The sequence below is a fragment of the Microcaecilia unicolor genome, unplaced genomic scaffold (genome assembly GCF_901765095.1).
Source record: "Microcaecilia unicolor unplaced genomic scaffold, aMicUni1.1, whole genome shotgun sequence".
NCBI classification, from domain to species: domain Eukaryota; kingdom Metazoa; phylum Chordata; class Amphibia; order Gymnophiona; family Siphonopidae; genus Microcaecilia; species Microcaecilia unicolor.
In genome coordinates this window covers 8,999-81,087 of record NW_021963047.1, presented here as the reverse complement: position 1 = coordinate 81,087, position 72,089 = coordinate 8,999, and the positions used below count along the sequence as shown (strand labels likewise).

General features: G+C 43.8%; 1 protein-coding gene across 4 annotated transcripts; it reads right to left on the bottom strand.

Moving 5' to 3' along the window:
• Positions 1 to 14,327: 14,327 nt before the first annotated feature.
• Positions 14,328 to 62,971, bottom strand: LOC115458836 (methyltransferase-like protein 5). Of its 4 annotated transcripts, XM_030188662.1 has the most exons (9): positions 62,879 to 62,971; positions 61,462 to 61,616; positions 50,081 to 50,198; positions 48,444 to 48,558; positions 40,527 to 40,711; positions 39,640 to 39,722; positions 38,737 to 38,788; positions 35,714 to 35,763; positions 14,328 to 14,650 (listed from the first exon to the last, which is right to left on the bottom strand). In XM_030188662.1, the coding sequence occupies exons 3-9, from the start codon at positions 50,187 to 50,189 to the stop codon at positions 14,609 to 14,611; spliced, it is 636 nt and encodes a 211-aa protein (XP_030044522.1). In that variant the 5' UTR covers positions 50,190 to 50,198; positions 61,462 to 61,616; positions 62,879 to 62,971; the 3' UTR covers positions 14,328 to 14,608. The 4 variants fall into 4 exon arrangements, with proteins under 4 accessions (XP_030044522.1, XP_030044521.1, XP_030044523.1 ...); XM_030188661.1 differs by lacking the exon at positions 61,462 to 61,616 and having other exon boundaries at positions 62,493 to 62,971; XM_030188663.1 differs by lacking the exon at positions 61,462 to 61,616 and having other exon boundaries at positions 62,806 to 62,971.
• Between the last annotated feature and the right edge of the window lie 9,118 nt (positions 62,972 to 72,089).

The window sequence follows — 72,089 nt, the reverse complement described above, 5'->3', positions numbered from 1 at the left end:
AATTTCACAACTTGGGTGATGGAAGCTATCATGAACAACCCATTACCATCACCAGAAATACCACTGTGCTACTGTTGATCCAAACAATGGAAAGCCTCACAGCGGAGTACATGTGCATGCTACAAAAAGAATATAAATGAAACAAAGGCAAAACAAGTTCTATAAACACACTATCTTTTCACTTATATCACATAGAACTCGGCCAGCAATGATGAGCACATTAATGCCTGTTTCAAAAATCAGTTCAAACTTTAAAAAATCAAGTTTTATTTCAGCCACTTGGAAGAAAAGTACCCGGAACAAAACAGGGAAGAAGCCCATTGGGTAGTATGCATTCACAGAAATTGCCTAATACAAATTGAAATAACCATAATTTTAAAGCTATCTCACTTTATTCTTTTCTGCTAGTGTATGTTTTGCTTGCTTTCAGTTTTCCCTGCTTTTATTCAGGAGCCAGTCTATAAAATGCATCTGTATTACACTTGATAAGAAGGTGACATGCAGTATTTTGAGTTATGTGGCTTTCTTGGGATTCAGTTTTCTTCTCTTGGTAGACAACAGGCTGATTTGGGGCTGCATAGATCTTCTGGCGCCTGTAATGACTGCACTGTTCTGCATCAGATTTCAACTCAGAATAAAATGCTAACATAATAGGAAGTGAAAGGATAAGTTGCCTTGGCAACAAAGTGTTCTAGCTTTTAAATTATCAACCGGGGAGAACAAGATGTAAGGAACTAATTAGAATTGATGGTTCTGAGACATATAAAGAGAAAAATGTTACTGAAAGGGGAAATGCAGGAGTTAAGAGCTGGATGATAATGTAAATAAGGACTCCAATTATAAGAAATACTTTTAATAACTATAATCCTGGACCAAGCCTGAGTCAATCAGTAAGGGATCTTTGTCTAGCTGGTTGGAGATATGGCTGCTGCAGGAAATGAGTGGGCAGATAAAATCAGTCTGTGAAGACTGGAGGCAGCACGGCTGCAAGCATTCATACTAGAGGTGTATGCAGGGAGGGAGACAACGGGAAACCCGTGGAAATCCACCGGGATGGGGAGAAAACAGTAATTACTACCGTGGGGATGGATTGGAAATTAATTGGGAGGGGATGGGAGTCAGATTATGTCCCCATGCACACCTTGACTCGGAAACGTGACAACACCTCAGTTGAAAAAAAAAATGTGAAAGAAGAGCTCACCTTTTTTTTTCATGTTTGTTTTCTTTTATTGAAAAATATTAATGGCAACAGAGACAAAAGTCATCATGTATTATTGTTTTGAGGTTGTATTAGAGAATAACATTGAACTGTTGTGATTGTTGAAAGAGGCGCTCACCTTGATTAAAATTGATGCATATGTTAAGTAATTTTGGCAACCAAAAGGAAAAGCTCAGCTAGGCCTTCAAGACTGAGACAACGAAAATCCTTTATTTCTGAAAGACCCGACATGGGTCGTGTTTCGGCGCTGAGATGCCTGCCTCAGGGGTCTACTGATAAAACATATAAAGGTACATTAAAATGTCAATCTTAAAAATAAACAATGAATAATAAAAATACTAATTTTCATAGCAGGACACAACATAGATAATTACGCATATGGATGTTATATACCATATTTTAAACTAATATATAGATACAGAGGATCATGCATATTTGTAAGAATAAATGCATACATAGAAAATTATATAAGATAATAATAGAATGTGTGCTCACAAAGTAATAATGGTAACCTATATCGTGTAAAAAATACATACAGTTGTAAACAATCTAATACAGAGTCAAGTGTTAAAAAATCAAATACAGAGAATCAAGTGTTAACTATAAATAGAGAAATGTGTGTAATATACATAATACTAATCATTTCTAAAGCGCTACTAGATGTACGCAGCGCTGTACACTTGAACATGAAGAGACAGTCCCTGCTCGACAGAGCTTACAATCTAATTAGGACAAACAAGAAAGATAAGGGAATATTAAAGTGAAGATGATAAAATAAGGGTTCTGAACAAGTGAATAAGGGTTAGGTGTTAAAAGCTGCATCAAAAAGGCGGGCTTTTAGCTTAGATTCGAAGACTGCCAGAGATGGAGCTTGACATACCGGCTCAGGAAAGAACATGTGACAGTTACTCGTTTTTATTTGGGGGGGGGGGGCAACACAGGATCCAAATTTAATGTAAGCAAAACCTGCTTGAAATATGAGAAGAGGACTAATCTTGTGTATATGGTGTTGTGAAATAAAAGGAAAAGAAAGAAAAAAGCAAATCCAAAATGCACCTATCTTACTCTTAATGCTTAAAAAGGAACACTGTAAAAACAGGCTCCTTATTGTTTAAATATCTCCTATCAAGGAAAAGGAAAACAGCAAAAGATGTCAAGAATACAATCCACAAAAATACATAAGTGAACACAGTGTAGTAGTAGTAAATACAGTCAAAGCTTGGTACAGAATAAAAGAACATTATTAACATTATCTAATGCATAAAAAATATTGCCTAACAGGCAGAACATGCAGAGTACAGACTACTCAGTTTAAAAGAAGGCACTCGTATATCATGATAAATTTATTTATTTATTGCATTTGTATCCCACATTTTCCCACCTTTTTGCGGGCTCAGTGTGGCTTACAATAAGATATGAATAATAGAAATACATTTGTTACAACTTGGTTATGGATTACATTGTGCAGAGTTGTGCGAGACATTCGAATATCATTAGGAATATGACAATGGGACATCAACATAGAAACATTGGAAGGAGACAATGGGAAGCTAAAGGGCAGTGTTAGACACAAAGACATATGGAGGCATATTTTCAAAGCACTTTGGGAGGCTAAGTTCCATAGGTTTCTATGGAACTTTGGGAGGCTAAGTGCTTTGAAAATGAGCCTCATGGTGTACATAGTTCCGTGAATAAGTGTATAATTGACTGGATTACGGGATGAGGGATCAGAAGTGGATGTATGTTGCATTGATGAACAGTGAGTATGGACTCTATGTGTTTTGGCTCTTTCCGTAAGTTTGTTCAAACAGGTGAGTCTTCAGTAGTTTACGGAAGGAAGCTTGTTCGTTAATCACTCTTAGGTTGCGCGGTAGTGTATTCCAAGCCTGCGTGCTCATGTGGGAAAAGGTTGACGCGTGTAGCGTCTTGTATTTCAGGCCCTTGCAAGTGGGGAAGTGGAGGTTGAGGTGTGTTTGGGATGATCTTTTAGCGTTTCTGGGTGGTAGGTCTATTAAATCAGACATGTACGCTGGGGCTTCGCCGTAAATGATCTTATGGACTAGTGTGCAAACTTTAAAAGTAACGCGTTCCTTAAGTGGAAGCCAATGTAATTTCTCTCGTAGTGGTTTTGCCCTTTCATATCTTGGTTTTCCGAAGATGAGCCTGGCTGCTGTATTTTGGGCTGTTTGAAGTTTCCTCAGTATTTGCTCTTTGCAGCCCGCGTATAGTGAGTTGCAGTAATCCAGGTGGCTGAGGACGAGGGATTGCACTAGGCTGCGGAAGACGAATCTTGGGAAGAATGGTCTTATCCTTTTCAATTTCCACATGCAGTAGAACATCTTCTTGGTTGTGTTGTTTGCGTGGGTTTCAAGTGTTAGGTGGCGGTCGATAGTGACTCCAAGGATTTTTAGCGTTTCTGAGACTGGGAGGTTTAGGGTTGGTGTGTTTATCGCGTTGAATTCATTTGTGTTGTATTGGGAGGTATCAGGCATTGGGTTTTTTCTGCGTTTAATTTCAGGCGGAATGCATCTGCCCATGTGTTCATGATGTGTAGACTTTGATTGATTTCGTTGGCGATTTCTTTGGTGTCTTGTTTGAACGGGATGTATATTGTCACATCATCGGCGTATATATATGGGTTGAGGTTATGGTTTGATAGGAGTTTTGCTAAAGGGATCATCATTAGGTTGAATATAGTTGGTGAGAGAGGTGATCCTTGTGGGACTCCACATTCAGGTGTCCATGCCTTGGACGTGGTTGAATTTGATGTGACTTGATATGAACGCAGGGTTAGGAACCCCTTGAACCAGTTCAGGACATTTCCTCCTATGCCAAAGTATTCAAGTATGTGTAGTAGGATTCCATGGTCAACCATGTCGAAGGCGCTTGACATGTCAAATTGTAAAAGGAGTATATTGTTGCCAGTTGCAATTATTTGTTTGAATTTGGTCATAAGGGTGACTAATACTGTTTCTGTGCTGTGATTCGAACGGAATCCTGATTGGGCATCATGGAGTATTGAATGTTTGTCTAGATAGTTTGTGAGTTGTTTAGTTATCATGCCTTCAGTTATCTTGGTTATTAGTGGTATGGATGCTATTGGCCTGTAGTTGGTTATTTAGCTCGTGTTTTTCTTTGTATCTTTAGGAATTGGGGTGAGTAAGATTTTTCCTTTTTCTTTTGGGAAGAGTCCATTTTGTAGCATGTGGTTTATATGGTTTGTTAGGTCTATTATGAATTGTTGAGGAGCAGATTTCATGAGGCTATTTGGACATATGTCTAGTTTGCAGTTGGATTTGGCATATCTTTTGAGAGTTTTCGAGATGAGGTCTTCTGACAGTAGTTCAAATTCGGTCCAGGTTCTGTCTGCTGGGTGTGTTCCTTCTTCTGGATCTAGACAGTCTAGAAGAGTGGTGTATTCTGTAGGGCTGGCGGATATTTTGTGTCATAATAGTATAATTTTCTCCTTGAAGTATGTCGCAAGGTTGTCAACACTTGGTGTATCTTTGCCATTGGTTGTAACTGGTGTGGTGTCTAACAGTTTGTTCACGAGGTTGAAGAGTTTGTGTGTCTTTGTAGTTTGGTCCTATTAATGTTTTGTAGTGTAGTCTTTTTGTCTGTTTTATGGTATATTTGTATTTTCTCCGAAGTAGTTTCCAGTCGTTTAGTGTTTGTTCGTCTCTCTTTTTGTTCCAAGCTCGTTCTAGTCTCCTGACTAGTTTTTTCAGCTCTTCGGTGAACCATGGATTTGCATTTTTCCTGTGTGATGTTCTGGTTTGGACTGGGGCGATTTTGTCTAATGTTGTTGTGCTTATATCATCCCATTCTTGGAGGAATTGGATGGTGTCAACGTTTGTAGTCCATTCGTTCTGGTAGATCTGTTGCCAGAATGTTGTGGGGTCTATTTTTCCTCTCGTTGTGTAGGTTGTTCGCTCATGTTTATTGTTCGTGTTTAGTTGTGTTTTTCGCCAGCAAAGAGTGACATTTGCTTTATGGTGGTCTGACCATAATGTAGGTGTCCATCTTGTGTTAGCGAGTATGATAGTTGAGTCCGGTTCGAATCTATTCGTTATGATATCTAGTGTGTGTCCTTTTTCGTGAGTTGGGTGTATGTTAGGTGTTTGCAGATCCCAGAGTTTTAGGAATTCTTTGAATTCTCGTGTACTTGGTAAGGTGTCATCTTCTAGGTGTAAGTTGATGTCGCCTAGTATGAGGATGTTTGAGGCTGCTTCAACATTAAAACAGTTCCATATTATGCAACAAAAAAAAAATCATTAAAAAACCATATTAAACTAATTTCTTATCAGAGAATGCCCACAATAGAGGGAAAGAAATAAAACCTATGGTGCTAATATATGTCTGTGTGATGTGGATACATGCATCGCTGAACTTGGATGCATATCGAAGTGGCTGCCAGAGTTCAAAGGGAAATACATGCATCGCTAAACTTAGATTCATCATGCTCATAATTTAAAAGCACCGATAAATCATAATATAAAAAAGGATGGCCATAATACAAAAAACACAAATAGGCGAGTACTATTTCAGTATTAAAACGAAATTGCGTGCTATACAACCAAAGAAGATAAATAAAAACTGTGTTATACAGACTAAGGCCTCATTGCCGGAGGCTACCTACAATGGAGGAAAGGGAATTAGACCTACAATGCAAATATATGTGTCTGTCATCCTAAAATGAAAATGGGACTTATTTTTAATCAGGGCAATAATCACATCTACTATAATAAAACTCACCCTCAACGTTCTGAGGACACTGACGTCAGTGAAGCCAAGCCCTGACTTCCTTCAAAAAGGTTCGAAGGTTCGTGGTGGTGAAGCCACCAAAATTGCTCCGGGCCCCGCCCTCGAGGGCGGAGCAATGGCAGAACAACGAAGGGGTTGGCAGGGAGGCAGGAAATCACTCTGGGCCCCGCCCTCGCATCAAACGTCATGATGTTGGGGGCGGAGCAATGGAAGAATAACGAAGGGGTTGGCCAGGGAGGGAGGGGGGGTGTTGGCAACGAAAACCTTGCTAGCGCCCGTTTCATTTGCTCTGAAACGGGCCTCTTTTACTAGTAATATAAGAAATATAAAGGCTGCCGATACATAATATGGAAGCCGTAATCATTAGAAGTACTTTAAAGGTCCCCAAGGATAACTAAAAACTTTTTCTTCTAGGAAATTATCCAAACTTTTTAAAAACCCTGCTAACTACTTTTACCACTCTCTGGCAACGTGCAAATGCAAGGGGGCATTAACAGAGGAGGGGCATGGGCATGTTAGGATGTTCCAATTATTCTTGTGCACACTTTAAAGAATAGCTGCATTTAGGTCCCACCATTTAAGCCAGCCATAGACATGGCATAAGTGGACACACCTAACGTTTGTCCCATATCTGCAGCTTTAGCTAGTGTTCTATAATTTATAGTTTGGTGTGCAATTCTGCCATTATAGATTACTAGCTTCGTATCCAGTTTTTGATGCCTCTTAGCAACCTATGTAGAATTTACCCCTTAACGTGTGGTTTACTGCACATTAACTAGTAGTGTATAGCTACAGTAATAGCTTTGCAGTTTTCTAGCAGTGCTTTTTGTGCTAGAAGACAGGACATAGGCGGAGAATGGGTATGAAAGCAGTATCCAGGTAACACATGACATTAAATAGCTAATGCATAGTTAACGTGGAACCACTTACCACCTGCATAGTTAACGTGGAACCACTTACCACCTCTTAAATAGGAGGCACTAAGTGCTTCTGTCAGCAGGTACTATGCACATTACTACGAACATTAATAGGAGACCTAAACAGGAAAATGCTGGTTCCGCTCACCCTAGGTGCTGTGTAAAATTTGCAGCTATGGCACGGTAAAGTCCTGCTTTAAGCCATGGTAACTGTAAACTTTACTACAGTTTACTAAAAGTGCCCCTTAGAGTTGATAACGTTACCTGTTTTTTTCCTCTTCATGGCAGACTCTTCTGCTGTCAGTTTTAACCTCCCATTGTCCGTTTTATTTGCATTTTTAAAGGGCAGTACATAAAAAAAAAGATTCAACTAAACTCTTTCTTGACATCTTGCTGCAGCTATAACAATCTTTCAGATCATGGGTTGCCTTAAGGCAGAGCAAGGATACCTCATGACTGTCCTTTATGTTCATTTTCACTTTTTGAAACCTGGTTTGCTCTTGGACATCTCAAAAAGCATGTGAGTAGAGTTAAATGCAATGTCTTCATAAGACAGAAAAAAAAAAAAGAGGACTTTTTATTGTTCAACCGCAAAAATCTGAAGAAAATGAAACAAAAAATTACAATCCCCCCCCCCCCCCCAATAAACAAAAAAAAAAATTTTTGTTTTACTCATTAAGGCAGCATAAGTGAAAGAGCTACCCCACACATCAGTTCAGCAGAACAGACAAAAGATAACTGAAGTGCTTCCACAGGCACATGCACAATCACTTTTTCCAGTTGCTTCTGCGTTCTAAGAGAGTTAGAAAACACCAATTCCTTGTGTGGCTGATGCACCCTGCTTGTTGATGGAGAAAAATGTGTTCAATGCTTTGCTTTTGGCAAATAAGTTCTAATGTAAAAATTTTATTTACACTGTTTTTGGAGCAGAGAGAAAATATATATTTTGGGATAAGATCCTCTGTGCTTTTCACATGCCTTCTTGAAGTCTGTTACCATTTTTTACTCCCCCACCTGCATCAGCAAGACAGTTCACACGTTTTATGTGTGCCGACACTGTCCATGAGCCTGCCCACTAGGAGCCGCATATGAACCCTTGTTCTAGGCTTCCTCCTCATTTAAAAGATTTTGCTCTTTGAACACTCTTAATAGAGGGATGGTTGATGCATGGAATGGCCTCCTGCTGTTAACGAAGACTGCATCTGAATTCAAGAATGCATGGGGCAAGCACAGGGAAAGGAATGGATAAGAGATTAGTAGATGCATGGATGGGCAGACTTGACAGGACCTATTGTCTTACTTGCAGTCATTTTCTATACCTCCCTCTCTTCTTGGGTATAACACTTAGTCTCATTGAATATAGGTTGTGGTACACATCCTGCACCTTTTTGGAACCCCTCTTTTAAACTATCTCCAGTTGTCTAATCCCTTCTAGAGGTATTGGCTCTAGCAGTGGACAAAATATTCCAGATGAAGTCTCACCAGCTATTTGTAATTTTTCTATTACTTATACATTTCCCTATGTGCCCTAGCATCTTTCTGACCTTGCCATCTTGTTTTCCTACTATGAAGACATCAAATGTTAATGTTTATTAAAATGTTAATATACCCCTTAACTTGAATAGACCAAAGCAGCTTACAATTTTATGCAATAAAACATTACAATAAATAAAACTTAACTCTATAATATTGATAGGATAAACCTAGACACATTCATGCAGAGACCATTCAAAATAATAATTAAAAAAATCTAATCACCTTAGCTGTACGCGACAATGTAGGCAACCCCATGAACTTGTATGGAATTCTGGTCACCGCATCTCAAAAAATATATATATAGTGGAATTAGAAAAGTTGCAGAGAAGGGCGACGAAAATGATATAGGGAATGAGATGACTTCCCTATGAGGAAAGGCTAAAGCGGCTAGGGCTCTTCAGCTTGGAGAAAAGATGGCTGAGGGGAGATATGATAGAGGTCTATAAAATAATGCATGGAGTGGAACGGGTAGATGTGAATCACTTGTTTACCCTTTCAAAAAAAAAAACTAGGACTAGGGGGCAACCAATGAAGCTACAACATAGTAAATTTAAACGAATCGGAGAAAATATTTCTTCACTCAACGTGTAATTAAACTCTGGAATTCACTGCCAGAGAATGTGGTAAAAGCAGTTAGTTTAGCAGGGTTTTAAAAAAGGTTTGGGTAGCTTCCTAAAAGAAAAGTCCATAAGTTATTATTAAAATGGACTTGGGGAACATCCACTGCTTATTGTTTGGAAAAGCTGCATAAAATGTATTGTACCGTTTTGAGATCTTGCCAGGTACTTGTAACCTGGATTGGTCACTGTTGGAAACAGGATGCTGGGCAACCTTTGGTCTGTTCCAGTATGGCAATACTTATGTTCTTATTTATTTTGTGAAGGCTTATGGACATGTCTGTGTGTACTTAATTCTGTGCACGTTTGTACTCGTGTTTTCTATGTGTTTTTGTGTATTTATGTGTGTCTGTCTGTCTCTGACCTACAGAAGACACAAGAGATTTCTGAACAGAGCTATTTCCAAACACTCCAGTGAAATGAAACCAAGGGCCAGATGCACTAAACTTAACGAGCCCTTAACAAGCCATTAAATGAGCAAGTAGTAAACCCTGGCACGCACTAAACACTTTTTTTCCGACGACGGTAGCAGCTAACAAAAACGGAATGCAGATGAGCAAATCATGTAGAAACCCTATTGTAATGAGATGCACTAACCTTTTCCGATTGCCTTAACGCAGGAAAACGGTGGAAAATCTAACGAGAGGTCTGTACCTCTCGTTGGGGCTGCGCGGGATTGGAAAAATTATTAAAATGTAAAAAATAAAATAAAATCAGGGGGCTAAAACGGCCAAGTGCTCGTCATGGATGGCCATTATGGCCGTTCTACACCTGAAAAACCAAGTGCTTGTCACTTTATTGATAAATATTCAATAAAGACTTCATACAACTTAAAAAAGTGGAAATAAAATCCAAGTGCTCGTCCTTTTTTTTTTTTTTACAAAACTATTAGGATTTGAACCCGCCACCTCTGGATTACAAGACAGGCCACAACTGTACTTACTTGGATGTTCTGCCCTTACTTCCAGGTCTCTGAGCTGAGTGAAGCATGGCCAAAAAGGACGTTTTTATTCTTGTGGGGGGGGGGGGGGGGGGGGGGAGGCTGCGAAGCTTTATTAAAAAAAAAAAATCAAACAGTCTCCAATGCTGCAGGCTCTTTTTTGGACATCATTCAACCCCGGAATAATAAAAACATCTTTTTTGGCTGTGCTTCACTCAGCTCAGAGACCTGGAAGTCTCTGAGCCAATCACAGCGCGTTTAGCTGAGCTAAACACGCTGTGATTGGCTCTGAGACTTCCAGGTCTCTCAGCTGAGTGAAGCACGGCCAATCACAGCACATTAGCTGAGCTAAACATGCTGTGATTGGCTCAGACACTTCCAGGTCTCTCAGCTGAGTGAAGCACAGCCAAAAAGGACGCTTTTATTGTTGTGGGGTTGAATGTCCAAAAAAGAGCCTGCAGCATCGGAGCCTGTTTGATTTTTTTTAATAAAGCTTCACTTCAATAAAGCTCAGCTTCAACATCAGGCCTTATCTAAGACTGTACCATTTGCATCCAGAATTCAAGTCTCAGACCTTATTCCTGGACTGGGAGGCTCACTGAGGTTATAAAATCCGCTTCTCTACCATTGGGAGTCTGTCACAGACAGAAAAGTGAGATAACAGGATATATTACCTATGGTCGGGGATAATTAGTCCTTAGTTTTTGTCTGAGACAGATAGGTTTACGTCAGGACTTCTGGTCTGTGTATTCAGCTGATCACTATGTTTTGCATAAGACATGTAATAAGTTCTTATAAGAATTATTAGGATTTCAGGATTGTACTAGGTGGTGTAACCACTCCTTTAGTTAGTCCATTAGGATAATCAAGTTGTATTATCTATTCTGGGATAATCTATTTTTTCTAGCAAGTTATTTTTGTATTTTGCTTGGCATTTTGCTTTGGTACTATTTATATATATTTTTCTTTACCTAATAATAATATATTCCATCTTTGGCATTGTTATTTCTCCAGCACAGCTAGCTTGTCATTCGGGCTATAGAGGTACACCTCCCTAGACACGTCCAGAGTATTGCTATCTAGTAAAGTTCTCTGATATACAAGTACCTCTAGCATGCCTACAGGGTGAAGCCTCATTGTTAATACTTTATAGGTGATATATGTGACATCTCTACTACTGATCTTCATTGTTCAACTTCTACATGAATAAGGGGGGGCTGTTTTGTTGGGCTTTTTTTTTAGTTAAGGGGGTTGTTAGTATCTAGGCATGGCTATTCACTTTAAGGCATGTAGTATTATTTTGCTTGGATGGGAATAGGGGGGGGGAGGCAGTTTTTAAAGTGAACCTAAAAGTTGCTCGGATGGTTTACTACATTTGTTGTATATGTCTCTATTGCTTACATTGCTTTGGATCTTAAGCTGTCATTTTTATCTTAAACAAGTGCCATCAATAAACGTACCGTTGAAGCATAAGGGGATGGGGGGGGGGGGGGGGGAAGGAGGGAATGTTCTAGGAGAGGAAGTTTACCTTTTTGTATCACAAAAGCACAGATATGTTGTTGTTAAATGTTTCCTTCATTTTTCAATAAAATATTGTTTAAACATAAATTTAAACCAGAAGGTTCCACTGTAACAAGGCAACAAATACTGTCATACTTCACCACTAGGAGAATGTAAAACCAGCAACCAGTACCAAAGTGCATGTTTCAGCGACTAAGTGTCACTGTAAATAACAAGCACAGGAGGGGCTGAGGTTTCCTGGAGAGGAAACCATGTGAATATGACTTACAGCACAAATATCCAACCCCTCCGAGTCTATATACGCATTTATGTGTGTGCGCACATCTGGGTCTCGTGTGTGTGTGTATACATAGTGCATAAACCTGGCTGCACTTTAGAAATAATGGTGGTAGTGTATATGTTTGTGTGTATGCATATGTGTTCACTCAGAGATAATGTTACCAAATGGGTCAATTCTGCACATACTGTAACAGAAATAAAATTTAACTCTAATGCCAGGGTATATTAGAGATGATCTCAGATGCATGGTTAAAGCTCACCTCATCACTTGCATCATTCCAGCAAAACTTCATAAGGTATAACAGATACAGGGAACATAGTAAAATGCAGTTAGAAACCCTTTTTAGCAGGCTGGTGCCACCCAACACAATTGGGATAATTCTTGATCTTTCCACCACATTTTCTTGGTTTCTAGTTGCAGTTGATCAATACTTGAGAATCTTCTCTTTTGCTGCAGGTCATAAATTTAAAGGTAAATGAAAGGCTTGCAATGCAGGCCAAGTCTCCTCAAGCTAAAATAAAATTCCGTTCCAAAGATGACAAAGGTAGCTCTGGCAGCATTGTTATACTACACAGATGGTGAGGCTAGGCTATAGAAAAGTTTAAACTTTCTGACTCTCCAGATTATACTTCCACTGGTCTGGTAAAGAACCTGGTACAAGTGACAACAGTTATAAAAATCCTCTTATCTTCTTCTCTAGAACAGTAATATCAGAATCTAGAGAGAAATTGTCATACTTGTCCCAGTTATTAGAATTATGCTAACAGCAATGGATATGGCACTTCACTACAAGCAGGCAGGGCGGGAGGACTGGATGATGCAAGAAAAGTTCTGCCACTCTGTATCACTACTACTTCCAGTCTATAGGCATTTAGAAGCTGCGATGGTGTATACAAAATGTTTTCAGTCCACTTTCTCCTGAGAAAATGTTCACAGCAGAGGCCAAGACCTGGATGCAAGCCTTCCCCTTTCATCCTCAATGGTCCTTCTAAAGCAAGATTCAGACAACAGGAAGTGCTTCTTAATGTTATATAATCTATGGATGTATGGTGGACTTCATTTTCAGTACTGGCAATTTTGCATCTGTCACAAGAACTACATTCTCTAGGAAATGATTTCAGAATTGTAATTCATTGTCCAGTTTTTTTTTTTTTTACAGTTCATGTTAAAAATGTGATTAAAATTTAATACAGTATCATGTTACATGCTGCCATCCTGGTAAATACCATCCAGAGTAAACATTAAATCACAATTCAATGCATACTAACATCAATTATCAACATTTACATAACAAATATAGGCACAAAAAAACTGCTGTAAAGGAAATATGGCCACTCTCTGGAAAATCAGCTTCTGCAGTCTCCACTTTATCAGTAACCTGCTTCCTTATGGCTCCTAGAGCCTCCTACTGTTGATGTGAGCTAAGACAGTAGTGGAGGAAGTGTCCCCAGAGTCCTGAGAGGGCAAACAATTCAGCCTGCTGAAGCTTGTTTAATGGCCTCCATTTCCCTCTCTGCAGCGGGAGACGACATTATAGCACTGCTAGTAATCACAGCTCTGTACAGTATATCCCTGCCCAAAAGAGCTTACAATCTAAGCTAATACCTGAGGCAATGGAAAACAATGATTTGTTCAAGGTCACTCAGAGTCCGTAACAGACCCTTAAACTTAAATGGGTCCCTGCGTTCATTTGCACTTTCCAAGAGCAGAAAGTGGGGTGGGGAAGATTTCAATGTGGGATACTGTTAAAGATGTGCTATTCCAGTTATTAGTAACTAGGTGTCATTGCATAAATTGAGTAGAAAATCCTTTAGCAAAACAGCTAAAAACTGAACAAAGGAGCAGTGCATAATAGTGGTTTCAAATGATAAATGGAGGTTTTAAATAGAAAAGGGCAATTCTATGAAGTGGCGACTAAATTAAGATGCAACAAAGGGGCATGTTTATCATTAATTCTATAATGGCATTAAGGCACGCCTAACCTGGTACAGAATAATGCATAGCCGCTGAAACTTAGGCACAATACCTTACACCTAAGGTCAATGACATGCATAAGCTGCTGCGCCTAAGTTTCCCTTGCAATGTGTGCAACTGATGGTATTCTGTAAATTGATGCATTGGTAGGTGGAACACTCACAATACACCCCTGCATGTCCCCCCCCCCCCCAGTTACACAGTATCCCCTGAATACTATATAGCATGCCTAGAGATCCAAACAATGCGCGCAATTTAACAAGCTAATGAGCGCTGATAACAGAACTGAACAAGTAATAATGAGCACTAATTGGCACTGATTAGACTTTAGCACAACTCGCTAAGCATATTCTGTAACAATGTGCGCCAAACACATGTAGTTAAAAAGGGGCGTGGTTATGGGCATTTCGTGGGCGTTCTGAAATTTAGGCGCCTAGTTATAGAATATGGTCCAGTGCACTTAAATCTACGCACCAAGATTTATATCATGTTTTCATTGGTGTAAATGGATGAGCGTAGATTTAGGCGCCGAAATATCAACTAAGTGCATTCTATAATCGGCACCTAGATTTAGGTGCCAATTATAGAATATGCTTATCAGTGTCAATTCTTTTTAGGCGCCATATATAAAATCTCCCCCATGCGACTTAGGCACACTTTCTACATAACAGCACCTAGTCCTTATGTGCATAAATAGTAATTACAGACACCATTTACACACATATGTGCTGGTATTCTATAAAGTTGGGGCACGTTATTTGGTGCCTGAATAAAGGCACCCTTTATGGAATTGCCCTGAAAGACTTTTAAAATGGTCCAGGAGCTTCTTGGTTTTGGAAATCAACCAGGAGAAAAGCGAATGAAGTCCACTTCAATATCAACCTGCAATAATGGAGATTTTATTTTGTTAATTCATTTCTTCAAGTACATGACTTTGCCAAGGACTTGTTTTTAGTTATAATTTTGTTTATACTATTTAGTTTAAGATGCCTTTCTTCCTTCCAAAATAGAATGGAAATTTAATTTAGCCTAGACAAATTCTAAAATGGATAAGGAGAAATTAGGTCTTACCTGCTTTTAGTCCCTTCAGACCGGCCCAGATGGGTTATACACTCCAAACAGCAGATGGAGACTGAGAACTTCTGCCTTTGGCTACAACCCTGCTGAGCAGTCCCCAGAAGCCTGTAAATGAATAGTCAAGTAGAAGGAGCTAAGCCCCACCAAGTTAGGGTGCCCTCTTAGGCACTATGTTCTAGTACTGAAGAACCACTGTGTGCTGCTGCTTCTCAACTACGCTCTGCTTGCATAACAAGCTGTCCCATGTGCGGCCTGATGCTGAATTCCATAACGAGACAGACAAGCTGACCTCCTGTCTTCGCGAAACATAAATATCAATCTCATTCCTAAAGAGTTACTTATTTTGGCTTTTTTTTTGTTTAAATCGTAAAACAGGTGCACATACTATGCCCACCAATTCCTCACAGCACTCCAAGAACACTCATCGTAAGCAACAGCAGACCAGGGTGGGCCCTGTGCCGGTCTGGAGGGACTAAAGGAAAGCAAATTAGAAGGTAAGACCTAATTTCTCCTTCCACAGTGTTCCTCCAGACTGGCACAGATATTTATTTAACAAATTTATATCCCACTCCATTCAAAGTTCTGGATGGGTTACAAAAAAAACAAACATACATAATAGTTAGCACAGCTATCACATACAACAGCATAGAAACAAAAACAGTTTTTAAAATCGCATACTGATCAGGATAACTACACTAACTAATGAGTCTCAATACCATATGCCTCTTAAAACAGCCATGTTTTAAGTTCTTTTTTGAACTGCAAAAAAGAAGTAATACTACAGAAAGATGGTTCCAAAAAGCAACAAAGCAGCCGATCCGCAAACTCCAATCTGGAAACAGACAGAGCATTAGGTTGAAACTCTACAATAAAGATTTGTTTGTATCTTCTTTTTTTATTATTATTATTATTTATTGATTTATAACAATTTTTCACCAAGTACAATACTTGAATTAGGTAATACAGGCTAAGAAATGTTCCCATCAAAATTAGAACAATAATATAACAAAGAAAAACGGTTGTGCCCTCTTTAGACCACTAAAAGTTTGGGAGGGGGCTACATATTCAGGAGAGAAATTAAGGAATAGATGAAGATGAATTTAGCACTGCACGCTGCGCCTAATCCTAACTATATCTCAATCTCTCTATATCTGACATTAAACTTTACATAACTTTTTTTGACTTACAAAAGCTGTTAAGTGTTCTGGTAGGAAAAAAAATATATTTTAGTCCTTGATATTTTATCACACATTTACATGGGTAATTTAAGTAAAAAGAGGCCCCTAATGCTAGGGTCTCTTTCCTTAAAGCTAAAAAAGCTTTTCTCCTTTCCTGTATCTGTCTGGTAACATCAGGGTACATCCATATCTTTTCCCCATAGAATAAAGATTTTGATTTCTTGAAAAACATACGTTTTACTGCTTCCATATCTTGTTCAAATATAAATGAAACTAACAAAGTCATTCTTTCTGAATCCTCAGTTATAGATGATTCTAAAATTTCTGTTAAGTTAAGGTTATGTTTCTCTTGCTCTTTTTGTAGAGGCTGTTGTAATATAGTATCCAGGGTTTCTCCTTCTTGAATCTTTTTAGTTGGAATATAATATATTCGATTAATTGGCGGAATAAGATCTGAAGAATAGTTCAAAACGTCTACCAAATATTTTTAAATACTTCAAGAGGAGTATACCCCAGAGTTCTGGGGAAGTTTAAGAAACAAAGATTCAGTCTACGATTATAATTTTCAATTTGTTCAATTTTTCTGTGAATTAAGTTTTTATCTTTTATTGCAAGAATTTAAAGCAACGGTGATGACTTCCGGTGGAGCCGGGCGGCAAAATGGCAGCGCTGCCGTGAGCTCCGTCGCGCCACAATATGAAGCCCCGAATTTGACGGACCAGACCCGCTCCAGCGATCCACCGCAGGCTGGCGGAAGGCAGGGAGACAATTAACGCGCATGGGGTAAAGACCTGAGGTCGACGGCAGCAGCGAGGAACTTAAAAATATAAAATAAACGGCGCGACCCATAGCGCAAAATGGCAGCTTAAGGCGGGAATCATAAGCTGCGGCGGTGGCATCGGGCGGACCGGAGAGGGCAATTAACCGAGAGAGGGCGAAGCAGAACAAGGGAGAATTGAGCCCGGGGCGTACGATAGGAGAGAAGAAGAGCAAATTAGAAAATCGCCATAATCCACTAAGAGCCGGCAAAGAGGAGACTGCTGGAGTAGGAACAAATGATTACCAGGCTGATACTGCCTTAAAACACATCAAGGCCTTGGTTTTCCGAGCCAAAAGACTGCAAAAGTGGCTGGCACCTTAAAGAGAGGGGTTTTCCTGAGTGTCAGCACAGGAGAGAGAGGGGCAGGTAACAAGCGCCCAGAAGACAGTGGAAGCCTTTTTCTAGCACTCAAGGTTTGCTGAGGCTTTGGCCTCTTGGTACAAAAACAGATTTCAAAAAAGCCATATACGATTACGAACTGTACCAAGGATTTATATGGGCTGAGACTTTCTAGATACTTGGATTAGTAATTACAATTGCACCCGCAGCCTGGGCAAGAAGTGACGGAGGGCGTCCCCAGCTTTTGCATGGAGCAATACCTGAAGCCTATGCCCTCTGGAACCACGCGCAGGGGAACAAAGTTTGATAGAGAAAAAACATCTCCACCTAAATCCAGTCACAAAATGGCAGATCAGAAACAAACTGGTGTAGGAGAATTTACTGAAAAACAACTCGCTCAGATTACTGCTGCGGTGAGCGCGGCCCTCAGCCCAAGATTTGATCTACTGGCGGGGCAGATGAAAAACATGGAGTCTTCAATGGCAGACACAGAGAAGAGAGTGGATGAGGCTGAAAACCGGATCTCAGCAGTAGAGGATTCAAGATCACAGCACCTACAGGAAATAGCGCGTCTACAGGAGCAGTTAAAGCTGCAACAGGACAAATTAGAAGACATGGAAAACCGGGCACGTAGGTGCAATCTGAGGCTTGTTGGACTGCCAGAGAAAGTTCCGGAGAAGTCACTGGGGCCTCTTCTAGAAAAGTGGCTGAAAAAAGAACTGGCTTTATCTGATAGTTACGGAGAACTGTGCATAGAGAGAGCACACAGGCTTGGACGCTGGCAGCAAGGTATGCAACGCCCCAGAATTGTCATTATTAAAGTACACAATTATTTGCACAAAGAAGAGATCATCCGTGGCTTCAGAATAAAGCGAGATTCCCTTACATATGAGGGGTCCTCAATAAAAATTTTTCAAGACTACTCGGCAGGAGTTCAGGAACAAAGGAGGCGATTCCATCCAATATGTGCAGCGTTAGCCAATAAAAAGGTGAAATTAGGCCTTACCTGCTAATTTTCTTTCCTCTAGACCCTCCAGACCGGTCAAGACGCTTGGGTTATGCATGCCTACCAGCAGAGGGAGACTGAGAACACTAACTTCAAACTGAGTACATATAACCTGTGCTAGCCCTCTATCTCCAGTATACACTTAGCAAAGCAGAGAAACAAATCCCTGGAACAGTAACTCTGAAACTAATGAAACCCCTGTACCTGGAAAACTAACAGTTAAACACCAACAGTGTGCTTAAACAGATGAAACGCCCAGGCGTCCCACTCTGCAGAATATTAGAGTCAAAGAAAATTCTCCGACCATACTGAATATAAATGAACAGACATAGCAGAACACGGCTCAAAATACTTCTGATAATTGACACGGCTGAAAAATACTTCTGATAAGAGACAGGGCGGGCTCTTGACCGGTCTGGAGGGTCTAGAGGAAAGAAAATTAGCAGGTAAGGCCTAATTTCACCTTCCTCAGCAACCCTCCAGACCGGTCAAGACGCTTGGGAAGTACCAAAGCAGTAGACACATTAAGGGTGGGACCCACGAAAAGCAGAAGACAACACAGCCGCTCCAAACCGAGCATCCTCTTTTGCCTGCACATCAATCCTATAATGCTTTACAAAAGAATGAATGGACGACCACGCCGCCGCCTTACAAATGTCCTGCGGAGGAATAAAACTACTTTCCGCCCAAGAAGCGGCTACCCCCCGAGTAGAGTGTGCCTTCAGTACCGAGGGAACTGCCCGACGCTTCAACAAATACGCCGAGGCAATAGTCTCCTTCAACCATCTAGCCAGAGTAGCCTTGGAAGCCGCTTCCCCCTTTCTGGGACCTCCAAACAAAATGAACAAACGATCCGACGCTCGGAAGGCCTGCGTTCTGCTCAAATACGACCGCAAGATGCGTCGAACGTCCAACTTAGCCAGACGACGTTGAGAGAGATCACCAGACCTATCCCCCAACACTGGTAACGAGATCACCTGATTTACATGAAAGGAGGATACCACCTTAGGAACAAACGAAGGAACTGTCCGCAAAGTCACTTTCTCCTTAGCCAAGGAGAGAAAAGGCTCTCTACAAGACAAAGCCTGTAGCTCCGAAATTCTACGCGCCGACGTAATGGCCACCAGAAACACTGTCTTTAAAGTAAGATCTTTACACGAGATGGAAGCCAACGGTTCAAACGGAGGGCCTACCAGAGCCTCCAAGACCAAATTCAAATCCCAAGGCGGAACCGTCGGCCGACGAGGCGGACGAAGCAACTTGACAGCTTTCAAGAACCGGCCCACGTCCGGCGAAGCCGCCAAGGAAAACCCCTGAATCTTTCCCCGGAAACAAGACAACGCTGAAACCTGTACTTTCAGGGAGGAGAGCGAGAGCCCCCTGTCAAGACCGTCCTGCAGGAACTCCAAAACTTCCGCGACCGAAACACGTAGAGGAACATAATCCCGCTCTTGACACCAGTTCTCAAAAATGCGCCACACCCGCACATAAGCCAAAGAAGTAGACCTCTTACGAGAGCGCAACATGGTATCAATTACCCTGGCCGAAAAACCTTTCTTCCTTAATCTGAGCCTCTCAAGAGCCAGGCCGTAAGCGAGAATGGAGCAGGGTCGGCCATCTCGATCGGCCCCTGAACCAATCTCACCCTGGGCCCCAACGGAATCGGAGCCTGCACTAATAACCGAACCAGGTCTCCGTACCACGGACGTCGAGGCCAATTGGGCGCAATCAGAACCACTAGACCTGCATGGCGCCCGATCCGCTGCACCACGCGGCCCACCAGCGGCCACGGCGGGAATACATAGAGCAACTGTTGAGTCGGCCACGGGAGCACTAACGCGTCGATGCCCTCGGCCCGAGGATCTCTTCGACGACTGAAGAAGCGAGCGACCTGAGCATTGTCGGCCGATGCCATGAGATCCAGCACCGGCCGACCCCATGCCAACACCAGACGATTGAACACTGAGGGATGGAGGGACCACTCCCCGGGGTCTAACGTGTGCCTGCTTAGAAAATCCGCGCTCACGTTGTCCACCCCTGCCACGTGTCCCGCCGAGAGACCCTGAAGATGAGCTTCTGCCCACAACATTAACTCCGCTGCCTCCACAGCTAACGCTTGGCTCTTCGTTCCCCCCTGCCGATTTACATATGCGACGGCCGTGGCATTGTCGGAAAGAACCCTGACTGCCTTGCCTTCTAACAGGCTGTGAAAGGACCGAAGAGCCAACCGAATTGCTCGAGTCTCCAGGCGATTGATGGACCAAGATGCTTCCTCCAACGTCCATCGGCCCTGGGCTACCTGACCCAGGCAATGCGCTCCCCAGCCCGAGAGACTCGCATCCGTGGTCAGCACTGTCCAATTGGGAGCGTCCAGCGACATGCCCTTCGCTAGATTCGGCGAGTGGAGCCACCAGCGGAGGCTGCGACGGGCAACCCCCGACAGAGGGAAACTCTCCTCCAGGTCCTGAGACTGCGGGGACCAACGAGACAACAAGGCTCTCTGTAAGTCTCTCATATGGGCCCTGGCCCAAGGAACCACCTCTATTGTTGCTGCCATCAGCCCCAACACCTGAAGATACGCCCGAGCCGAAGGCGCCCTCTGCGCTCGGAGCAGACGGATCTGTCCCTGCAGCTTGGAAATGCGAGGAGCTGTCAAAAACACCCGGCCCTTCTTCGTGTCGAAGCGAACTCCCAGATACTCTAGGGACTGGGAAGGCACCAGGTGACACTTTGCCAGATTGACCACCCAACCGAGCGACTGTAAGAAGGTCACCACACGGCCGGTGGCCTCCTCGCTCTCTGACCTTGATTTGGCCCGAATCAACCAGTCGTCCAGATACGGATGAACCAAAATGCCCTGCAAGCGTAGCGCCGCCGCCACCACCACCATCACCTTGGAGAAGGTGCGAGGCGCAGTCGCCAGACCGAATGGAAGCGCACAAAACTGAAAATGTCTCCCTAAGACCACAAAGCGAAGAAAACGCTGGTGCGCCTCTAGAATGGGAATGTGTAAGTAAGCCTCTGTCAGGTCTAGAGACGTCAGAAACTCTCCTTCTTGCACCGCTACAATAACTGAGCGCAATGTCTCCATCCGAAAGGAGGGAACCTTTAGAGCAGCATTGACCTTCTTGAGGTCTAAAATGGGCCGGAAGGCACCCTCTTCCTTCTTGGGCACCACGAAGTAAATGGAGTAACAGCCCGTACCCCTTTCTAACCTTGGGACAGGTACCACCGCCCCTAAATCGATTAGACGCGACAGAGTGGTCCGTACTGCTCTTGCCTTGTATCTTGAATGACAGGGAGACACGAGAAAGAAATCGGAGAGGGGACTGTCGAATTCTAGGGCGTACCCGTCTCGCACTATCTGTAGGACCCACTGGTCTGACGTAATCTGGACCCACCTCTGGTAAAACAAGCGCAAGCGAGCCCCCACGCGAACCAGAGGCTGGGTCCCCAAACCATCATTGAGACCCACGGGACGTACCGGACGCTCCCGAAGAGAAGCCTCGCCCCCCGCGACGGCCACCTCGAAAGGGCTGGGTTCTCTGGAAAAACCGACCCCTAGTCCCCCCAGAAGACCTACCGGGCCGATAACGTCTAGCCTCCTGAAAACGCCCCCGCCCTGCTGCCCCCTTAGACACCTTGGGACGAAGCTCAGGAAGCCGGGGGGCCTTAGCATCACCCAGACCCCTCACCAACTTATCCAATTCCTCCCCGAAGAGCAGAGAGCCCCTAAAAGGGAGGGAACAAAGTTTAGTCTTGGAGGCGGCATCGGCCACCCAGCCCCGCAACCACAGGGCCCGCCTAGCTGCCACCGCAAAGGTCATGTTCTTAGCAGATGCCCTCAACAAATCGTACAGCGCATCCGCCAAGAACGACGACCCCATCTCCAACTTGGCCAGATCTTGAACAAGAGAAGCCCTATCAGCCTGCGGGCTATCCAGGAGCCTCTCCGCCCAGCGAAAACAGGCCCGAGCCACCAGACCTCCACAAACAGACGCTTGAAGCGCCAAGGCAGACAGATCAAAACTCCGCTTTAGAAAGGTCTCCAATTTCCTATCCTGAGGGTCCCGCAACGCGGCCCCCCCATCCACTGGAATAGCAGTAGCCTTAGTCACTGCCGTCACCACGGCATCCACCGTCGGGGGCCTGAGAGACTCTCTGTCCTCCTGAGGAATAGGATAGAGCTTGGTCATAGCCCGAGCCACCTTACACTGAGCCTCCGGCGAATGCCACTCCTGCGTGATCATGTCTCTCAAGTCCGCATTCATAGGGAAAGAACGAGAGACCCGCCTGATCCCCTTAACCAAAGGATCCACCTGCTTCCCATCCCCAATGGGAGCCGCCGCAGGATCAAACCTTAAAGTGGCGGACACCTGCTCAATGAGGTCAGATAATTCATCCCTGTGAAAAATCCTAACCACAGAGGGGTCTTCCCCAGGCAAAGACAGGTCCCCATCCTGCCCTGCCACCGACCCCTCCTCCTCTTCCAGGGGGCTAAAATCACCCTCAGAATCCGGAGGGGAAAAGACCTCTACCTCTTCCGAGCACTCCACTCGAGGTCTTTTAGCGGTAGCCCCCCCCAATCTAGGACTAAGGGACTCCGCACCCGATGGTCCCGCCTTCCAAGCCTGAAATAAACTCCAAACAAACTCTGGAGGGAACCCCGTGCTGCCCGAGGCCTCCCCCCCAGCGGGACTCGAAATCGGGAGAGACTGAGGCCCCACGACCGTCTCAGCGCTCAAAAGGCCTGAATCCAAGATGGCGGCGGTTCCCGCCAAAATCGGAACCGCCGCTGAAGCGCCAAACTGAGCCGCCGCAACCTCCTGCGATCCCGCCGAAGGAACCTCCGCTGCTAACACCGGTGGCGCGGGGGATAGGGCCTTGGGCTCTCCACAGAACCGGCAGGAACCGCCAGCCGCGTCTACACCCCGACGCGCACACAGCCGGCAACGAAGCAACTTTCCTGACATACTCGCGCCTCAGAAAACAGCTGATTACAACAACCGGCGAACAGCAAATAAAAGAAAAAGCACTCACCGGCGCTTAATTAGTGGCTCAGCTCTCCCAGACCAGCTGAACACCTCCAGAAACACCGGAGTGCAGCTCCTGCAGCTCTCCACACGAGGTGTGCTCTCTTTTTTTTTTTTTTTTTTTTTTTTTTTAAACTTTATTTGAGCCCTGCTGCTATTATCTGTATGGCACTCAAGGCTGCAGGATTAACACTGCAGCCGAGGCACAACGCTGCCCAAAACGGGAGAGCCAGTCGGGGGGAGGGACCCGGCCACCCGGGTGTGACACCCCAGAGGGGACAATGGCAGGCCCCACCGGACCTACCAACCCCTTGCACACCACAGCTATTCCAGGCACAGGGATTAACACTGTTCTTCCATCAATCTATCCCCAGAAACCAACTGAAGATTAACTAATCCCACAACAAGGACCTAAATCCTACCAGACCGGACAAGCTGCACAGGCTGCATGTCTACCCTCTGCTGAGACTGAGAAAATACTGGAGATAGAGGGCTAGCACAGGTTATATGTACTCAGTTTGAAGTTAGTGTTCTCAGTCTCCCTCTGCTGGTAGGCATGCATAACCCAAGCGTCTTGACCGGTCTGGAGGGTTGCTGAGGAATAAGAGATTTATGCTAATATATCCAGCCACTTTGAAGATACAGCATGGGAACCAGTGGCATTCTTTTCAGAAGGTCCAAGACGCGCAACAGTTCGTGGATGTAGAATTGAAAGACCCAGATCCCTGAGAACAAATGTGGTCCAGAGGAACATGTGCCATAGCAGTGAACCTCCTTGAGAGGAGGTTTAAGGACTGGTAAATGCAAATGTAATAGCAATGTCTAAGATTTAATGTTATTATTCCGGTTAAAAGTTGCACTGTTTGAGACTTTTTGGGTTAAACTGTTAGATTGATTCATTGCTGCCTGAGATGTAAGTGTGATCCGGAAATCAGAATCTAACATGCGCAATAGAATAAACGCAAGAAGGGGGGAGGAATTGGAGTAGAACAAAGGGGGGAATGGTCAAGTCAGGGGCTTCATGAAGGTGATAGAAGTCAATAAGGGTTAAAGTCACGGCGGGAGGGGCAAGGGGAGGGGGGGAGGACACGGAGAGACAGCAGAAGGGAAACAGTACACAGGGACACCACAGAGAGCAATCAGAGGAGAAGAGAGGACGTTTACTAGTAAGGAAAGCACTAGACGGGAGAGACACAAACCGGATCTCACTTACTTCACACTTAATGAAGGCCGATGCAGGAGTTGAAGTGATAATATACTTAATGCGGCGGCTGAGGAAGGGCTGGGACCCAGCGGCCGAACGATATAAAATAACCAGGAGTAGATGCCATATTATTATCTGTACCACATTGTAAATTAATATCATGGAATGTGGGGGGTATCACATCCCCATGCAAGAGAAAAAAGATTTTAAAACATTTAAAACATTTGAATGCTGATGTTGTGTGTATGCAGGAAACAAAGCTATCAGACTTGGAACACGACAAACTCCAACAAAGTTGGGTCGGGCAGGTGCTCTATGCCTCAGCGGAAGGGAGAAAGGGTGGTGTAGCGATATGTTTCCATAAACGGTTAGCCTATTCAGTAAAAAAGGAACTACAAGATCCTGCAGGACGGTATCTCCTTGGTCAAACTATGGTTACAAGGGAGGGAATTATATATATTAAACATATATGCCCCTACGCCACCGGAGAGGTCATTCTTCCCTAACTTACTGAAGCAAATGATACCATATCAAGGTAAAGATCTGATTGTAGTGGGAGATATGAACTGCTTGATGGACCCTGGGTTAGACTGCACAGGGGTAAGAGGACGTGCACACGCAGGACACAAGGTAGGGAAAATGCTGAAGGAATTTGGGCACTCTCTGTGATAGATGTTTGGAGGAATTTACACCCAGAGTCCAGGGAGTACTCGCACAGATCGAGGGCCCACGGAACATGGGGAAGGATAGACTATATATTTATATCTGAGGCTCTGTTTCCTCAGGTCATCAACTCCAAAATAGAGGAGATATTAATTTCTGACCATAGTCCCGTCTGGATCGAACTAGAAAACCCATGTAGTTCTGTGACGTCCAGACGTTGGAGATTCCCAAGTTATTTAGCAAATGATAAATCATTTCAGAAATTCTTAAAGGCCCGATGGGAGGAGTACACACATTTCAATAAAGCCCACCAATCTAACCCCCAATTATTCTGGTGCACAGGAAAGGCCGTTTTGCGGGGAGATTTGATTGCATACGTTGCGGCTAGACGGAAGAAGTCTGCGCGTAGTTTAGTTAGTTTAAACAAGCAACTGGCGAGGGCAAGACGCCGATATTTGGCGCAGCCAATAGAAGTTAATAAAGACAGATACTTAGCCATACAAGCCTCCATTAACTCAATGTTACACGAGAATTTACTTAGAAATCAGACCTTTCAAAAATATAAGTTCAGTAGATTTGGCAACAGGGCAGGGGGACTCCTAGCAAGGATGGTTAAGAGAAGGGGTGGCAACCGGGCGATCCCAGTAATTCGGGATAGTAAGGGGAATATCACTAATAAGTTAGATGATATACAGAGAACCTTACAAGAGCATTTCATGCACTTATATAAGAAGGACCAATTAGGGGGGAGGCGGGAAATAGGAGAGTTCTTGCGAAAGGCCGGTATGCCACAGTTTGGAGAGGAAGAGATAGCCATGTTAGACTCCCCGATATAGCCGAAGGAGTTGCAAACCGCGATTAAGGGGTTAAAGTCCTATTCAGCTCCTGGGGTAGACGGATATTCAGGAGAATTCTATAAAATCATGCAACACTCCCTGATAGGCCCTCTATTTGCATACCATCAAGCGGTTATTTTGGATGGGAAGTTCCCACTGCATGAGAACACCGCGTGTATATCCTTATTATTAAAACCTGGGAAAGCAGCAGAAGAGCCGGAGTCATACAGACCTATATCATTAATCAATGTAGACATTAAGTTATTGGCAAAGATTCTGGCCGAGCGTTTTAAAATACACTTCCCCAAAATCATTGGGCCAGCACAGGTAGGGTTTATACCAGGGAGACAGTCAGTATTGCATGTAAGGAGAGCACTACTGTCCATGGCCCAGTGCAGATATCAGAAAATCCCTGGGCTAGTAGTCAGCTTAGATGCTGCTAAGGCATTCGATAGGGTTAGTTGGGATTTCCTGTTTGAATTACTGGAGTGGATGAAATTACCCAATGGGATTATGCGAGCAGTACAGGCCCTTTATACTGATATGAATGCACAGGTAGTGGTTAACGGCGGGACAACGGCAAGATTTTCTGTAGGAAGAGGGACTCGTCAGGGTTGTCCCCTCTCACCATTGCTATTTGATTTGACGCTGGAACAGCTGCTTAGGATATTAAATTTGGACACTGGGATAAGCGGAGTGCGCTTGGGAGATCAAGAGGTGAAAGTCCTAGCCTACGCGGATGACATCCTTATGCTGCTTACGGACCCCCAGCGCTCATTAAAAACCGCGTTGGAGGTGATTCGGGAATATGGCAATTTGTCAGGGTTCTCCTTGAACTATGATAAATCGGGAGCAATGCCCCTTGGCGAGACTGTTAAAGCAAAATGGCATGGGGAGTTCCCCATCACATGGGTAGGCTCTAAATTGAAATATCTAGGGGTGATGATTTCTAATAATTATGTTTCGTTGTACAGGGATAATGTTGACCCCCTCATGGATATGACTAAATGTAAGTTGACCATGTGGCAAGAATTGCCACTAATAATTTGGGGACGAATTGCACTTTTCAACATGATGATAGCTCCCAAATGGCTCTATATCTTTCAACAACTACCCCTCTTTTTAAAATCTAAGGATGACAAATCACTCATTAAAATAATACAGGGGTACTTGTGGCAAGGGAAAAAACCTAGATTAACATATGAACAACTTACAACACCACGGGAGGCGGGAGGAATGGGTCTTTTGAATATTAAGTTCCTGACGGTTGCCTGTTCAATGAGACACATAAATGACTGGTACCGGGGAACTTCGGATTTTTCTGTAACATCTGTGGAGATCTCCAGGATCCCCGGGATACATTTCAGTTCACTGCTGCATACCGGGGTTGCTTTGCCTTTGGATGCATTTAAAATACACCCGCTGTTGCGAGCTCTCAGGGAGACCTGGAGGTGGACATGTAGGAGACGCCACTTCTCGGCCCGGGTATCACCTTGGTTGTCGATCCGTAATAATCCGGCCTTTCTACCAGGCCAAGGGGGTGGAATATTTCGCAAATGGGAAAAACAGGGAATAGCACATATTGTGACAGAAGAAGGGAAAATATATTCATATCCTGAGCTTCAACAAAAGTATAAGATATCGGGGAATAATCACTTTGCATACTATCAATTAAAACATTATTTGGCTTTAGATTGGAAAGATTTAACGGAGGATGTGGTGGAAGTCCTGTCAGAGGATTTCACCCTAGGAGCCCAGCTTGCTGTTCCCTTAAAGTTTCATCATCAGCAGCTTAAAGATTCAACGGCTGAGCTAGATTACATGGGGTTGGCACGAAGGTGGTCACGGGATTTAGAATGTACGATTTCCCCCGAAGTTTGTAAAATGTACCTGCAATCTTTGTACAGACAAAGGTTATCAATACCGCAGAGAGAGAGGTTATATAAGTGGCTCCTAAGAACCCATATATCTCCAAGTAGAGCATTTAAGGCTGGATTTGCGGAAAATGGGAATTGTCCGAAATGTAATTATGAAATGGCCTCACTGGGACATATGTTCTGGAGCTGCAAACAAGTAGAAAGATTTTGGAAACGGGTGGGGCAAGAGGTAGATCGGATTTGGAACTGCACTTTTATTAGAGATCCACAAATACTATTCAATAACTTTAGATACACAGCAACACCTCCTGAGGGGCTCAAAGCGTTTTTACGTATTGGAGTGTACTATGGCATTAATTCAATTTTGCAGTTTTGGAGAGGCAAGGAGGAGCCTCCCCTACAGGTGTGGCGGGGTCAAATGCTTAAGCAAATGCGAGTTGACCGATGTGGAGTCCGAGAGATAGATAGTACACCGGGCCAGAGGTTCAGGGCGCAGTGGGAACCAATGTGGGAGACCCTGACACCCAGAGGGAGGAGTTATTTATTAAACTTTTAAAACTGCTACTGCATTGCATTGAACATGTGGTCTTAGGGGTGGAGAGGGCAGACTATGAGATTAATGTGAAACCCCATTTAATGCAGACAGTGATAGGTACTTAACCTATTAAAATAGGCCACCAGATTCATAAAGAGGGGTTTGGAAAGACACATGTGACAAGCAGGCCTTCCCATACTTTCAATGATGGGGGGGCACATTTGGATACACACACACTGGTTTAGAGAACATAACGGCCTTAGACTCTGCCGTTTAAACTTGTTTCTCTTGGATATAAGTTGGATGAACAGAGAAAGGTGTCAGACTCTGTGTAAAGTAAAGGGATGGGGTTGGGACGGGTGAAGGGAAGGGGAGGGGGGATTTGACAAGTATTAGCCATAATTTTGAGGAAGGGGAAAGGGAGGGATTCCACCGAGTCTATAAGAACACAAGGTTCGGTGGGGAGACACATGGGATGGGTGGGAGGGAGAAGGGGAGAAAATGTTTTAAAAGTTTGATGATGGATGTTGTTATGGTTTGTAAGATTGGAAGTCTTGGGGTAACACTGTGTGTACTCATGACTATTGTTGTGATAATATATGTTTATCATCAATAAAAATGTTGAACAGTAAAGCAACGGTGATAAAAGATAATCTAGCAATGCATAAAAAAATTGAACAGATTGAGAACTTTAATAGAAGGTTAAACCTTCATGTATTGAATTTTCCTAAAATCCCTGGCAAGACACCTATTGACTTGTTTAGAAAATATTTGCAAGAAAATCTGAAAATGCCTCAAGAACTTATTCCTCCAATAAATAAAATTTACTATCTTCCAATAAGTCCAGGTGGAAAAGAAAGAAAGAAAGAAAGAAAGAAAGAAAGAAAGGTGTTGGTGTGGATGGTAAGACTTTAACAATCTGTCTGAAATTTTGGAACAATCTATTGAAATAGTTCCGGAAAGAGCCACCCTTTTGGTCTCCCTGGTGGTTGAACAGGATCTCAATGCAATATTAAAACTATACTTTAAATTTTCGAAGGTTCCTTTTTACAGAACAAAAATATGGATATTCCCGGACGTTACTAAAGTAACTCAGGAACGTAGATGTTCTTAAGTTAGGTGGCTCGTTTCTGTTAGCATATCCTTGCAAATGCCTAGTCAGGTTTAGTGGGATAAAGTATGTATTTTATGACTCAGAACAGCTGAAATCCTTTCTGGATATGAAACAACTTAATGTAGAATCGGATAAATGAGAATTGACAAACTGCACACTTAAACCGCATTATGTTTATTTTTTTCTGTTAATTTACCTTTAAATAACTCCACTAAATCGTAACTCCCCCCTCCAGTTGAGGTCTAAGAAAGCATGTACAATTTTTTCTCCTTGTTTATTTCTTTAACATATATATTATGCTGTTTTTCTGTAACAAGTGTTATACTTGTAAGAAATTGGGAAATTTCATAAATAAATAATTAAAAAAAAAAAAGATAGTAAACAGAGAGTAAGGTTAAACGGTCAGTATTCTCAATGGAGAAGGGTAGATAGTGGGGTTCCCCAGGGGTCTGTGCTGGGACCGCTGCTTTTTAACATATTTATAAATGATCTAGAAATGTGAATGACTAGTGAGGTAATTACATTTGCTGATGACACAAAGTTATTCAAAGTTGTTAAAACGTAAGAGGATTGTGAAAAATTGCAAAAGGACCTTACAAGACTGGGCATCCAAATGGCAGGTGACGTTTAATGTGAGCAAGTGCAAAGTGATGCATGTGGAAAAGAGGAACCCAAACCATAGTTACATGATGCAAGGTTCCACATTAGAAATGAACGACCAGGAAAGGGCTCTAGGTGTCATCATTGATGATACATTGAAACCCTCTGCTCAATGTGCAGCGGCAGCTAAGAAAGCAAATAGAATGTTAGGAATTATTAGGAAAGGAATGGTAAACAAAACTGAGAATATATTGCTCCATGGTGTGACCGCAGTTCTGGTCACCGTATCTAAAAAAAGATATAGTGGAATTAGAAAAGTTACAGAGAAGGGCGACGAAACGACTTCCCTATGAGGAAAGGCTAAAGTGGCTAGGGCTCATCAGTTTGGAGAAGAGATGGCCGAGAGGAGATATGATAGAAGTTTATAAAATACTGAGTGGAGTGGAATCGCTTGTTTACTCTTTCCAAAACTACTAGGACTAGGGAGCAGGCAAAGAAGCTGTCAGGTTCTCAGGTTCAGAGTCCGCGGGGCCGGGCTCTGGAGCAAACGTGAGCCCTTGGGCTGCTGACGAGGAGCGACAGCAGCAGGCAAAACCCACCAACCAACGCTGGGCAAGCACACCGGCACCGGCAGGGACTGCAGGCATCGCCCAGCGAGCCGGAACACATGGACTGGAATCCCCCGGACTGGAGGACACAGGACTGGAGCACACCGGACTGGTCCACACAGCTTCACCTGCACTTAGCTACTAAGCCCCCCAGGAGTTGAGCTCCTGGGTTCGAGTAGCCGGCAGGACTTACTGGACACCGGATGACACAGGGACCAGGACTTGAAACAGAAGTACTCCTAAACCTAAACTGATCTACGTGCTCCCAAGCCCTAAACCAGCAGGAGTGTTCCTAACAGTAAACTGACAAAAGGACTTCCTAAGCCCTATACTAAACAGGAGCTCCTAAGCCCTGCTCAAGAAAGGGACTTCCTAAGCCCTAAACTAACAGAGCAGGGAACTAAACACAAAGCTAACACAGGTGCTACTAAGCACCAAGCTACAAGCAGAGCTCTACACTAACAAGCTAAATACAAAACTAACAAGGAGCTTCCTAAGCACTACTCTGGCAAGCAACCAGAAGAGCTCCTAGCATTTAAAGGGAAGACAGGGGAGCACAAGGAAAAAGCAGGGAAGCTAACACATAAGCCAAAAGTGCTTCTAAAGCACCAAACACCAACAGCAAAGACTGCAATGCTCCCAATAACACAAATACCAGAAGTACTTCTAACAGCAAACTCTGCAGTGTTCCTAACAACACCAAACCCTGAAGTACTTCTATCAACAACAGAGCTTCCAAAGCCCTACACACAGCAATGCTTCCAAAACCAAGAGGGAAAAGCAGGGGAACCATAAGGGAAAAGCAGGAAAGCTAAACACATAGTCACCAGTGCACACTGCACTAACACTAACCTGGCCCTTAGCAAAAGCAAGCAGGGAAACTAGACACAAAGTCAGAAGTGCACACTGCACCACCCTACCTAAAGCAAACACCACCGTTGCCAAGGCTCTGAAGGAAACAACACCACTTCCTTATCAAGGCCCTCCCTGATGATGTCACACTCCCTAGCCCCAGGCAACAGCACACTGACCCAGAGAGGCCCAACCCACACCAATGCAACACCGTGAAGCACTTGAAGCCAGTACACCCAAAGAGAGGTAGAGCTAACTCAGTCCACCCACACAGCTGTAGTAAAGTAAAACAATTAACCCCATGCTGCTGGAAGCTGCCAGCACAGAGAGACAGAGCCAGCTCAGAAAGGCCAGACAAAAGAAACAGAAGCCAGCTAAGAAGCTGACCCCCAGGAAAGAGGTAAGTTTGAGAGGGGTTCTGACCCCAATCATAACAGCAGCTACTAAGTAGTAAATTTAAAATGAATCAGAGAAAATATTTCTTCACTCAATGAGTAATTAAACTCTGGAATTCATTGCCAGAGAATGTGGTAAAAGCAGTTAGATTAGCAGGATTTAAAAGAGGTTTAGATAATTTTCTAAAAGAAAAGTCCATAAGCCATTATTAAGATGGACTTTGGAAAATCTACTGAATGTTCTAGGCTAAGCAGCATAAAATCTGTTTTACTGTTCTGGGATCTTGCCAGGTACTTGTGACCTAGACTGGCCATTGTTGGAAACAGGATACTGGGCTTGACGGACCTTCAGTCTATCCCAATATGACAGTGCTTATGTTCTTATGAGCCAGATGAGCCACCCTCATCCAGGTGGTTGACTGACCACCGAGCCTCTTCCGGTGACCAGTGCCCCTGCACCACATGGCCCAGACAATGAGCACCCCAGCCCTGAAGGCTGGAATCCATTGTTGCCTTGTAGTGCTATAGAAATGATAAGTAGTAGTAGTAGTAGTATCACCATCCAAGAAGGCGGATCCAAACTCCCGCTCCTTGAGAATTGACAAGGCTGCAACTACCACGCAAGGCTGCGCCAAGCCATGCCCCCCCCCAGGGGAATTTACACTTCCAGGAACAGAGTCTGCGGTGACCACCTCAAAAGAAGGGCTTGCTGTAGAGGCCACACATGAGCCCTGGCCCCCTGCACCACCTCCAGCGATGCGGCCATGGACCCTAGAACCTGAAGAAAATCCCTGGCCTGGGGACAATGGCATCTGAGTAATGCATAAATCTGTGCCTGTAACTTCCGAATGTGGGCATCTGGAAGAAACACATGCCCCACTGTGGCATCGAACCAGACTCCCAGATACTTCAAGCTCTGGGACAGACTAAGCTGACTCTTGGCTAGGTTGACCACTCAGCCCAAGATCTGCAACATCTGGACCGACCTGGGTCATGACCTCTCTGCTCTCCTGGAAGAACTTCGCCTGCATAAGCCAATTGTCCAGAGCCACAGCCACAACCACCATCACCTTTGAAAAAATGCGGGGATTATGGCCAGACCAAAGGGAAGCACACACAACTGATAATGCCTTCCCAAAACCACAAAGCAAAGAAACCTCCGATTTCCCCACCAAATTGGAATGTGAAGGTAAGCTTCTGTCAGATCTAGGGAAGTAAGAAATTCCCCTGGCTGCACAGCAACAATGAATGAGCGCAGAGTTTTCATGCAAAAGGAGGGCACCTTGAGGGCCCAATTCACACCCTTGAGATCTGGAATGGGGCAAAAGGAACCTTTTTCTTTGGAGCCACAAAATAGATGGTCCCTCTCGCCATGCCCATCTTGGCGAGAGGGACCAGAAGCACCACACGTAACCAGATTAACCTTTCCAGAGTCTCCTGGACAGCCATTGCCTTCCACCTTGCCCATCAGGAAGACTCCACAAAAGCATCAAGCTAAGGACGCTCAAACTCCAGAGCATATCCATAGCAGACAACTTCCAGAACCCACTTGTCTGCTATCTGTGTCCATCTCTGGAAAAACTCTCTCAACCAAACCCCCACAGTACTTCCATAACATCGCAGATGTGCTGCTGCATAGGAAAGGACCACGAGGACTTGTGAATCCTCTTCAGCAAAGGATCTACTATGGGAGGAGCAGACCTGGCATCGTCCTCAAACTGTAAAACCAAAAATAGTTGACTGACAAGTTCCTGCAATTCATCTCTATGGAAAATACAAGTCCTCTCCTACTGGTAAGTCCTTCATCCAAGCATCTTCCTCAACCACCTCCAGATTGTCCAGAGAAGCTTCATCCTTCTGTGTCCCGCCCTCACGGAAGTAACGTCAGGCGAGGGCGGGACACGGAAGGAAGGAGTGGTCTGCCGCTGCTTGCTGCGCTTTCGAAGGTGAGGCGCTTAAATTCAATGCCAGGGAGTGACGGAGGGCGGGCGGGCCGGACTGCGGCGACGACGCCAGGACCCCCCCCCCCCCGGAGGCCTGGGGAATTTTGTCCCCCCCCTCTCAGCGGCCCTGAATGGCGGCAGTTCCCACCTAAGCCACAGCTGCCTCCCGCACACCAAAAAGTATCACTTTGGCAACATCCCTGCAGAACCCCAAGCACGCTCCAAGTCCAGAATTTCCCACAGCACCCAAGTCGCCCATGGTGCGAGAGATACAAAATTTGAAAGTCCCCATTGCATCCACTCCACAGCAGAAACAGAACACTTTCAAATTTCTCTGAATTCATTGCGGTCAATCCAGCCAGGAAGCACACAGCACTCCTGCTGAGCTGTGAAACCGCCCAAAGCAGAAACCAACTGTGCAGGGAACAAGGAGCAGAGAGGAAGAGGCAGAACCCAGGTAGCACAACCTCAGAACTCTCTTTCTACAATTGTTTCTTTATTATTCTTTTATTCAGTGAAGCAAACCCCACTAACACTCCAGATTGGCTCTCTATCACCAGGTAAAGAAGCTCAGCTGAGGCAGACAGAAACGACCAGTCCCCATAGGGAAAGGGGGGCAGGGACCCAGCCACCTGGATTTGTGACCCCCAGAGCGAAAGAGACCTACGTGGGCCTCAACCCGTCCAGCACTCAGAAAGACTAGATCTGAGCGGAAACCTAAACAGACTATCTTCCTAAATCTGATTTTTTTTTTTTTTTTTTTTTACTTAAACTTAACAGCCTAATACCCCAATACCTGACCAGGACTGTACAACCTTCCATGTCCACCACCTGCTGGAGAATGAGAACTGGCTTCTGGGGACTACACAGCAGGGTCATAGCCAAACTCAAAAGTTCTCAGTCTCTACTTGCTGGTCAGCGTGCATAACCCATCTGTGCCGGTCTGGAGGGATGCTCTGGAATACTGCTTTTGATTTCAGGTATCAATAAAATCTTAACTATAAGATCCTTTTTCTTTCCTGGTTTTAAGTGTTTAGCCCATTCTTCCACCCCTGAAAAGCACAAAGCATGGCAACTGAAGTGGGCATGTTATGCTCTGGGACTAACCGGTGAATTGAAGATTAGAGAGTAGAGCAGCAACTGAACAGCATGCAGCACTAGGACAAAAGAAAAATTACTTAATACCCAGAGCCTTATCCCATCCTCCTGTAGCCTGCATGAAAAAGAAGATGGGGCAATCCCCACTTGCTGCTACCCAAATAGACCAGAGCCAGCAACTGATGAAAATGGCAAAGGCCACCTTTTCTAAAAAGTAAAAAAAAATAAAGCCCTGAGCAACTGCTGAAGATCATCCTCATTCTTCACATAAGATTTTCATCTCTGTCAAAATAGCCGATTGTTAAAAAAGAAAACAACAACAAAACCCCTGAGAATTTAAACACTTCTTACAGCAGGTTTGGGGTCCTCAGTAGCAGCCAGGCAACTGGTTCCTTAGATTTTGCTTTTAGTTAGCAGGTGCTGTCTATAATGCAGAAAACTTATGACTTCCTTGGAAAAAGCAGACATACAGCAGAGGTTTTTCTTCTGTGTGCGAGTAAAAGATGCCGCAGGTTACTGTGGCAAGTCTGAACACCTTGCTTGTATTTTACATGGGGTACCAGAGGACACTGCTGCTCTGAACAAATGAAACGCATGGTACGTACTACATAAAACCTTTTTTTTTTCTTTAAGACGTTCAAACCATGTTCATTAGCTAATGCACCCCTATTTCAGTCTATGTCACATTTTAATGAAACTTTCAGTGGACGTTAAATTAGATTGTCTAACATTCAAAGACTGGAAATATTTTCTATGTCAAATCTTACCGACTTCTTCTTATGAAACTTGTATGATGCTGGTAAATCATATCTAAGTTCTGGTAGTGTACAAGAGAATAAAAACAAAAAGAAAAAAATTCAGCTTCCTATACAAAGTATATTATAAAATTAGACACTGGTCCCTTTAAGATGTCTACTTTACCCTCCCCATTTTATGTACTGATTTAAACAAAGTCTAATGGGTCATACTCAGGACTGGACAGATGCAAGTTTGCTCATCTACAGCAATTTCTCAAGACTTAAGAGTTGAACCTAACTTGTCATTTCAAACTATGGGTGCTTGATACACTATTTAAAAATATGAAAGTTGGGCCAGCCTGCTGGGCAAGATGGGAAGCTCTGTGCACAACACTAGGAACTTTTCCTACTTCAGCTGCTAGGCTAAGGTCACTTTTCCCTGTGGTAGTGTTCACAACCTTGGGGGGGAAGGAGGGGGAATCTGTAGTCACTATGCTAGAGTAATACCTATGGTCTAAGGCAGGGCCTCTGGATATCAGCTCCAAAAGGGTGCCAGGCTATGACATCCAGCCCACGTTGATCTCTGCAATGATAAAATTATTTTCCCTAAAGGGCGAGAGGGGAGAAGAATCATGGAGATACTGCAAATGAAAGCATAGTGCCAGACTTGTTCTAACTGAATTATAGAAAATGATCATAAAACTGCTGTATGAGAAGTTATCACCCAGAGAGTGTGCCACCATTTCTAAATACACATGGCCTGAACCTGGTTTCTTTAATTATGTTTGATGTACTAAATACTGGCTCCTTTTAAAGACCGAGCATACTTAACCATCTCATGTGCCAAGTTTGAGGGTCACAGGGCACATTTTACCCAACCTATGTCACTTATATTTCTGCTTTCAGATCAGCACCACAATTATCCTCCCTTCCTGGTATGGCTCCTACATCACACTAAGGGCTCTATTTTACTAAGCCACGTTATAGGCGCGTTAACATTTTTAACGCGCGTTAACTATGTAGCCACCTACACGGTTAGCACACGTGCTAATTGTATGCACATTAAAAATGCTAATGCATCTTAGTAAACAGGGCCTTAAGTGAGCACATAAGATAGTGAATTTTAAAACATTCTTTAGTAGATAAAGCCTATGTGCACACAGCAGTGATATACAGTAGATTTAATCCAGTGACAGTCCTCATGACCCCTTACCGTGCTAATGGGGTAAATTTTCAAGAGGTTGTACTACTGGGAAAACAGCATGCATTATTCAGAATATTGCCTCGAAATGGGCTGCACACCTCTAATTTATAGTTTACCTGCTTCTATTTAGTTTAACGTTGCTGTCATTTCAGGCTAAAAACAACAAAGGAAATGTAAATTCAAACAAATGCACATCCCTGTTCTAAACCACAGGAAGCTTGTGGCAGAAAGAGTGTCTTTACCAGTGTTTTTTTTTCTGTAGGAAAAAAGGTACTGGCACTCATACAGGGTCAACCTTATGGGCGGGGGGTCACTATCTATGGCTCCACTTCATACAGTATCTACATCCCATTTTACTAGCCATGGAGCATATAAAAAAAGGCATCACTGAAAATAGTACACAAGTCCCTAGGTCCAAAAGAACTCCTAAGACTGACCATAAACTAATAAAATATGTAGACAAAAATTCAGCTGAAACCTTCAAAAACCAGAATCTGGCATACAAGATAACACCAGAAAAACAAAAATATTTTCCCCTTGTACTGCTACAAAGGTAGCAGATGTAAATGTCAAAACCTGACATTTCTTTCACTATATTACCAATTAACAACTATAAATAAAACAAAATATGAACAGAGCTACCACACTACTTTATGTTAAACTAAAAATACGTTTTTTTCTAACTCTGTTGACTGGCCATGCGCTTTCATTCAATTGTGTTGGTCCCAGTTTCTACTTTCCTTGTCTTCTCTTAACTCTACTGCCAGGATTTCCCGTTTGTCATTTTTTTTCTCTCCTCCTTTTCCTTTCAGCTTTCTTCAATTTTATTTTCTGCCTCTGTCCACATTTAGTTCATTCTTACTATCCAATCTTCAATTTCCCTTTTTTGTGTGCCTACCTACAGCTAACCTCTCTCTCTTCCTCAATTCTATCCAGCATGTCTCCCCTTACCTCCTTCTCTCTCCCCATCCAGCATCTCTCTTCCCTTGCCCCCCCTCTCTCTTCCCATCCAGCATCTCTCCTGTGGCTGCTGCTGCTTATTCCAATGAGCAACAGTGGTTTGAAAATCAAGGAGTAAAAGACACGGGACTGCAGTGCGTATCCTAGCACTGCAGCCCCGTGCCTGCTACCCCTTGCTTTGCCCACTGTTGTTGCTCATTGGGAAAAGCAGCAGTGGCTGCGGGAGAGAGGCAGCAGATGGTGGGTGAGGGCATGAGCAGGCAAGGAAAGAGTGCCAGTAAGCTGTACCAGCACAAAAAAAGCCCTGGTCTTTACCATCTGAAAGAGACATCTACAGGCTACAGTAAAGTGTCACATCAAGAACATCCCAAGGTGCCTGGATGAAACAGGGGGACCCTTCTCTTACCAGCTACAAAACAGCCACTAAAAGAACATTGTGGACCCAAAACATTTGCCCATCACTGATCTATACTAAAATCTGGCTTCAAGGGGCATAGAAGGGTAATAAATCTTTCTATTTAAGTTTCTATCTGCTTGACTTTTGCAAGAATGGAGTTATGAATATAGTTTTTAAAAAAATAAATGCTTAAGATAATCACCATTTAGAAGTTGAAAAATAGAGCGCCACATACCATTAAACTTCCTGGATGGCTGTAGCTGTTCCTGTAGAACACAGCATCCTGAAGTGTCCCTGTCATCGCTACTTTACTCAAATAAGTCTTACTCTGGATTTTTGTTCCAAACCAAGCTTAGAACTCATTTGAGCTTTGCTAGGTATGGTACAATTATATGATTTCAAATAAAAACCTCAGCTTTGTATAAAACCAGCCATATTAAGGTTCACTGGCATTACGAACTTATTTATTTTTGGTTGGGAGATGAAACTTACCTGCTATTACTTCCATCTTTATTTTCCATTCTTCTGCTTTCTTTTGAATATGCTGACAAGAAAACAAACTTTGGTGAACAGTGTGCAACTGTGTACAATCCCTTATCTAGATTACTCCCAGAGAGGCTACATGTAACTCGAGACTACCTCTACTTAAGGAAGCTCTTCTCCCAAGCCTTTAATACATAGGGTGACTGACTATACACCCTGGACTAGCTTGCTACACCCACTGTAACTTAGACCAGTTTTTTTACATCTTGATTAACTGTACAAAAGAACTTGTCTTTAGTTTAACCATCCATTTATTTATCCCAACTGACTCTATACCATGCATCTTGTCCCCGTCTATATATCTGCATTTGGCCCCTCAGCTATATGGTAAGCTGTACTGTAGAAAAGCATTAGTATCACAGAAATGTTATTTGAATGTTCTAATTGTGTGCTTATTAGATATTCCATCACTATTATGCTTGCATCATATTATGTCTCTGTTATTTGAATTTTAGTGCTGTTAAATGTGTATATTTTTTATCCTGTTTCATGGTAGTCTTATTAGGTTTCAATTTGCTGTTTTCAAGTTTTCCTCTTTCAATATATTTATGTTTATGCTTGTACATTTTACTATTGTTATGCTGTTAACAAAATTATAAGTTTGATCTTGAGCTGTGCGCCACCTTGGATGAATCTCTTCAGAAAGGTGGTTAATAAATCCAAATAAATAATAGTTTATGCAAGGTGAGCTAAAAATAAGAGAAGCAGCACAGGGTTCACTAAAGGCACCTTTTGTCTCTGTCCCAGTCCACTGGTAATCCTTAATAAGGCAGGCGCTGGAGGTGGTCAAGGGAAAAAATAGCTAGCTGAGCCTTTACTGCACAACTGAAATATTTAATTTATTTTACTTACTTCCCGCGTTGAGGTTTTGTGCAATGAATACACTGCTGTTCTTGCTATTTGTAAAGCAGTCTTGAGAAAAATCATATCCAGACCTGTGAAAGAACATATTTTAAATTATTTTACTGCAGATTTTACAGCCGTGTCCTCCAAGTGTAATATATTTTGTTAAAAACAAAGAAAAATAAAAAACACACCTTTTCTGATTCCCAAGTTTAACATTGCCATTACTGTACTGTAGTTGATAAAGTCTAAAAGGTCCAGTTTCTCAAGTAAAAAAAATGTTCAAATGTTCAAGCTTTATCATAGATTTTTTCATGTGTTACTAGATGCTATCTGCAGTAACCCTCAAAATTCACATCTGTCAGTTATGCATAAAATGAAGTGCAACTGCGAGTGTCTACTGACAGGACCACTCGAAGTACAGACTCCCTGAAATCTTCATCATCAAACTATATGCTGCTTCTCGTTGTACAGGTCTGCTCTACAGCACCACGATACAGACACTAGATTTACCGGAGCACCAGCAATGTGCCTTAAGGGATCCGTGAGGCCCTGGCTTCCTAAACTCATACAAATATCTTGGTACTGTTGAGGCTTACCCCACAGGTCATGAAGAAAGAGCATTCCATTTACGTCAATGTTCTCCCTTCCCCACATATAAAAATGCAACCAACATCCAAATGCACAGGAAAGCAGGTTGCACCTTCTGTAGCAGATATACTTCTAACATAATTCTTTTGTCCATTATATTATGCAATAGCTTGGCTTATCGCTGCTGGATGAGAGCAGCTGATGCTAGTAACATTTCCTGAGGGAGGAAGAGATGTTTATTGGCTTAATATTTTTTTTTAAATGGAGACAGAGTGAAAGATTAATTGCAAAGAAACAGCACTGACCTTTATTATGTTTAGTCCCAAAAGGAGGGTTCATTATCACTGTATCAAACTTTCTTAACATATTGTCTGATGGTAAAGAGCGAACATTGCACTGAATCATGTCAACATTTGTCAGCTCAAACTCTTCGATGTTTGCCTTAAATATTTCCAATGCATCTTCATCTATGTCAAAGCCTACACACAACCTGCAACAGGGAAAACAGCTATTACAATCTTCAATGAAATTCATACACTCTTCCATATATCACACCTTATAAATACTGATGCAGAGTAAAGTTGAACCATTACAATTTAGAAGCACATTTTATTAATGTGACATCCTGGGAAACAATTTCATGAATTGAAAATATTATTCAACTATATATAGTTTTATTAGGATTTATGTACCACCTTTTACGAAATTCACCAAAGGAGGTATACAACAAGAATAACCTGCACCTAGGCAGTAAGGGATCCTTTTACTAAGTTGCGTTAGGTGCTAATGCGAAGTGGAGAAGAACAATACTTATTGCAGTGAGCTAAGATCCTGGGGAACTCGGTTCAATTCCCACTGCAGCTCCTTGTGACTTGGGGCAAGTCACTTAACTCTCCTTTGCTCCAGGCACAATACAGATTGTGAGTCCTCTAGAGACAGAGAAAGTACCTGCATGTACATAAACCTATTTGGCTGTACTACAGAAAACCACCCAATGAGAAGAAAAATATTTCAAACCAAAAAAACAGCTCAAGCACATCTCACAATATGGTTACAAAAAAATAAGTTAATCAAAACAATCTTTGCAGTTAAACTGGAGGAAAAGACCTCACTAGTCACAAGCCTAACATCTTAGGCTACAAATCTTGGCCAGTTATATGGCGACTCCTTTATCATTCACAGGTCAAAAAAAAAAAAGCTGCCACTGTTTTTATAACTTGTTTATAATTGCATTTAAAATTGAGCCTTTAACATATTGATGCTGTCATATTGGGATATATGGAAAAATCAGGGAAACATTTATTAGTTGTCTGGAAAAATCATATATTGTCTTCTCATGTCCCTATGGTGACCTGCCATATCACACTCATGCTTCCTCTGGGGACAGATTGTTTTGATTCACTAATTATTTCAAACCATATTGTGTAATGTATTACAGAAAGGCAGTATATAAACCCATTACCATTTAACCCAGATTTACCCTTTGCCTAATGCAGCAAAAATGGCCTACCATGGGACGAGCTAAAGGAGCTCATTTTCAAAGCACTTAGACTTACAAAATTCCATAGGTTGCTATGTAACTTTATAAGTCTAATTGCTTTGAAAATATGCCTCCATATGTCATGCATTAGTTTTTGCAAGTGCAAACTGCACAGTAAATATTTGGGGGGAAATTTTTTTAGGTGAATATAAGGGGCAGAGAGTGGGTGTTCCTGTACTAACCAGTTAGCGCATCTACATTACTGCATGATAAATGGTTAATGCCTCAATAACACAGAAGCCCTTTCAGTTAAAAAATAGCTGTCTAGTGATAAAACGCTTCAGGACATTGTTGGTTCATTATCTCCCGGAATCTATATAGCGTTACCGAAATTGCACATGCAAATCTGGTCGTATTCTTGATTTGCGCGCACAATTTAATTACTTAACAAGCCAATCATCACCGATAATTGCCACTTAAGCAATTATTGACACAAACTGGCATCAGAATTTATGCACACAACTTGCTAGGCAAGTTCTATAAAGTGGTGTGTGAAAATTCTAATGTGCGCTGCCAAAAAAGAGGTGTGGCCATGGGCGTGGAATGGGCGGGCAGTGGGCGTTCCGAAAATCTGTGTATACTTTAATAGAATACACCTGCTCCTTGCCTAACTTAGGCGCTGGTATTTATACCAAGTTTTACCTGGCATAAATGGACGCGGCTAGAGTTAGGCGCAGGCATAAGTGTATTCAACAAACCATGCCTAAATATTTAAGGTAAAATTATGTATCATACCTGATAATTTTCTTTCCATTAATCATAGCTGATCAATCCATAGACTGGTGGGTTGTGTCCATCTACCAGCAGGTGGAGATAGAGAGCAAACCTTTTGCCTCCCTATATGTGGTCATGTGCTGCCGGAAACTCCTCAGTATGTCGATATCAAAGCTCCATCCGCAGGACTCAGCACTTAGAGAATTACACCCACAAAGGGACACTCTGCCCAGCTCACCACCGCCGAAACTGGGGAGGGGAGTCAACCCAGCTCATCCCCACACAAGTGGGGGAGGGGAATCCGTCCAGCTCATCCCCGCGGAGCGGGGGAGGGACACCACACCCGCCGATGCGGGGGGATCTGGCTTATCCTGCGACCGCAACTGCCGGAGGAGCTGGCTGACCCTAACACCGCCGAAGCGGGAGGGATATAAGGCTGCCCTACTGCCGCACGAAGTGGGAGGGAGCGCCGGGAAAGAATTTAGGTCTCAATCCAGCCCCGTAAAACGGAGGGGAGAGGAATGCAGCAGCTCACTGTAACACAAAATCGTCTCAATTCCAGAAGAATTCAATCGAAAAAACTTGAACACGAAGACCTCCTGAACAGGAACTGAAGACTAAACTTGAACCTGAAATGCAACCAGAATATAAACAGTACAGATATCTGGGAGGGGCTATGGATTGATCAGCTATGATTAATGGAAAGAAAATTATCAGGTATGATACATAATTTTACCTTCCATATCATCATGCTGATCAATCCATAGACTGGTGAGATGAACCGAAGCAGTACTCACCCATGGTGGGACATAGAAATCCCTGACCGCATCACTGAAGCTCCAAACCGGGCCTCCGCCCAAGCAACTACAGTCAAGCGGTAATGACTGAAGAAGGTATGCGCCGATGCCCAAGTTGCCGCCTTACAAATCTCTTCCAAGGAGACGGACCCGGCCTCTGCCATCGAGGCCGCCTGTGCTCTAGTGGAGTGAGCCTTCAGCTGGATAGGCGGCACCTTCCCCGCGGCCACATAAGTCGCTGCAATGGTTTCCTTGACCCATTGTGCCACTGTAGGCTTGGATGCCTGCAGACCCTTACAAGGACCTGCGAACAGCACAAACAGATGATCTGACTTCTGGAAATCATTGGTCACTTCCAAGTATCTGATGATGACTCGTCTCACATCTAGATATTTGAGAGCAGAGTACTCCTCTGGGTAGTCCTCCCTATGAAAGGAGGGTAGACAGAGCTGCTGATTCACATGGAAACGAGAAACAATCTTGGGCAGGAAAGAAGGCACCGTGCGAATAGAAACTCCTGCCTCCCCACTAGACGCGCACACGCGGTCCGGGGAGCGATTCTTCGCGCCCTCCGACGCCATAAGCCACGTGGAGACCGAACGGGGAACCCCCTGCCCGCTACAAAAGGTAAAAATTACCTGCTTCTCGCTCCGAGCTGTAACGAACTGGTGTCCCAGTGAGTAGCTGCAATAAACGCTGATATAAACGTTGAAATAAACGCCCTTAAAGGACGTCCAAAATTTTTTATTTTTTTTTTAACGGAGCCAGCGGGAGGGGGGAGAAAAGGAGGGACCTGGCACCACCAGGTTTGCACTTGCTCAAGAAGCGCCCTCAACCCAAGGTACTCAACAAAACCTAAGGATTAGGCTTGGAGACCTAGCCAGAGCTGCTGCTGTGTGTGACCACCACCTGCTGAGATAGAGAACATACTGAGGAGTTTCCGGCAGCACATGACCACATATAGGGAGGCAAAAGGATTGCTCTCTATCTCCACCTGCTGGTAGATGGACACAACCCACCAGTCTATGGATTGATCAGCATGATGATATGGAAGCATGGTTTACAGAATACACCTAGGCGGCAATATTTTTGCCGACAATTTTTCAGGTGCTATATATAGAATCTAGTCCTATATAGCTTCCTCAGATGTACGATTGTAGATTCCATTGTGCAATTGTTATTGGACATCCTGGAGCCTTTCATGGGAAACCAAAAGGAGAGACTATTTTTCAGAAAAATGTGTCTTCTTGCAAGGAAGTGTATTCTGCAGTGTTGGACTTCTCCAGACCCTCCAAATTATTGGCAGTGGAGGAACCAGTTTCATGCACCGATTATGTTAGAGGCAAAGGATGCTGCCAACTCTTTCAAATGAAAAACAAGTATTTCTTGATGGTATGGGATTCATAAATGTAGTCTCTAAGTTGCCAAGGATGAAGTCTAATTTTAAATTCGCTAATGAGAAAGGAGTGGCAGGGAGTTAGAGACATTTCCTCAGCTACTGGCCTACAGTTTCAACGCAGATGGTTCCCATTTTGGGCAAAAATAGGGATAGGAGATCCACCTAGGTGGATGAACAACAAATCCCACAGAAGTAAATACACAAAGAAAAAGTGAGAAGTGGACCAATGACTCCAGAGACTAGGACAACTGGGTCGAACAAGTCAAAATTTATTACAGACTCGACACATATCTGTGTTTTGGCCACAGGCCTGCCTCAGGAGTCCTTACAGTCTGAGCTCTGGTGTGGAGTCCTTGTGTAAAAGGGGGTCTGAAATCATGTCTGCTCTGCAAGTCGTATTTCTCTGTTTGAAGCTTGTCAGCTTACCCAGATCATAGGTCTGATTTCTCCAAAATACATTTTTCCTGAAGACGCTTGCAAGTAGCATGCGCAATATTAGTCACTCCGGAAGCAGAAACAAAGTGAACTTCCATGCGTTTCTAATAATAAACTTTTGGAGAAATCAGACCTAAGATCTATGTGTCAGACTTGTGAGTTCTTGTACTAAGTAGAGTGCTGCCAAGCCCAGTACTTGGTCCAGGTTCTGCTTGGCAGCCGGACAACCCCTGGTTTCACCTGTGCTGACCGCCGTTCCCCAGAGGTTGAGCCTCTAGTTGCGGGCGGCCTGCAGGGCTTACAAGATGGAGCAGGAAGCGGGGTGATGAACGTGATGGCAAGACAGGCAGCATGCAAGAGAGTGATCCAGGTACAGGCAGAGTCAGGAGGCAGGCAGCAGACCAAGAGAGTAATCCAGGTACAGGCAAGGTCAGGAGGCAGGCAGCAGACACAAGAGTAATCCAGGTACAAGCAGAGTCAGTAGGCAGGCAGCAGATACGTGTCAGGCTTTCAAGGCAGAAACTAGGTTTGTGAGCCCTTGGGCCACTGCCGTGGAGCAGCAGTGGCAGGCAAAACCACCCCACACCAGAGACAAGGCAGAACTCCGACAGGAACAGCTAGACTTCACCTGCACTTGACCGCCATTCCTCAGGAGTTGAGCCCCTGAGTGCAGGCGGCCGGCAGGACTTACCGGACAGGGCAGGAACTGGATAGCAACTAGGCTGAAAAGGGACTGAGGGTCAGAGGGCAAAGGAAAATACATGGAAAGCATGACAGACTACTGGGCTAGGACTCACAGACAGACAATACAACACTAGGCAGGAAATGGACAGGCTTGAGAGCAAGGACAAAAAGCTGCAAAGCAGCCACTAAGAAAGGAAACAAAGACAGGTAAGAGACAGAACTGAAAGCTGCCAGGCAGCCACTAAACAAGAAACACAGACCACCAAGAACTTAGACAAAGAAATGCAAACAAGAAACAAGACTGGGAAACAAGCAATACAGTACAAGATAAACTACACAAAGACTAGACTAGAAACAGGCAAGACTTTCAGACAATAAACTGGACTAGGCAGAAGTGCACAGAGGAGACCAGCATACCAGGGACCTTAGGCGATGCAAAGGCAAACTCAGAAGGTTCCAGGTGGTAGTAAACCCATCAGCAGCTGAAACTCAGCTGCAGGAATCATGAGGCAGCTACGGGTGAGGCTAGCTGCCAAACTTCAAACCAAGTCTGGAGGGCTGGAATATCTGGACTGGACCAGAAAGAAAGTCTGGAAAGTCTATGGCAGCCACCGGTTCTGGCCACCAGAGGGCAAGAGGAACACAAACCAAGACAAAGGCAGAAAGCATACTGAAGCACAGAGAGGCTTAACACACACAGGTGCAGTATAGTGGAGTAATCAGAGCCATGCTGGAAGCAGCCAGCACACAGAGACAGAGACAGAACTAACTCAGGAAGAACAGACAGAAGCCAGCTCAGAAGCTGACTGCTGGAAATAAGGTGAGTCTGAGAGGGTCACGACCACAATCGTGACAACACGAGAGTAATCCAGGTACAGGCTAAGTCAGCAACGAAGAACAAAGTAGAGGAGAAGCACACTACTGAGCAAGAAACACCTACCAAAGTAGAAGCCGAAGCAAGGAATCTAGGGAGAGCTCAGCTGATAAAGTGCTGGCGTCAGACATCAGCAGGGAGAAGGGGCACAGCCATAGGACAAGAGCAGGGGAAGGAGGAAGCAGAAGACGAATAGGAGAGAAGCAAGGGAAGCCAGGCAGAGGAAGAGCAGACCCAGGTGGGTGGAAGCAAAGCAATCAAGGAGCCTGGAAGCCAGGCAGAGAGAGAGAGAGAGAGCAGAGTCAGGTGCATGGATGCAAAGCAATCAAGGAGCCTGCAGCCAGAGAAGAACTACACACACATGGCTCAGGGCTGTGCCAGTCAAGTGTGCGTGTCGACGGGACCCAGTGCAGCCCGAGGACGCCGCTTGCGTTGAGGCAGGGGACATGACACTGTGTTAGCTGACAAGCTTCAAAAGAGAAATACGACTTGCAGAGCAGACATGATTTCAGACCCCCTTTTACACAAGGACTCCACACCAGAGCTCAGACTATAAGGACTCCTGAGGCACGCCTGTGGCCGAAACACAGATCTGTGTCGAGTCTGTAATAAAGTTTGACTTGTTCGACTCAGTTGTCCCAGTCTCTGGAGTCATTGGTCCACTTCCCACTTTTTGTGTGTCTCATTTTGGGCAAGCATGTCTACAGTGGCAAGAAGTCGGCTGCTGAACATTTGATCGTCAGGATTGTTTTGGCTTTGAGTTGGACGTTAAGTGGGGGGAGAAGGGATGGAAGGTTGTGGTTGGGATATTTTTTTGTATAGTTACAATTACTGTTTCTTATTAGATGTCAAATGTTTTTCATTTGTGGTTTAATAAAAATGATTTGAAACATAAATTTGCTATAAAGCTGTCTAGATGAGTGTCATCTGCGATACCATTGTTCTAAAGAATTGATCTTATATCAAGGGTAGCTAGGGGAGGACTAGTATCACGGGGCTATAAGAGCCAAAACTCTCCGTTAGTTATGAACCACTGTGCTGTAATTTTGGGTTTTGGAGAGGGGAGGATTCAGGTGGGGGGGGGGGGATGGTACTAATTTGATATAATTTGAAACCTGTTTTGTATATGTTTCCTTTGTTATATTCTTTAAACTTAACAAAAATCTTTAAACTTAAAAATGATTTGGAACATAAAAATGGCTGCGGGTTAGCCATGGCCATTATGACCATTAATGAAATAAAATAAAAAATCAAGGGTTTCATGGCCACAATAAAAACGGCCTTAGCACAAGGGAATGACTCACATGAGGACATGCTGAGACCATTTGTCACTGCAGCTTAGTAAAAGGACCCCTAATCAACTGTTAGTAAAATATTCAAATAACAGTACACACTATCATAGCATGCTACTCACAATATTAACACAACACATATTAAATATCTGAATAGACAGCATAGGGGTAAGTGGAGGTGGGACAAATACATAAGAATAACAACAAGAGTTTAGACAGAAGATAAGAATGACTAAGGAAAAATTGCACATGGAGTCAGAATAGGTGCACATGTTGAAAAAGTCCTGTTAATCGAATGTTCTTAAAACTCAACAGATCATTTCATTTTTTCTTGCAGTCATTACCATATTCCACAGAAAAGACTGGCAATGTTATTTCTCAGTAGATGCATAGCACAGCTCTTAGCAAGCACTGCTAAATTCTGTATCTTCTAGTTTGTTCCCAGATAGCAAATAGACAAAACATGACATTCATGCTCTGCACTTACCCAGCACCTAACATAGCAGCTCCAATACTGAGAACACCACAACCACAGCCAAAATCTGCAATCACTTTATCTTCAATATCGTCATATGTTGTATGAATTGTATAAAGCATACATGCTATATAAAAAAAAAAAGAACAAAAAGTAACACAGGAGGTAGGAAATGAATCTAAGTTGTGGTTTGCAGTGAATAAGCAATAATTACTGTGTTAATTTATGCTTTACTATACAGTCTCTCTCTTTGAAAAGCTGTGTACCAGTGTTTTATTTATTTAGTCTGCTCATCTTCTCTTTTGGGGAAAGTAAATAATATTAAAACAAAACAATCCGATCAAAATAAAACAAGAGTAAATACATCAATAACAATACAAAATCAACTAAAAGCAAGCTGAACCACCCCCCCCCCCCCCCAACACACACACAACAAGCCTTCACTTCCTTCCTAAATACAAATATATTAAGTCTCTAACCTAAAGCCTTCTGGCAAAGAATTCCAAATGATTTACTCCATAACTGAAAAATGCAATATTGATAGACAAGAATTCCAGCAGTGCACTGCTTTGTCACCCTCTTATCTCCATGCATATCTCCCTGTCTCTCACCTAACCAACCCTCATCCTGTTAGACTGTCACTGAAATGCTTTGATGTTTCACTTATATATAAAATGTCATCTATCAACATTTGCTTATTTCCGATCTGACGAAGAAGGGCCACCTTCGAAAGCTAATCAAAAAATGTATTAAGTTATGTCCAATAAAAAAGGTATTGTCTTAGTTTATTTTCCATGTTTTATTTTGTTCTATTTCTATTGATTACCTTTAAAAGTGGACTAACATGGCTAAAAAAGTCACAGCTACCACAGCATAAAAAAGCTAAGCAACATGAACAAATGCACTGAATACATTAAAAAAAGAATTACGTTTAAATGTTTTTAAAATGTCAATTTCACTTCTTCAACTCTGCACTGATGATATTAGTGAGACATCAGAGTCACTAAGAATTTTTCTCATATGCAGAGATTAGGAGAAACTCCATGACAGGTCCTTAATGCTAAACTGCCTTTTGGCATAAATTGTGATTTTAACATGCTCAGTTTTTTTCTTTTTCACGAAACAAATGGAAAGTAGCTGAACGGTCAATGGGTCTCTCTGCTGGTTGGTTTGCAAAGTCTGATCTATGCTTCCAAGCTCATGTAAATATTTCCTCTCAAATCCATGGTTCTTAGGATAGTATCACTGGCTCCTATATAAAAGTAATTCCTTCCAGAATCAAAGCATAACAAGAAAGCATTGCTGTTGTACAATCCCTTGCCTTTAACACTTTTTATTTCTATATTCAATTAACCTACAATTGAAGGATCAGGTGTATGTTTGTGTTTTTCTTATAATGGTACCCGAATCAGCACTTCTCGCCATATGATTCTATGGATACAAATATTTTACCGCCCCCAACTCTGCTAGTCCATAATGGAGTTAGCCTGCATCATTTGTAATGGTGTCTAGATTTGGGCAGCAGAGTCAAGGAAATCACTCAACTGCACAGCACAGGAATTACCTGCTCTAGCAAGTCTGTGAAACCAGCTCACAGCGAAGAATGCAAACTCCAACAAACTTTCCCCAGAAAATAAACCCAACTTTACCTGCAATATGGGGCCTTGTTGGATACTGCTCCAGAACTAATTTTGGATTTTCAAAACCATCAACCTGTTGAAGGTAACTCTCTAATTCCTTTCGCTTTATCTTCTTCATCTTTAACAACTGTAAAATATCAGCAAAAATAGAATATCATATTACTAGGTAGTGGCAGGTGCCATGTACTAAAAACAGTATTATTTATAGTAAGGCAGACACTTCTGTTCATTTGATATTACAGTTCACAAATAAGCAGCTGTTTGACGGTTCCACCCATATTCTCTGGTGCAAAAATGGGTTGTACAGATTGGCAGTAACCACTGACTTCTCTATAATATCTACCCCTGGTGAGATTCTGTGCAACAAAAATGTTCCTGCCTTTATCTGTTCAAATAACACGATATAAATAACTTTCCATGACTTTGAATATTAATCTATAACACAATAAAGCATTATTTAATATTTTGTGCAAAAATCCCCCATCATAAATCTTGGGACCATCTCCAGGCTGGATTCTCCCTGGCCTTTAGGCTTGAAACCCTCTCCAGGCTTGATATGTCTCCCTCTTTTCAGGTTCACTCCCTCGTTGGTCTCTAGGCTATCTCCCCACTTCACCTCATCCAGGCCTGACACCCCAGCTGCCTCTGGTCCATCCCCCAGGCTCAAACCCCCTCCTTCCTCAGTTCTCTTAGTCTTCCCAAACCCTTCTTATTACAGCAGATCAAGCTTTTTCTCTGAGCCCCTCAAGGCTTGACACTCTGCTCACCTGACTCTCCTTCCAGATCCTGCCCTCCTGAACTATTCTCTTCTTCAGTAGTCTCCAACCTTTATTTCATGACACACACAGCACTGGGTTCACTATGTCATCGCTTATTATCACCTTTCCTCTTCCCCTACCTCACTCACTTTGCATCATTAGTTCCTTTCCCTTTCTTTCTACCCCCTGGCATCATCACTTTTCCTTGCTTCGCCCCCCCCCCCCCCCCCCCACCACATTGCTTCTGAACCCTCTCCTGGAGGCACACCTAGCCAGGCAATTTTTCAAGATTACCATAATAAAGATGTATGAAACAGATTTGCATACAATGGGTCTGTGATGCATGCAAATTTATCTCATGCATATTCATTGTGGTAATTCTAACTGGCTAGATGTACCTCTAGCGGAGGGTTGAGACACACTGTCCTACACCCACATTCCCCTCCACAGCCCCTCCCTCTGTTGCCAAGAAGAATTGGTCAACAGTGCTTCTTACCTGTTGCTTCTTCTTCCTGAAATCAGAACCATGCAAAGCCAGAGTCTTGCAAGAACTGCTGGCCACAGACACCTCTGATTTCAGAAGGAATCAGGCAGAAGAGGCTGCACCAGTGAGTAAGACCTGTTGATTGCCCCTGTGACAGGTTAGAGGTTAGAGTACAATAAAGCCAAAGTGTAGGGGTGGGAAAAGAGACTGCAAGACTACCCTCCACTGGACAAGAGCAGGCTGGCATCTGCAGTTACAGACTCCTCTCTCTGGGCCTAATCAGATGCACAGAATTCAGCAAAGTAATTGCAGAATTTTGCATGAGAGAATTCTGTGCAAATTCAGCATAATGCATTTACATAGAATTCCTCAAGTAAATATTGTTTTAGCATACTGGTTTAAAAAACCCATTTGTTATATGTATTACACAGTGAAAACAGAAAAAACTCAGGCTGTACTTTTTTTTCCAGTGTCAATACTTTTTCAGCCATTAAATAAAAACAGTTTGACTTAGGTGAAGTCAATTTCTTTTTAAGGGCTCTTGCCTGCTTGGCTCCACTTGGTGACCCTCTCTTTGTGTTCATAAAATTTATTTAACCACGGCATTCCCAACAACCCCACCAGCACATCAAACAGGTTTCAGCACAACTGTTAAATATCAATCTGATGCCATCCTTGGACCAGAGGATTAAATGTCATGCAGTGGCTGACTTTCTGTGCTCCCCCCCAACCAAATGAACAAAGCACTATAATCACAAATTAAATACAAAAGAGAAATCTCCTCTCAAAGTAATAATACTTCACGAATACAAGAAATGTAATGTTTTGCAAATAGGGGGCAATCAGTAAAAAAAAACAAAATGTCCACAAGTGACTCCAAAGGGTAAATACACAAAATATCACCACAAGCACTAAAATAACATCATAGGTCTGCAGTGATAGTTTTTTTTTTCTTCAGACACATGGTACCATGATAGGTACAGAAATGGTGCCTAATATCACTAACTTGTATACAGTATCAGTTGGAGGAATCTACTATATAATTTGTATCTCAACATTCTATGGCTGGCTGGCTGGGGTCGTAACATCCTGACATCAGCACACCTCCAGCATTTCCTTCCCTCTCACTGTCCCGCCCTCGCGTAAAGACGAAATGAAGTCAGAGGAGGGCGGAACAGTGAGAGATAAGGGAATGCTAGAGGCGAGCTGACGTCAGGATGTTACGAACGCAAGTAAGTGAAGGCAACGTAATGGTGGATGAGAGGAGACAACGCTGAATGAGAAGGGCATGGCAGAGGAGAATCGCTGGGGAGGGCAGAATCGCAAGACATCAAGGTGAGGGGAGGGCAGGGCAGAGGAGAATCACCGAACACAGATGAGGGCAGGGCACAGGAGAGAATCGCTGGACATGGAGGGGATGGGAGGCGAGGGGAGAATCGCAGGACACGGAGGGGATGGGAGGCGAGGGGAGAATCGTGGGACATGGAGGGGATGGGAGGGCAGGGCACAGGACAATTGCTGGACACGGATGGGAGGGGAGGCCAGAATCGCGGGACACGGAGGGGAGGCCAGAATCGCGGGGACAGCAGGGCAGAGGATCACTAGACATGGAGGGGAGACCAGAATCGCGGGACACGGAGGGGACGGCAGGGCAGAGGAGGATCGCTGGAAATGGAGGGGAGGTCAGAATCACGAGACACGGAGGGGATGGAAGGGGAGGAAAGAATCGCTGGACATGGAGGGGAGGGCATTACAAGATAGCCTTGCTAGCACCCGTTTCAGTTTTTTGAGAAACAGGCCTTTTTTACTAGTTATTTTTATATTCTTTTGCATGGTATGCTGAAGGGGTGTCACTGGTGTATCACCTTTTATGCAACTGAGGCCTATTAAACAAACTCTATTAAACAAACTCTGACTTGGCCAGGAACCATCTTTTTAAGATAATGTCATGGTTGCCTGAATGTTTCCTACATTTCTACACTGCTTGCCAGCTCAAGGACACACTGGCATTCCAGAGAGCATCTGCACTTCATCTTTAGGCCTGAAGTTGGTAACTAGACAGATTTACACTGACACAAGTATGAGATAAGGCTTGTGGGCCTCCTTGGTCAGGGATGGCACTTGCAGGGAGTGTGCCTGAATCAACTATTGACATCAGTGTTCTCCAGGCTTCCATTCTGTCTGCTGGAAAGGAGGAATGCATGATCTGATTGGGCCATAACAGTCACATGAGACAGTGGACAGAATCTGGTACCAGATTTGGTGAAGAACAAAGGAGATTAATTTTGGTGCAGCACCAGAGTGGATACACAGCTGATAGTAGTCTGTCTGTCTGTCTCTCTCCACAACTGCCTCTCTATAGAACATTACAGAGAAGTTTAAATTGAGAATTACGGCTTCTAACCTTGTATGAGAGACCAGCTACAGGTGTTGGCTGGATCTGTAACTTATCTCTCCACTAACCAGATGCTCACTGGTTGGTTTGCTGTGGACACAGCTTGAGCTGAAGAAAAGAATTCTATCTTTCATCCAGAGACCCTGCTGCTGAGCAAATGGCTTGTGATGGTGAGAAATCAGGTAGTTTGGGGACAGTTAGTTATTATTTCTAGTCTGCCAAAGGCTGAATTAGATCTCATGGGCATAGTTTATTAGCTGAATATATTTGCCTTTTAGCATTCTCTTCTCAGGTGTATCATTTTTAGTACTGTAACAGAATATATATGTATGCAGATATCAATTTTTGTGTAATTCTTATTCAGATTGTCAGTGTAACCCTAGCAGTATTTATTTTGTGTGCTTGTTTGCCATTTTACTAATTATTATTGTAATGAATATATATTTACACTTTCAAATATTTCTTCATGCGTACTACCAGTGTGAAACGAAACTTCCTTGGTGTTCTGTATCATTCCCTAAACACACAAATCCAGAGAATTGTTATTCTGGGTGAATTTCTGTCTCTGGCAGAGTATTACTAGGTTCTGTGATTGTCTATTCTTTACTAACCATTTTTCACTTCAATGAACACAGTAAGACATGGGTGAGACAATGATATTTTTATGATTTGGGGCAGCATCAGTAGATGAGTTATATGAATTTGTGAGCTACCTAACTTATAATTCATTGTATATTATGATAGTACCATAGGCATTAAATAGATCATAACTTACTGTTGAGTGAGGGTTTTTTAACAGAATAAGGGCCCTGTTTACTAAGCCACACTGTAGGCGCAACTGTTTATTAAGGTAAAATTATGTATCGTACCTGATAATTTTCTTTCCATTAATCATAGCTGATCAATCCATAGACTGGTGGGTTGTGTCCATCTACCAGCAGGTGGAGATAGAGAGCAAACTTTTGCCTCCCTATATGTGGTCATGTGCTGCCGGAAACTCCTCAGTATGTCGATATCAAAGCTCCATCCGCAGGACTCAGCACTTAGAGAATTACACCCACGAAGGGACACTCTGCCCAGCTCACCACCGCCGAAACGGGGGAGGGGAATTAACCCAGCTCATCCCCACACAAGTGGGGGAGGGGAATCCGTCCAGCTCATCCCCGCGGAGCGGGGGAGGAACACCACACCCGCCGATGCGGGGGGATCTGGCTTATCCTGCAACCGCAACCGCGGGAGGAGCTGACTGACCCTAACACCGCCGAAGCGGGAAGGGTACAAAGCTGCCCTACAGCCGCACGAAGCGGGAGGGAGTGCCGGCAGAATTTAAATCTCAATCCAGCCCCGTAAAACGGAGGGGAGAGGAATGCAGCAGCTCACTGTAACACAAACTCGTCTCAACTCTTGAAGAATCCAAGTGAAAGAAGAACTTGAACACGAAGTCCTCCTGAAGTAACTGAAGGCTAAACTTGAACCTAAAATTCAACCAGAATATAAACAGTACAGATATCTGGGAGGGGCTATGGATTGATCAGCTATGATTAATGGAAAGAAAATTATCAGGTACGATACATAATTTTACCTTCCATATCATCAAGCTGATCAATCCATAGACTGGTGGGATGTACCGAAGCAGTACTCACCCAGGGCGGGACATAGAAATCCCTGACCGCAACACTGAAGCTCCAAACCGGGCCTCCGCCCGAGCAGCCACAGTCAAGCGGTAATGCCTGGCAAAGGTATGGGCCTTCCCCGCGGCCACCTAAGCCGCTGCAATGGCTTCCTTGCCCATCTTGCCACTGTAGGCTTAGAAGCCTGCAGACCCTTACGAGGACCTGTAAACAGGACAAACAGATGATCCAATTTCCGGAAATCATTGGTCACTTCCAAGTATCTGATGATGACTCGTCTCACATCCAGAAATTGAGAGCAGAGTATTCCTCTGGGTAGACCTCCCTACGAAAGGAAGGGAGACAGAGCTGCTGAATCACATGGAAGCGAAAAACAATCTTGGGCAGGAAGGAAGGCACTGTGCGAATAGTCACTCCTGCCTCAGTGAACTGCAGAAAAAGCTCTCGACATGAGAGTGCCTGGAGCTCGGAAACTCTTCTGGCTGAAGTGATAGCCACCAAAAAGACTGCTTTCAACGTCAGGTCTTTCAGAGATGCCCTCGACAAGGGTTCAAAAGGCGGCTTCTGCAATGCTCTTAGCACCAGGTTGAGATTCCACGCAGGCACCACTGAGTGCAGAGGAGGGCGCAGGTGATTAACTCCCTTGAGAAAGCGTACCACATCTGGCTGCGAAGCCAGGGAAGCACCCTTCAGGCGGCCCCTGAAGCAAGCCAGAGCCGCTACCTGAACTTTCAGGGAACTGAGCGACAGGCCTTTCTCCAGACCTTCTTGCAGGAACGCCAACACTGAAGAAATTGGAGCAGTGCAGGGAGAAAGTGAGCCTGCTTCACACCACGCTGCAAAGATACGCCAAACCCTGGCGTAAGCAGTAGAAGTAGAGCGCTTCCTCGCTCTCAGCATAGTGGCGATGACCTTGTCTGAGAAGCCCTTCTTTCTCAGACGCTGCCGCTCAATAGCCAGGCCATAAGACCAAAGGGGGAGGGATCCTCCATCACCACGGGGCCCTGATGAAACAGGCCCTGCTCCACTGACAGCCGCAGAGGATCGCCGACTGAGAGCCTGATCAAGTCCGCATACCAGGGCCAATCCGGACCCACCAGGATTACCCTGCCGGGATGCTTTGCCACCCGGTCTAGCACCCTGCCCAACATGGGCCAGGGCGGGAACACATAGAGAAGCTCTTGTGTCGGCCACTGTTGGAGAAGAGCATCTACTCCCAGGGATCGAGGGTCCCGTCCTCTGCTGAAAAAGCGCGGCACTTGACAATTGGCCGATGACGCCATCAGATCTAGGCTCGGCTGGCCCCAGCGCTTCGTGATGCCCAAGAACGCCTGAGCAGATAGCTGCCACTCTCCGGGGTCCAAGGTATGGCGACTGAGAAAGTCCGCCTTGACATTCATGACTCCGGCAATGTGGGCCGCTGACAGCTGTTCCAGGTTCGCTTCCGCCCACTGGCATAGATTCATGGCCTCCTTGGCTAGAGGGGCGCTCTTGGTACCTCCCTGGCGGTTGACATAGGCCACAGCCGTGGCATTGTCCGACAGGACCCGTACAGGCTTCAACACCAGTACCGGGATGAACTCCAACAACACCAACCGAATGGCTCTGAGTTCCAGGAGGTTGATAGACCACTTGCCTCTGCAGGAGACCAGAGCCCCTGCGCTGTCCTTCCCAAGCAGTGGGCTCCCCAGCCCATCAAAGAGGCATCTGTCGTGACGACAATCCACTCCGGGGTCACCAGAGGCATTCCTGCAGACAACTTGTCTGTCTGCGTCCACCAGCTCAGCGCCTTGCACACTGCTGGGTCCAAGGGAAGGCGCACAGCATAATCCTCCGACATCAGAGTCCAGCGCAGCAGCAGAGATTGTTGTAGTGCTCTCATATGAGCCCTGGCCCAGGGCACTACTTCCATCGTGGCCGTCATAGAGCCCAACAGCTGCACGTAGTCCCAAGCCCGAATAGGAGAGGCTACTAGGAACTAGTCCACCTGAGCCTGAAACTTGACAATCCGATTGTCTGGCAGGAACACTCTGCCCACTTGGGTGTCGAATCGAACTCCCAGATACTCCAGGGACTGAGTCGGGCGCAGCTGGCTTTACTCCCAGTTGATGATCCACCCCAGGGAGCTCAAAAGAGCAACCACCCGGTTCACAGCTTTGCCGCACTCTGCATAAGAGGGGGCTTGGATCAACCAGTCGTCCAGATAAGGATGGACTTGAACTCCTTCCTTCCTCAGGAAGGCCGCGATGACCACCATTACTTTGGAGAAGGTCCGCGGAGCAGTAGCCAACCCGAACGGGAGGGCTCTGAACTGGAAGTGTCGGCCCAGTACTGCAAAACGCAGAAAGCGTTGATGAGGAGGCCAGATGGGAATATGCAAGTACGCTTCCTTGATGTCCAAGGATGCCAGGAACTCTCCTGCCTTCACTGCCGCTATAACAGAGCGGAGGGTCTCCATGCGAAAGTGCCCTTTGAGGTCGAGGATAGGCCGTACAGAACCTCCTTTCTTTGGTATCACAAAGAAAAAGGAGTAACATCCCTTGCCAAGCTGATTTTCTGGCACCGGAACGACCGCCCCCAGGCGGATCAGATTGTTCAAGGTCTGCTGCACTACCACAGCTTTGACCGGAGACTTGCAGGGAGAGAGTACAAACCCGTCTAAGGGTCGGCAGAACTCTAGCTTGTAGCCGTCTCTGATGACTTCCAGCACCCAAGCGTCTGAAGTTATTGTGGTCCACTCGCCCATAAACGAGGACAGCCGTCCTCCAATCTGCACTGGGGCGTGGAGCAAGGCCCCGTCATTGGGTACGAGACCCTGGGGGAGGACCGGAGGGAGCACCTCCGGGACGGCGGTCTCTGCGAAAGGAATGCTGCTTGGGGGAGAAGTTCCTCTTGAAGGAAGAGGGGGCAGAGGAGCCCGACCTGCCCGGGCGGTACCGACGGGCTTCCTGAAACCGTCCTCTGGAGGTACCAGGGCGAGTACTAGCCCGAACCCTGACCTCTGGTAACTTCTTGCCCTTAGACGTGCCAAGATCGGTCACGATTTTGTCCAGCTCGACCCCAAAGAGCAGCTTGCCTTTAAAAGGCAATCTAGCCAGGCGGGATTTAGAGGCGTGGTCAGCAGACCAATGTTTCAGCCAAAGCCACCGCCGCGCAGAGATTGTCTGAGCCATGCCTTTCGCTGAGGCCCTCAAGACATCATACAGCAAGTCTGCCAAATAGGCTAAGCCCGATTCCAGGGCCGGCCAATCAGCCCTCAAGGAAAGATCCGAGGGGAAAGCCCGCTGCACCATAGTCAGGCACGCCCTGGCCACATAGGAGCCGCAAATTGAGGCCTGCAAACTTAAAGCAGCTGCCTCAAAGGACGACCTTAAGGCCGCCTCCAATCTTCTGTCTTGGGCGTCCTTTAGGGCCGTGCCACCTTCCACCGGCAACGCCGTTTTCTTAGTCACCGCAGTGATTAAAGAATCCACGGTAGGCCACAGATAGGCCTCACGTTCACTTTCAGTCAAAGGATAGAGGCGGGACATAGCCCTAGCCACTTTAAGGCTCGCTTCCGGGACATCCCATTGAGCCGCAATTAAGGTGTGCATGGCATCATGCACGTGGAAGGTTCTAGGCGGGCGCTTCGTCCCCAGCATAATGGCAGAGCCAACAGGGGCTGAGGGAGAGACGTCCTCCGGAGAGGAAATCTTCAAAGTGTCCATGGCCTGTACCAACAGGTTGGACAAATCCTCTGAGCTAAAAAGCCGCGCTGCAGAGGGGTCATCCGCTCCATCCGAGCGGGGATCCGTCTCCTCCAAGGAATCCGCAAAGGACCATTGGGAGACCTCAGATACGCTGCCCTCATCTACATCGGAGGAGACAAAGTCCTCCAAGGCCTGGGAATCAACCTGAGGGCGTTTACCTCTGGGAACCTCAACCTCTTTACCAGACGAGGGAGCAGGGGCAGCGTTTTGCATAAGGAAGGCCTGATGCAGCAGCAAAACAAACTCGGGGGAGAAACCCCCTAGACTGTGTACTTCCGCAGCCTGGGCAACAGCCCTAGACGCACCCTCAACCAGTGCTCGCAAGAGCGGGGGAGAGACATGCTGCGCATCCAAAATGGCGTCCGGCGCGACACTCCGCGAAGGAGCCGCGCGGGAAGAACGGCGCTTAACTTTAGCCGCTTTTGTGCCGTCGCCCAAATTAAGGGCGTTCATGGCATTAATGTCTCCAACCTCAAGGGCGGCCTAAGAAGAAGCCGTCCGAGCCGCGTGGCCGGCCAAGATGGCGGAGGCGAGGAGCGGGGGATGGGCGTTTATGGCGGGAAAAATCGCCACGCCGGAGGAAGGACCGGGACATTCATCGGCCACGAAACTGTCACCCAACAAGGGCGAATCAGGCTTTAAGACCCCCGCATCCCCTCTAGAAGCGCCCAAGCGATCCGGGGAGCGACTCTTTACGCCCTCGCCCTCCGACGCCATATGCCACGTGGAGATAAATCGGGGAACCCCCTGCCCGCTATAAAAAGGTAAAAATTACCTGCTGTCCGCTCCGAGCTGTAACGACCTGGTGTCCCAGTGAGTAGCTGCAATAAACGTTTAAATAAACGTCGAAATAAACGCCTTTAAGGACGTTCAAAATTTTTTTTTTTTTTTTTTTTAACGGAGCCAGCGGGAGGGGGGAGAAAAGGAGGGACCTGGCACCACCAGGTTTGCACTTGCTCAAAAGAGCCCTCAACCCCAGGCACTCAACAAAACCTAAAAATTAGGCTTGGAGGCCTAGCCAGAGCTGCTGCTGTGTGTGACCACCACCTGCTGAGATAGAGAACATACAGAGGAGTTTCCGGCAGCACATGACCACATATAGGGAGGCAAAAGTTTCCTCTCTATCTCCACCTGCTGGTAGATGGACACAACCCACCAGTCTATGGATTGATCAGCTTGATGATATGGAAGCCGCACTTTAGGTATGCTAGTGTTTTTTTAGCGTGCACTGTTAGAGACATCCATATATTCCTATGGATGTCTCTAGCATTATAACGCGCTAAAAACGCTGGCACACCTTAGTAAACAGAACCTTAAATTCTCTATCCCAGCGCTCTACTTTAATACCATATGGAGGCACCAATTTGCTGAATAGCAGAATATATATGTACTTCCGGACATCAGAAGAGACTCTTCATATGATGTACTTTGCCCCATGGCTCATTTTAATCTTCATTGGTCTCAAATTGTTTTGTTCTAACTTTCATTTATGCTTTATTATATCTGCATAGGACCCAGGCCAACACGGGCCATGTTTCACTTTGCTGCATCAGGGCTGGTCCTTCCCACTTTACCGTGGCGTTTCATTCACTGCTATGCACATAAGTTCTTAATATAACTTTGAAATAATAACTAAAGCATAAATGAAATTTAGAAGAAGATTAAAGCGAGCCACGGGGCAAAGTACCTCATCTGAAACGAGTTACTTCTGAGGTCCGGAAGTACATATATATATTGTATTATTCAGCACATTGGTGCCTCCATATGGTATTAAAGCACAGCTCTGGGATAGAGAAATTATCATCATAGTTACATCATTTCTTTTTTGGATAAACAGGTGATTAAGATGTCATTTACATTGAATACTTATGTTTACCGTAAACCTGTTAAACGTAATAATTAAGGTAGGATAGTCATAAGACTCAAAAATTACATGATGCTTTACCTATAAGTTAATTCCTGAGAATAAGAGGAATTTGTTGTTCCAAGAAGCATTTCAAAATTCAGGCATCTATTTTAAAAGCTAGATTTCTAGCTCAAGAATATCTGGCCAACGTAGTTAAACATGCTTGAGAGCTTTGTTTGCTAACTGCAATTTGCTGTTACAGGATACCTACCAGGAACCTATGAACCATCATGTGTAAGTGTGGTTTATTCCACCTTAGCACCTAAGGTGGCCCAAATCATTTATCAACTCAAGCATGTTTTGCAACTTCATCCTGTTTTGCAACCAGGACCCAGTGCTGCAATATTAGGGATGTGTTAGTTCAACCTTTGTTACCCGAGCTACAAGATCTTCAAAAAGGGCAATACAGCCCATGTGATCAATGCAATTTTTGTCAATTTTCTTTATCTTGTTTTCAGTGGACTCACCCTACTGTATAAGCTGTGTTCATTGTGGGCCCTTCTGTTAAAGTCTGTCAGACATATCAGCAGGAAATTAAAGGTTTCTTTTTTTTTCTAGTCTGTCATTTTCATATACCACTTCTTCCCTTAGAAAGATCCCAAAGTGATTTACAGAAGTTAAACTAAGTTTTAAAAAAGTAACGCTAAAAATTGCAGCAAATTTCCTTAAAATAAACTTCTTCTAAACATAAAATAAGATTTGTAGGATCTAATAGTCTCAGGAAGTGTATTCCAAATAGATGCTGCCTGATAAGATTACTCAAGTAACATTTTATAACAAACTCCTTTAAAGGAAGAATACATAAGAATAAAATTCCTGGATTCCCTATGATCGCCAACAAAGACACATACCAATGAGGGAAACTCTTCCAGTATATCTCCATATAATGTTTTTAAAACATAAATGAGAAATTTTAAAATCAGTTATCTTACAAAGCAGAAGCCAAAGAAGTTCTCTAAAAAAGTGTTATACATGAACAAATCTAGACTTTTAAAAAAATCCTGCATGCCGCCATATTTTGGATAAATAGTAGTCTTTTCAACAGGCCAGTCGTAATTCTAACCTAAAGTCAAGGTGAGACAGTACTATATATAGAGTCAAGATTGCCAAAATGGTGTTGTTCAAAAACTGCACCTATAGCTCAACTGTTTTAATGTTTAAAAAAAAAAAAGGGGGGGGTTATGTGCACTGCACTATTCACTTGGGGCTGAAATGTGAGCCAATTCTAGACTTGTTTTTTTTTTTGTGCTTATTTTGCTTTTTAATTGTTCCTGCTTCTGACCTTTTGCTTGCCCATTCCTCTTTTTTTCTCCTTCTCTCTCCATTTGCTTCCCTCTCTTTAAGCAACTCTTTCACTAAGTATTATTCTTAGCTCTGGAGAGAAGTGGGCTGTTTCTCAGGGCCCTTATCCTATCAATACCCTCTGAGGCCTCACTCACGCTAAAGTCGGCCCTGCTCCTTTCTGCTTTGAGCCTACCTCCAGTTTCTCTCAACTTACCCATCCTCCCTCCGTTCAGCCTGTTCCCCAATTTTTTTTTCTTCTTTCCAGCTGCAAAATTATCCTCAGCCTAGCCCCAAAGTGGGATATAACCACGTTGGCCAAGGTGCAACAGTCGCTGTTGGAACACTGGCAAATACAGCACACAGGACCAATTCCAACCACTCTGGATCACCCGCCACTCCCCACCCTTTGGTCTATTCGTGTACTTTGTTCGATCCCCACCGCACCACCAAAGTGTCATACACGAACGGTCGGACAGCCCAATACCATAAGCAAGCTAGAATATACTGAAAAAAAAAATGTCCAGTACCCTAAAACTGGATTCGATATTAGAGACAACACAATGACCAAACGTCAAAACATAAGCCTCCTTCACCAAATACCTCAAGGCAGAAGTTAATAATAGCGAGAAGAAGCTCCGAAAGCAAATCTAAACGAGCCAAGTTTAATCTTATTGGTGCCCTCTATTGCATCACAGAATGAAGCCTGCAGAAAAAAAAGAAGACGCTGCTGGTTGGCTGCGGCTGGGAACCACCAGAATGAGGCTTGGAGTGAACTATACTAGTGGAGCACCAGAATGAGGCTTGGAATACACAGAGAGACAGCCGGAACACATCGGGACGAATACCGCCCGAAAAACCACACATACAACAAGAAAGTAGCCCAAAAGAAAAATGCGACCCGCCGCCGAACTTCAAAAGTAGCCCGATTTGACAGAAGGCCCGCCTAGCTGCTCTCCCCAACTTCCTTCGCTCCGTGCCCTGCCCTAGTGAGGATTGGGCGGAGCTCATCTGCTTCTCCTGTCGCCTAGGTTCTGCTCTAAGAGTCTTAGTTGTAGCCAATCAGCAGCTTTATTAGAGGTGTGCGCGAAGGAAAAGGGAGTAGAGCTTAGTCTAGTTTGCGTTCGTCGTTGTATTATACCTAGAGTGTCTTCTAGTTCCTTCCTGCAGTATAACCAATCAGCTGCGTCTTCCTTTCACAGGGTGCATGCTCCGAGGCTGTAAGACAGCAGAACTCGAGCTCTGAATTCCTAGTTTGTGTGTTTTTAGCGGTTCTTGGCGTCTTCCACTCTGAGGTTTTGGGGTAAGGGTGAGTGTGTGTTAACGGTTGGTGTTTGTGCTGCTTCTCCAAATATTGATTCTAGTATTAGTTGTGTTGTTAAAGCATTGGATTTTTTTCAGTAAACTATTAATTTGCTTATAGTATATTAGGTTGTCTGACAATGATGATTGCAATGTAGGTGGGGCAGGAGCATTGGTTGAGTTCTGTACTGGGGGCGCCAGGCAGCCTCTGCCTTGCTTGGAAGCCACGTGCTGCTTTGGGGAGTCCCTCCCTTCCCTTTTTTTCTGAGGAGGAGGCGCGGGAACCGGGAAGGAAGCTCGGCTGTTGGGTAAGGAAAGCATGTGTGTAAGTAAAGGAGAAAGGGCCTTTACTACTACTTATTTCTATAGCGCTACTAGACGTACGCAGCGCTGTTTGGCTAAAGTAAGCAAAAGTGAGGAGGCCGTGGTGGAGATGAGGATGTGATTGTGGTTTCTGCTGTGTCTCGCACTGATGGAAATTACACGTCCAAAGAGCTGTGAGTCCTGGGGCTTTCCCCAGACATTCTCAGGTCGGGATTGCGACTCGAGAGTGGCGGTAGTTCCCAAACTGCGACTTTCATGTTCACTGTTTTCAGGGCGGAAAAGAGCTGCCTGAGAGCCGCAGCACATGGTTGCCTGCGCCGGGTTGGGAAAATAGTGTATTTTACGCTTAAAGGGAGCCCAATTAGTTGGGAAGACTGCCGCCCTATTTTTTTTTCGGGCAGATCTGCGCCAGCGGGCTGGTTTTCCTGCAGTATAACAGATTGTAAGCTCTTTGAGCATGTCTTCTATATTTGTGCAGCGCTGCGTACGCCTTGTAGCGCTATAGAAATGCTAAATACCGTAGTAGTAGTAGTAGTGTTTTGGGGCAGGAAGGAGTTGGTAAGCTCAGACTGGCCCCTTTCCATGTGACTGGGTCACATAAAAAAAAAAAACTGCTAACGGCGTGATCCAGTGGCTTTCTGATTGGATGCTAAGCTGCACCTGATTTGATTTAGTTTTAATTTTCAAGGGAATGAAGTTTAGTGTCTTCAGGTAGATTTTTTTTTTTTTTTTCTGTTGAGATACTTTGATTCTGTTACCTTTGAGGCTGAATTCGATCTATGCTTACTCTTATTCCAGAATAATTGGTAGGTTTAGTAGGTATGACAAATTAAATTTAAAAAGACATGCTGTTTATAGATTGAACATCTCTGATTTTGCTGACTTGAGAACTAATGTAGTAAGGTGTGCTACTTACTGCTAAGTTGGCTTTTTCTCTCAATTTTGTGTGTGCCCTATGTTAACACATTTTGCACATGAATTGTGCACAAAGACTTGCACTGATTTACACACAGTTAATTTAAATCCCTAGATAATGCATTAGCTATTAAAAGCATATAAGCATTGCCATACTGGGATAGATCAAAGGTCCATTGAGCCTAGTATCCTGATTCCAACAGTGGCCAATCCAGCATCCAGGTTACAAGTACCTGTCAAGATCCAAAAGAGTAAAATAGATTTTGTTACATATTTTAGAAATAAGTTGTGGATTTTCTCAAGTCTTTCTTAGTAATGGCTCAAGGACAGCTCATTAATTTTTCTTTTAGGATATTATCCAAACCACCTACCTTTAAAGCCTGCTTTGTCCATTCAGGTTATGGCTTGTTTTTCTTGTCATACTCATTATTCTAGGTGTTATTCAGTTTGGGTAATTTTTCTTTCTCCTGGAAGCCAGCATGTTTATCTATTTCCAAATAGTCTGAGTTCTGTTGTTAATTTGTCTGCCTCTGGGTCTTTCTCTTTCCTGTTCAGTTTATTGTGTTTATTTCACTCGTACAGTTCTGGATCTCTTCTCTGGCATGCTAACAGTAAGGATAAAGTAACAATGTTCTGTGCTGCCTCATTCTTATAAACCTTAGTCTTGATGTTCTTCTTCTCTCTCCCCCCCCCCCCCCCCCCCCCCACACACTAGCCCTTCTACTTGAATTCCTTTCTTCTCAGGCAGATGCAGAAAAGTGTTCCAGAAGCTGAGTGCAGGGTTTTCATACATGGGTTGAGGAGGCATTAGTGTTAGGGTTTCATGCCTATTTCTTTAATTCATTGCAAACATACAGGTTCTGCAACTTTCTGGCTTCATTAAAAGGAATGGGTCAAAAAACAGGGATGAGAAGCTGAGGGAGATGTGCTGGACAGTTGAGAAATGCTCAGAATAATAATGTTTGTGTGAAATATGCAAACAATCCTGTAACTTATGCCTGTATAACTTCTTGTGTTTTGATACTTTTTTTTTTTTTTTTTTTTTTTGCAATACTAACATTCATTAGCACTCAGTTTGCACTGGAATTCTGTTCTCTACATTTATGCACATAATCTGTGCATGCAACTCTTAAGTGCTAATACAATTGTTCTTACTGCATTGGGGAACAAAGTTTTATTTACCATTGTGCTGGGAGGGTTACTGCTTTGGTCCCTTAATGTTAACATATGGTTGTTTGAGATTCATTTAACAGTTTAAAAAAAAACTGATCTGAGTTGGCATCATGCATATTGCACTACTACCATCAGTCACTTTGGTAACGCTATTAGATGTATACAAATGTGTAAAAGACAATACCTGTTCAACAGAGCTTAGTCTAGTCAAGATAGACAAGTAGGGAGTTTAGTTTATTATGGGATGGTAGAAGCATGGCTATTTAAACATGTGAATAAGGGGTTAATATTTAAAATCAGCCTTAAAAGCTTTTTAGCCTGGATTTGAATGGCATCAGAGTTGGAGCATGACATACTGACTCAGGAAGTCTATTCCAGGCAAATGGCATAGAAGGAGAAAGAGAAAAAGTCTGAAGTTGGTGTGGAGGAAAAGCGCAGGGGTGAGAATGACTTACCTGATGATGATTGGAGCTCTTGATGAGCGGTATAGGGAAAGAGGAGAGATTCTAAGAAACTGCAGAATGAATAAAATTCTTCTTACTATATCTACAAATGTAAACTGTATGCAGAAACTGATAGGGAGCCAATAAAGTGAATTTAGAGGAGGGGTTATGAGTGTAGCAACATTGGCAGAAGATACATCATGCAAAATTTTGAACAGAGAAAAAGGGAGCGATGGTTTCAGTGGGAGACACTGAGGAGCAGAATTACAGTTCCTAAGTAGGAAGTGTCCTAAGTAGGAAGTGATGAGTGGGTAAGGGTTTTGCTAATATGTTTGTAAAGGAAGGGATACATTTTGATTGCCGACGAGAGAAGGAAAAATTCTAGACCTAGTCCTTAGTGGAGTGCACGATCTGGTGCGGGACGTAATGGTACTGGGGCTGCTTGCTATCAAATCCGATCATATTATGATCACTGTTATTGGCTTTGAAGTAAGTATACATAGGAAATATGTTAGTATCCTTTTTTAAAGTTAAACGCTATGATAAATGAGAAGAACAGTGAAAGAAAACTTAGAGGAGCGACTGTGAGGGTCAAAATTTACATCAGGAGTGTAACATCCTGGAAGCCCAGGCCAAATATATTCCACGCATTAAAAAAGGAGGACGGAAGACTAAACCACAGCCGGCGTGGTTCAAAAGTAAGGTGAAGGAAGCTATTAGAGCTAAAAGAAAATCCTTCAGAAAATGGAAGAAGGAACTGACTGAAATAATAAGAAACGGCATAAAGAATGTCAAGTCAAATGCAAAGCGCTGATAAGGAAGGCTAAGAGGACTTCAAAAAAAGATTGGTTGGAGGCAAAAACACATAGTAAAAATTTTTTTTTAAGTATATTAAAAGCAGGAAGCCAGCAAAAGAATCGGTTGGACCGCTAGATGACCGAGGAGTAAAGGGGGAAATCAGGGAAGACAAAGCCTTAACGGCGAGATTAAATGAATTCTTTGCTTCGGTCTTCACCGAGGAAGATTTAGGAGTGATACCGGTGCCGGAAATGGTATTTGAAGCTGACGAGTCGGAGAAACTTAATGAATTCTCTGTAAGCGTGGAGGATGTAATGGGGCAGCTCTACAAACTGAAGAGTAGCAAATCTCCTGGACCGGATGGTATTCATCCCAGAGAACTGATAGAACTGAAAAATGAACTTGCAGAGCTATTGTTAGAAATATGTAATTTATCCTTAATAGAGTGTGGTACCAGAAGACTGGAAGGTGGCCAATGTAAAGCCGATTTTTTTTTTTTTTTTTTTTTAAAGGTTCCAGAGGAGATCCGGGAAATTAATAGACCAGTGAGTCTGGCGTCGGTGCCGGGCAAAATGGTAGAGACTATTATTAAGAATAAAATTACAGAGCATATTCAAAAGCATGGATTGAGACAGTCAACATGGATTTAGTGAAGGGAAATCTTGCCTCACCAATCTTTGAACGGTTGAACAAACGTGGATAGAGGTGAGCCTGTTGATATTGTGTATCTGGATTTTCAGAAGGCGTTTGACAAAGTACCTCATGAAAGACTCCAGAGGAAATTGGAGAGTCATGGGATAGGAGGTAGTGTTCTATTGTGGATTAAAAACTGGTTAAAAGAGAGAAAACAGAGAGTAGGGTTAAATGGTCATTATTCTCAGTGGAGAAGGGTAGTTAGTGGGGTTCCCCAGGGGTCTGTGCTGGGACCGCTGCTTTTAACATATTTATAAATGACCTAGAGATGGGAGTAACTAGTGAGGTAATTAAATTTGCTGATGACACAAAGTTAATCAGAGTCGTTAAATCGCGGGAGGATTGTGAAAAATTACAAGAGGACCTTACGAGACTGGGAGACTGGGCATCTAAATGGCAGATGACGTTTAATGTGAGCAAGTGCAAAGTGATGCATGTGGGAAAGAGGAACCCAAACCATAGATACGTGATGCAAGTTTCCACATTAGGAGTCGCTGTCCAGGAAAAGAATCTAGGTGTTGAAACCCTATGCTCACCCACATATAAAAATTGTTATACCCTAATGTTCTTTTGCTATTGTTCTATCCCCTAATGATATTTTGACTCTGAATTTTGTCTTCACATAACTCTTCACAATGTAACCCATAATCGTACTGCTACAAATTGTATTTTCATTTTTCACAATGTATTGTAAGCCACACTGAGCCTGCAAATAGGTGGGAAAATGTGGGATACAAATGCAATAAATAAAATAAATAAAAATAGTGATGGCTAAGAGAGCAAATAAAATGATAGAACTTATAAGGAAAGGAATGGAAAACAAAAACAAACTGAGAATTTTATAATGCCTTTGTATCGCTCCATGGTGCGACTGCACCTCGAATACTGTGTGCAGTCTGGTCACACGCATCTCAAAATAGTGCAATTAGAAAAGGTACAGACAAGGGTGACAAAATGGTTAAGGGGCTGGGATGACTTTCCTATGAGGAAAGACTAAAGCAGTTAGGGCTCTTCAGCTTGGAGAAGGGATGGCTGAGGGGAGATATAATAGAGGTTTATAAAATACTGAGTGGAGTAGAGCAGGTAGATGTGAATGAATTCTACATTGGTCTGACTACAAAGGGTTTGCACCAGCTCCAATTGATACAGAATGTCACAGCACAACTGATAAATGGTTGTAAGTAACATGATCACATCACACCATTTCTGCAAAAACCTCACTGGTTACCAGTGCAATACAGAGTACTTTGAACAGGAGTGTCCTGAGAGGAGGAGCAGTAAAGTGGGAGATGCATGACAACAAGATAGTGAGGATGAGATAGATGGCTGAGTAAAATGAAGAAAAGTTGAAAATTCAAGAGCAGAGGAGAAAGTAGAAGGTAAAAATTGACTGGTAAGGTGATGAAAGCAGACATAGGCAGTGTGTTCTGAGATGAGGAATAAGATTCAGGAGAATATCAGGGAGAGATGGTGGTAGTGGAGCCATAAGAAATAAGGGAAGAGAGATATATCTGTGGAGATGTGACACATACTGGTCAGAGTGCAGGGTATCTGGAGAGCCAAGTGGGCTAGGATGGGCCTGGGAGGAGTAAACAAATAGCAAGCGGAGGATGTTTGCAGTTCATCTCGCAGGAGTGGAGGCATGTTGGTAGGGGATATAGGAGTCCACCCTGGCGGACACGGGAGACAATGCAGGTGGACTGCAAAGCTCTCCAGCATCTCATTCATTAAGCTCTCTTCTACAGAGTGGATTAGTTGCTGATGTTGTATCTATATATTCAGGATTAGGCAACCCTTGTACAGTAATATATGCATGCGCTGAGCTGTTTCACAGACCAGTCATAAAGTGGTTTTGAGGTGTATTAAACTCATTTTTCCCCCCTAGATTTGTGAACATGCTGAAATGGGGATAAAGCATCATATCGGACCTGGAAAAAAAATCTGTCAGCAGATTGAGGTATTTATTTGTATCTGTCTATAATAAACAGTTGTATCTTGCTAGAATCAGACTAGCATGTAGCATATTAACAGTAATCACCAAATAAGCCTTTAAATAGAATAGTTTAAATTGTAGGGATTTGGGGGCACTTTCCGTAAAGCTTCAGAGACTTAAAAAAACAGTTTCTTCAGGATGAAATGCCATTGAAAATTCAGGAGCCTCCCTGTTTTGAATGTACATCTTAGTTTTTCTTATGCTTGAAAATAGAAATTTGGCTGACTTTAAGCCAGATGGGTTCCTTTTCTGTTCGTACCCCATTTCCCCAAGTTCAACAGAAGGGCATATATATGCATGGTAGTTTAATTCTTTATTTACTGTTTGGAAGTTTGATCTAATATAGATAATCTAACTTGAGTTTATTCAACCTTGTCATGAACACAAGAATATACACCAAGAAGCGTATTGCTGAAATTTAAACAAAGCTAGGTCAACAAATTCCAGCTTGGCTGAACATGGCATCTTTTTATTTCTGATACTTAAGTTTGCATTGACTTGTCTAGAACTATTCTTGAGACTTGGGATCTAAGCATATGCCTACAGTACAGGTTGTACAAGTTCAGAAGTTCGTGTCGTGTAATCAACTTCCAGCCTGTTACAATAAAGCAGATTAACCATGAAATAAAACTGTAGGTTTCAGGATTCTTTGTATATCAGTAGCCTGTTTAGTGTCTTTATAGTGAGACCTCAGTTGATTTTATTTTCTTTGAGAATAGCTATATTACTTATTGTGTTACATGGAAAATCGCCTTGGGCCACACTCTACGCTTTAAACAATGGATGTTGTGTTGTAGGATTTTGGCTATCTTCAGTAAACACAAGCATAGACTGACAGTGCAATGCACCAGTCTCTAGTACTGGAGAAATCCTATCTAAGACAGGTACCAGAAGGTTTTGAGATGGTCTACCTCGTTTGTCATGAGCTGCAAATGTATTCTTAACCTTATAGGTGAGGCATATGGTAGTTCTTCATAAAGGAATCCTTTATCCTAAGGCTATGCAGACTTGGAATTGTTGGAAAGTTAAAACTAGTCAGAAAATTAGTGAACCTGTTTTGAGCTAATATTTGTATATATCCATTCAAACCATTTTATAACTTGCCTTTTAGTACTACTTCGGTGATCACAATCTGCCAAGAGACAAATTTTTAAAGGAACAGATTAAACTAGATGATGGCTGGGTACCTTTAGAAACTATGATCAAATTTAACAGGTAAGGACATTTAACTGCACTGTCTTTCCCTTCCAGCAAGCTCAGCTTTATCTGCCAAGTTACCCAGTTTCAGGCTAGAAATTTTGGGACAGTTCTGGGTTTCTATCTATCCCATCCTGGTGTGTTATGGGACTTGCAGCACTGATTTCAATGGGCAGGATCAGGCACTATAAATCTACACTGCGTTTGGGATGTGAGTTTAAAACCAGGACTGTCTCAAAATCTCAAGCCTAGAACTGAGTAACTGGAATTTCTGTGATATGTTTATACATATTGTAGTTCTTGTGCATCAGGAGGCATTATGGAGACCATCCCAGAGGTATAGCCCAAGAAGGATGTTAGGTTAGGCTTTTGCAAACTTCTTGAGTGTAGGAAACGCCAGACAGGGATTGTGGGGGGTTGAGAGGGATTAAAGAAAGCTCTTAGGGTCCAGATAGTCTAACTACTATGTTAGACTCCTTATCTAGTCTCTCTCACCTTATTCCCAGCAGCTTTCTTCCTGGAGCTGGATTGGCTGTCACCTCTTGCTGATGTTGCATGCTTCTCTTCAGCTTGCCCTTTAATTTCTGATCTCTGTAGTGATTCTGTGCTCAGAGTTTGAGCTGTAGTTATGTCATCTCCTTTCTGTTGGTGCAGTGCCTCCAGCCCACCTAGCAGCAGCACTACACTCCATTCCATCTGTCCCTCTTCTCCACCAGCAGCCCAGTATCAGCCCCATTTCCAACCCCCCCCCCCCCCCCCCCCCAGTATACCTCATAGGTGACCATAGTGATTCATTTTTGGGGCCTGTGCTGGGGCCTGGCAGTTTTCCCTCTTCCACCAGTAAGGAAGCAGGAAGTGATGTTGGTGAGGGCAGGATACTGCAGAAGGAAGTCTGCTGGACTGGCACAGCCAGTGAAAATGAATTGCTGCAGCTGCCTTTGAAGTAAACTAAGGAAGGGGGGTTCAGGGACAGGTT

Excerpts from the sequence above, each read along its gene's own strand:
- LOC115458836 (XM_030188661.1), bottom strand. The coding sequence starts at position 50,189 with ATGAAGAAGATAAAGCGAAAGGAATTAGAGAGTTACCTTCAACAGGTT. Across the intron at positions 48,559-50,080 it reads AACAAGGCCCCATATTGCAG|CATGTATGCTTTATACAATT; the intron begins GTAAAGTTGGGT and ends TTTTTTATATAG. Across the intron at positions 40,712-48,443 it reads GCTGCTATGTTAGGTGCTGG|GTTGTGTGTAGGCTTTGACA; the intron begins GTAAGTGCAGAG and ends TCCCTGTTGCAG.